This window comes from Thunnus albacares, chromosome 4 (genome assembly GCF_914725855.1).
Source record: "Thunnus albacares chromosome 4, fThuAlb1.1, whole genome shotgun sequence".
In the NCBI taxonomy this organism is placed as follows: domain Eukaryota; kingdom Metazoa; phylum Chordata; class Actinopteri; order Scombriformes; family Scombridae; genus Thunnus; species Thunnus albacares.
Genome location: NC_058109.1, coordinates 27,013,710 through 27,075,245, shown reverse-complemented (window position 1 = coordinate 27,075,245; position 61,536 = coordinate 27,013,710). Strand labels below are relative to the sequence as shown.

The 61,536-nt window shown below is 38.6% G+C and overlaps 4 protein-coding genes across 4 annotated transcripts; 3 read left to right on the top strand and 1 right to left on the bottom strand.

The window, feature by feature from the left end:
- Nucleotides 1-1,365: 1,365 nt before the first annotated feature.
- On the top strand, nt 1,366-4,853 carry thoc7 (THO complex 7). The gene is made up of 8 exons (XM_044349308.1): nt 1,366-1,465; nt 1,694-1,814; nt 1,925-2,052; nt 3,445-3,531; nt 4,090-4,147; nt 4,254-4,320; nt 4,432-4,501; nt 4,683-4,853. The coding sequence occupies exons 1-8, from the start codon at nt 1,447-1,449 to the stop codon at nt 4,742-4,744; spliced, it is 612 nt and encodes a 203-aa protein (XP_044205243.1). The 5' UTR covers nt 1,366-1,446; the 3' UTR covers nt 4,745-4,853.
- A 1,228-nt stretch (nt 4,854-6,081) lies between these two features.
- Nucleotides 6,082-15,657, top strand: LOC122980748 (interferon-induced GTP-binding protein Mx). Its single transcript, XM_044349058.1, has 12 exons — nt 6,082-6,348; nt 11,052-11,189; nt 11,304-11,458; nt 11,932-12,070; nt 12,149-12,347; nt 12,443-12,521; nt 12,611-12,733; nt 12,878-13,019; nt 13,113-13,271; nt 14,565-14,641; nt 14,764-15,027; nt 15,154-15,657. The coding sequence occupies exons 1-12, from the start codon at nt 6,162-6,164 to the stop codon at nt 15,376-15,378; spliced, it is 1,887 nt and encodes a 628-aa protein (XP_044204993.1). The 5' UTR covers nt 6,082-6,161; the 3' UTR covers nt 15,379-15,657.
- A 3,243-nt stretch (nt 15,658-18,900) lies between these two features.
- On the top strand, nt 18,901-35,319 carry LOC122980747 (interferon-induced GTP-binding protein Mx-like). The gene is made up of 12 exons (XM_044349057.1): nt 18,901-19,483; nt 29,516-29,653; nt 29,768-29,922; nt 31,924-32,062; nt 32,141-32,339; nt 32,440-32,518; nt 32,610-32,732; nt 32,862-33,003; nt 33,097-33,255; nt 33,405-33,481; nt 33,605-33,862; nt 33,985-35,319. Exons 1-12 carry the CDS (start codon nt 19,297-19,299, stop codon nt 34,207-34,209), a joined length of 1,881 nt encoding a protein of 626 aa, XP_044204992.1. The 5' UTR covers nt 18,901-19,296; the 3' UTR covers nt 34,210-35,319.
- Nucleotides 35,320-39,817: 4,498 nt separating this feature from the next.
- On the bottom strand, nt 39,818-60,057 carry LOC122980643. Its single transcript, XM_044348861.1, is given in 25 exon segments — nt 39,818-40,935; nt 41,693-41,902; nt 44,139-44,372; nt 44,468-44,544; nt 44,691-44,849; nt 44,943-45,084; nt 45,227-45,349; nt 45,441-45,519; nt 45,615-45,813; nt 45,892-46,030; nt 46,344-46,498; nt 46,616-46,753; nt 47,657-47,855; nt 51,540-51,794; nt 52,340-52,573; nt 53,226-53,302; nt 53,379-53,537; nt 53,810-53,945; nt 54,060-54,182; nt 54,398-54,476; nt 54,558-54,756; nt 54,874-55,012; nt 56,013-56,167; nt 56,305-56,439; nt 58,951-60,057. Coding segments are annotated over 25 exon segments (3,957 nt in total). The 5' UTR covers nt 59,138-60,057; the 3' UTR covers nt 39,818-40,710.
- Nucleotides 60,058-61,536: the final 1,479 nt, after the last annotated feature.

Genomic DNA, 61,536 nt, shown 5'->3' with positions numbered 1-61,536 from the left:
AAATAATAATAATAAAGGAAATGGAGGAGCTGCTGATGGAATTTGTGTATGGTGGTGAAACAGCTCCAGAAACACCTCTTAAAACATTCTTAGAAAAACAACAACAACAACAAAAAGGAGTTTCTGGTACAATTTCAACTTTAAATAGCATACTCTTTAAATACAAATGTCATAAATGATATTCATAACACACAATTAATGCAGGTTTTAAAGGTGAAGGATAATGTGAGCTGATGATAAGAATTGATACAATTGAAAAGAGAAAAGAGGCTAATTTTTAAGATGATCACAAATACACCACCTGTTGCTGATTATCTGAGGGGTTTCACTTTGATCTTTCTCAATGTTCATTTTGTGATGAAACAGGTGACCTTTTTTCACTGATGTCTTTTGTAACGCAGCTCTGGTTATCTCTTAAAATTGCTTACCCCTATCTTTGAATGCACTTTTTTCTCTTCTACATTGACAAGTCACATATAAAAATCTAGTAGTTCATTTGACATTATTACAGGGTAAATAACATACCACTCATGCAAATATAATGAAACTCAACCAAATGTAACACACTTAATTAATGACTGTAATTATATTGAGGAGGAAATTTGGGGGGGAAAGCCTTCTTTTTTTCATGCCTTTAAGACTTTTTTTGTTTATAGTCTTGTTTTATTCCCCAATTTTCAAATTCCCTTCCACTCAAAAATATGTTTTTCCTTTTGTTCCTTCGGTTGGACGTTTGAGCTACATTGTGCAGAATGATGTATCTGCAGAGTTTGACACTAGAAGGCTGTTTTCAAATTTACCTGCTGAAAGTGGAAACTTCTCTGTACTCACTGAAAATCAAATTTTAAGGGGTGGGCCTATGAGCATGATTTGTGACATCACAACTAGTTTGGAGCCAATTGTGGTCCAATATACAACTTATGCAAGTGTGATGTGGAAACTTGAATCCTCCAGTACACATACACTGAAAATTGACTTTACAGTGAAGGAGAAGACATCTTGTGTCCAGCAGTTCAACTTTTTTAATGAAAAATATTTGCATATTCATAGAGTCCAGAATTTCAAACGAGAGAGAAAGAGTAGATGTAATGTTAGGGATTTTAACATGGTAATTATTGTTTTTGTTGTTGTTGTCATTGTTTTTTGAAAAAACGATATCAGAGAGACATTATTGATCCAAGCAGAGTATTTTTGTGTGTCTTAATACACGTCTGGAGCATGGATGTGTTGTGAGTATTATAAGGGGATATTTAACCATGGATGTATAGTACGACCTCATACAGCCATGTGTTTAACCTTATTTGTAAATAAAGCTTTAAAAAAAAACTTTAACGCTTGTTCGCTTCTCTGGCCAATCACCGCCGCCTGTCGTCAGAGGCGGAGCTGCTTTGTTGATTTCCTGCTGTTCAATAAAGTTTTTTCAGCGAATACATCCATAGTACAGACATGGGAGCTGTTACAGATGGCAAGTAACTGTTTAATTAATTTATTTCAACTCTCTGTTCAAATTCATGAATAGAAATGAGTGCCGAAGGTCTTAAAGTATCATTATGTACCAAGCCACACTGTCAAAAATGAACCAAACCTACACATAGACGCAGCTTGTTTTGAAAACAGCTAATACACAGCAGGCTTGTTAGCTACCAGCTAGCTCAGCGGCTCTTTAATTTACCTGCTGTCGGTTCTATTCTAGATGAAGTTATTCGGAAGCGTCTTCTTATCGACGGGGACGGAGCTGGAGATGACCGCCGAATCAATGTGCTGTTGAAGAGTTTCACCAAGTGGTGCAACTCTCCTGGGAGCCCGGAGGAAGGGTGAGTGAGCTCCGTAGGTCACGGCCTTGGACTTTTGTCTTCAGGTATTTCCATAAAAGTGTGAGGAGGAATTTGCTTTAACTCATAAACCGTCTTGTAATTTTATTCAGATTCACACAGTACCAGAGGATGCTGGGTACACTGGCCCAGTGTGAATTCTCCATGGGGAAGACCTTGATGGTGTATGACATGAATCTTCGGGAAATGGAAAATTATGAGAAAATCTACACGAATATAGGTAGATTTTTTTTCTGAAAGACAATTGATATTTACAACTCACACCCTCTTTCAATTCTGTATATGTACACAGTACTGTATATTATTTACCAGTACTGTATATAATATACAGTGTATTGACCAGTACTGTATATAATATACAGTAATAGTCAAGAGTTTGGACACACTTTCTCATTCGATGTGTCCAAACTTTAGACTGGTACTGCATATCTATGTTCATGCATTTCATACTTTCTATGTTGTAACTCTAAGAACCTGGCCATCAGAGTCAGTTTGTGTGTGTTAAAGGAAAACTTCAGGATTTTTCAACCTGGACCCTATTTTCACATCATTTTGTGTCTAAGTGACTAATGGAGAAAACAATTTTTGAAATTAGTCCAGTATTAAAGGAACGCTTCAGGCAGCAGCCGCAAAGCAGGCTGCAATGTAATCCTCTGGAGCAATAGTGCCCCGTCAATGTATGTGTACTAAAAGTGCTTGTTTTTACCACTGACAGGTTCGGATAGTTGTTATAAGATTTCACTCTGAAATCTTGCAAGAGTTGAGTTGTTGCAGGAAGACAGCTAAACAATCAGCTATATATAGCCTATATTTAGCCATGACTTTGAAAATCTTTTAGATAAAACTAAGCTTTGCTTTCTGTATTTCAACACCACAAATTCCTCCCAGCACTCCTCTTCAACTCTCATTCACGTTTCCACTGTTGTCTTCCTGCAACAACTTTACTCTCATGAGATTTCAGAGCGAGACTTCTCCTTGTGTGAGACTTGGTTAGACACAATAACAAACAGACCATTTAGTCCAGTGTTTCCTCTAGGTTGACTGACCCATTGTTGCTAACTTTAGAGCTAACCTCCTTCACTTTTTTTGGTCTTGACAAGCTGCAGTATTTATTAACTGACACACTGTAGCCCGTACTGTACATTTACTGCCAGATTGACAACTCACTGCTAACCTTTTCCTCTGCTCCACTTGCATTCCCCATCACTTTTCTGCTGTTTGCTCTCTCACTCAACCAGCCACTCACTATGAGTGCACATTACGTACTGCTCTATTCCTTAAAATGAGCTACGCTACCAAGAGTGTCCCAAGAAAACAACACAAAGGTTGACTCATGTTTTGGAACAGCGCTGCACAGAGGCTACCAAACCCTATTGATTTCCGAATGAATGGATATTTGGCGTTATTATTGGCATTGAAAAAAACATTTTTTGGCCTGGCAGGGGTTCTCGTTGGTCTGGCGGCCAACTAGGCCTGTGCAATTATAGGGGAAACACTGTAGTCACTTGGATACAAAATGATTGGAAAATAGGGGTTGAGAAATCCCAAAGTTTCCCTTTGACCAAGTTTGAACACAATAACCTTTTTGACCACCTTGTTGTCCACATTGCAGAACAAAATATCACATCTGCACATGAGAAGATAGCCGAATGCAAGAAAGAAATTCAGAGAGCAAAGAGAATACGAAAGAACCGCCAAGGTAAGGATATTTTAAAATATTTTCTTGTGTGCTCCAGATTGGTTCAGACAATTGCTGTATTTGCAAGAGTTTGTGAAGTGTTATTGGAGGTGTTGTCCCACCATGTAGAAGTAAAAACAAAATATTACAGTTTAAAATCTGAAAGCAAATTTTCTTGAGGAGGATAGTAAAAGTTTGTTTTACACTATGTTTCTGTATATAACTGCAGTCTGAACTGTAATTTATGAGACATAGCTAACAATTTGGAATTTTTGAAATGCTTTATGATGAGATATATACAAATATTTAAATTAAACAGTGAAAATACAATTTCATCAGCAAACATGTGGGATCCAGTGAGTTCTTGGCACTAATTGTACACAAGTTGTTGACAAATTATCTTCTATATTTCCATATTTGCAATTATGGATGGAGAATAGATAATAGTTTAGTTTTAGAAGGATGGTGGCAATAACGGTTGTCAGGATTATCTAAGAAAATATTAGTGGTTAGTTTGAGCTAGTTCTGCTAAAGTTTTTCCTTTTTTTTTGTTTTTTGTTTTTTGTTCTTTCCTTCCAGAGTATGACGCTTTGGCCAAGGTCATCCAGCAACATCCAGATCGTCACGAAACGCTAAAGTAAGTCAGCCTCTGTCATTTGTTTCATCTAAATATTGATGAGTTGTTCTGCTCCACATGTCAGAGTAGTTGTGGCTGTTATGTTAATCAGATTATGTGTTTACAGACAGTTGGAGGCACTTGACAAAGAACTCCAGCAGCTGTCTCACATCAAGGAGAATGTGGATGCAAAGGTGAAGCCAAATATACATTATTTAATCACTCCTCTATTTAAACCTGTAATGTTTTCATTTGAAGTGATGTCTTAATTTCATTGTTTTTAATCTCACTTTTGTCCCACTCAGTTGGAGTTAAGGAAGAAGCAGTTCCATGTGCTACTCAGTACCATACAGGAACTACAGCAGACACTTGAGAGTGAGTAAATAAGGACAGTTTTGGGTGTCATACTTGTTTGTGTTTTTAACAGGCTTTCAATCTAATTCAAGGTTTAGATCTTCAGGTCGCCTATGTCACATTCTCAATAGAACCAGAAATTGTTAATCTGTTACATTTGTACAGATACCTGTTCCCCGCTAATCGTTTTCATCTTTCCTAGATGACGAGAAATCAGACAATGATGACAACAATCAGGAGAGCCCTGCAGAGAATGGTGAATGAACATGTAGTGGTCTTGAGTGGAATAAATGAAGTGAACCACTTTTACATGATTTTGACTTTGTCTAAGGTTACTTTTTGTATGTATTTTTGAATAAAGTTGACAATTGTCCATGGCGGTCTGGTTCAATTATTTACGAAAATGGTGGATTTTTAGATGCATGTCTGTCTGCATAACTTACGAAACGTAAAAGTTATGCACTTCATATTTGGAATAATTAACCGAGGTTTCTAGGCTGATGGGGTTTTTATAATGAAATTTCACTGTATGCAATAGAGATAGTTAAGAAAAGCAATCAGTATTGGTAATCAAAGAAAATCTATAGATAGTTCTATGATTGTTGGACAGTTACTGGAGTGGAGTTCATCAACTTTGTACTTACATCACTGATAAAGCCCAGGCCCATCAAACCACATTTGCCCATTGATGACACATCAAAGAGATGTCAAGAGAGTCAATTTACTTTGTTAAAATATTTGTATGAAACCAAAATTATCCCTTGATCATGTGAGGACTGCATGAAGTACTGCTGTCAAATCGAGGGAGTCAGCTGGCTTTGTCATTATTATTTCCTCTGTAAAACCACAGGGGGGCGCTAAAGCACAACGTTTTTACTGTTCATTACTTGGCAGTCATGAATAAGTTTGATGTGTGAAGTTTTCCACATCTTTACAAAAAGTCAGAGGGCAGTGACAGGCAGCAATGGATTTTAGAGAAAGACTCAGAGGAAATGAAACATCTACCGTTTGTAGAATCTTACCAGGAATAAATGAATTAAAGCTCAGCTCTCCTGCAGCCTCACAGTCCTGCAGCTGTCACATAAATTTGTGTGTTAATTGTGCAAGGGGAAGAGAGCTTTGGCATATTTTGATTTCAGATTTCATTGCTGATAAAAAAACAAACAAACAAACAAAAAAAAAAACAGTTTATGTTCAACTTTTTTAATTCTCTAATTGTTCACATCGAAAATCAGTTTGGTTTTTTGGGTTTTTGTTTTTTTTTAAATATCTTTATATTAACATAATATTTGTTAAGCACATTAGTTACCAGTAAAAGCAAGTTGTGAAAACCAAATTTGAGAAAATGTTCTTTATTTATAAAACTGAAAATAAGTGCATTCAATACAGACTTTTGCACATAGCCTTTTTTTTAAGCCGAGTGTTCAATGAATAGTTTTCTCCTGGTATACGCCTTGAGGTTGAGTTTCGTCAATAGAATCATGAAACGAAACCTAATTTAAGTTTCCATTTCTTTCACCTGGTTTGACCACTTCGTCACTGAGGTAGCCGCATCTGGCTCACAGTTTCGACACTTGAGGCTCGCAGCTTGTCAAGGACAGAGCTCAGTGAAGACTTTCATCCAGCAGGGTTGTTCCTTTTTAAAACATCATTTGTTTACAGGAAACAACAAGTCATCATCATGAACTCTCTGAACCAACAGTATGAGGAGAAGGTGCGCCCCTGCATTGACCTCATTGACTCTCTTCGCTCTCTGGGTGTAGAGAAGGACTTGGCGCTGCCTGCTATCGCCGTGATTGGAGACCAAAGCTCAGGGAAGAGCTCTGTGCTGGAGGCGCTGTCAGGTGTGGCTCTGCCAAGAGGAAGTGGTAAGTTACAGCCTACAGTAAGCGCCCATAGATATATTGGTCCTCTGTGTATGTGTGTATGTGTGACAGAGTACACACACATACATAGACTTCCCCCTATTATTAATAGGAGAATAACTAGTAGTGGCTTATGAACCTATTAATAGGTTCATAAGCTACACATTCAATACATTACTGAATGCGTACAGTTTTGCATTTTGCCAATGCATTTGAACATGAACCCAACATGTTTATGTAATGACTCATATGCTGTGAAAAATGTCATACAATGCAATTAGAATACTGAAATCAGATGAAAAGTTGCATTAGGTAAGCCTGTGCTTGTTGAGATAATATTTCTATTTTATCTCAATGTATTCAATATCTTTGCCTACACTGACATTTTACCAAAATATACAATATAGAAATAACTACATGATCTAAGTTAAAAAACAACAACAAATTACCAGTGTTTTATCAAATTAATGTCAGCTGTGGAAGAAACTAAAGACAGCTCTGACAAACACATTCAAATACATTGCTCTGTGTAATATTTTGCATACATTCAAGTCAAGTCAATTTTGTTTATATAGCACCAAATCACAACAGAAGTTATCTCAGGGCACTTTTCACATAAAGCAGTTTTAGACTGTACTCCTTAAAGCTGGAGTGCAGGACTTTTGTCTCCTCCCTTTGGCAGTGAGAGTAAAGGGTGGTGCTTGTCTGAGACTGCCTGACACAAGTGTTATGTACACACTCTCATGTGTACCCTGAATGACCCAGAGAGAGTCGGTAAAAATAGATATGGTTTGACGGCCCATCAGCCCAAAAACGTATCTTTTGACTGGCCTAGCAGGATTTGTCCCAGTATGCCCGTACCTTACTGGCTGTAACCTACTGTTAAATAAATTGATAAATTGTTTTCAGCTCACATAACCCCTGCGAAATGACTCGTTCTACTATCAGAATTTGATCCATTCGGTCCTATAACATTTGGAAGAACTACAAGAGTCGCACGATTGACAGTTAAACGGCCAGTGCATGAATGTCACCCCCGACATGAGATTTAAAAACTCTGTATACTGTGAGATACAGAGAGATTTATCTGGCGGTGATAGGCCTAATCAGCATTGTGTAAACTCGTTTGGCAAGGCTTGAATGTAAGGGACATTCATTTACGTGTGAAAGTTCTGCATTGCAGGTTTAATTCACAGACACACAACATTCCCCAATGAGCAAGTACTTGGCAACAGCAGTAAGGAAAAACTCCATTTTAATGGAAAAGAAACCTCGAGAAGAAATAGGCTCTAGGTGGGCATCCATGTGCCTTGACCAGTTGGGTTGAGAGACGTTCAGTGAAGGTAGATCCACCACTGAAAGTGCTCCTGTCCTCATTGGCGTCATCACTGTAGTCTGGATTCTTCACCTGGGTTCTGGTGTGTGAAAGACAAGAAATGTCAAAAAAGTTCTTGAATCCTAGGTCTTGAAAGAATTTTTCAGCATGTAGTAGCAACCCTAATCCTCTGCAGCTCCTCAACTCTTGCTTAAGCCTCAGCTATCTTACATTTATATATTTTACATTTGACTTGGTCAGGGTGATGATTCTATGAAATATAACACTTGTTGGGAAAATGCTGTACAACACAACTCCAAGTATGTTGCAAAAGCGCTGTGTATAAGAACTGCTTGTTGCACTTCCTGATGTTGATGAGTTCAGCGGTTCAGGAGATTCAGACACAGGTACAGGATCATCACTTCCCACACCTTGTGTTGATGTCCTAGTTGACTTTACTGGGCACCTTCAAATTAAGTCAGAAATCAATGTTAGAAAAATCTAAAAGGGATGTTTACTTTAGCGGTAATTCCACTTATTTTAGCAAGAGATCATTTGGATGATCATCATTCCAATCAGTTTATACTATATTAACAGTTTACCACAAAGAACACATCATCTCATGACTTGAAAGTACACTAAATTTGCTCACATGGTCTAGAGAGGATGCAAAAACTGAGGGGCTCACACATTCCGTCACACGCACACGCATTTACCCACTTCTGTCAAAATTATCTGCCTTGAAATACAGCTACAGAAAGCTGTAGTGGGCTGCTTGACAAATCTATATCTATTCTCCTTTTACTTCTGTTTTGGTCTCCTCCAATCCACTGACTGAGAAAAGGGCCTGCTAAATGCTATTCACTGTTCACCTGCTGGGCACTGTAGGCACCACTCCATTGTCAACAGACATTTTTCACAACAGACAACAGACTCTTTGGACAAGTTGTTCTGCACTTTGCAACTTGCTTTTCCTGCTAAGCAGGATAAACACAAGTCAAAATGTGTCCTATGACATAGGTCTACAGAGATATAAAGTCTCAAAACCTGCATGGCCTGTTTTACAACAGATGCCCATTGATGAAGTCACCATACCAACTTGTAGGCTACAACAAATGTTGTGCTATTCTGTTTATGAAAATACAAAAAGTGCTTTTTCCCCCACCCAAACCACAGTAGACAGATTTACTCTACAAAGATACTGTGTGACTGTATTTAAAATAGGGCCTGACTGATACTGGATTTTTGGGGCCAATACCAATATTAGGGAGGAAAAAAATGCCGATACCGAGATACATATCGGACAACATATACACCGATACCGATATATCTGTGATAGGCCAATATCAGCCAATAATTTTGGCTGACCGATATATCTATCAGGCTCTAATTTAAAAGGTAAAAATAACTTTTCTACCTTCGGTTTTAAGTGAAAAAGAGGAGCTCTACATCCCCATTACCAATGAAATTGAGAGATGTGGAATCGTGATGTGAAATTCTAGCAACTAGAGCAGTGAAATCCCCTTTTTTTTGTGTTTTCACAAATAGAATAAATGTTTCACAAATCTGAAACTGTGTTTTAATGACTCTTTGGGGTCTGGATGGAGAAATATCAGTGAAATCACCTTGTTTTTGTTTTCATGAGCAAAATGAAGGTTTCACAAATCTGAAATTGGGTTTAAACAACATTAAGCCTTTATGGCTAACACTTTTTCATGAGTGTTAAGTGGTAAAAAAAAAAAAACAACAGAATCAGCCGCTAAATATCATTATTTATGTTTCCCTTTGTTCTCTCAGGCAACTGCCTGTCTTCGACTGTGTCAGTGATTAAACCAAACAGCCAATCAAAGGTCATGGTCAGTATTCAAAGTGAGTTTTGAGCAGTTGCGAGTGCATTGGGAGGGTTGAGCTCACACTCGTCACAACCTTGTGCTTGTAGGACTGCATCCTTACTCCCTCGTAAGGATGCTCTTCTGCTTGCAGATACTGCTCTGTGCACTCGCAGAGCAGAAATTCTCCCTTGCAAGGATGATTTTCTGCTTTCTGCCCTTTTCTGGGCGCTCCTATCATGTGCAGACACCTGGTTTTTATGTCTGCAGGTTTTTAGACTAATTAAACGCCATATGTTTCACAGCAGACATTTTGACATTTTAAAGCAGGGAAAGCACAGGTGCAATTAATAACATTAATGAATGGCTGAATACTATTTAGTTTTTTAAGAAATCTATGGCCCTGGTAGTGCATGATGCATGATATAGTGGTCCTGTAAGGCATTCTTACTGGCTGTGTTGCAGTCAGCAAGAATGCCATAAGGCAAAAAATAATCATGACCTTACGAAGTTTACTGTAGAGCTGTATTACAATGTCACATCTCAACAAATATGATATATACATATGATACTCCTGACTGTGTTGGTTATCTGTACAATTAGGCAACAATTACAGTAACTGAGTAACAATAAACTATCAATTATTACTATCCGTTAACTTTGGTTGTTATTTACTTAAGTGGTTAAATAAGATGTGTTCAGTTAAGGGTTCAGTATGCTTGAAATGAACTGGGTTGTATAGCATGTTATTTGAGCACAAATAAAACACCCATTCCTAATGGCCACATTCAAAGCCAGAGTAAAAGCCTGTTGTCATAACCTCCTCCTGACTATATCCAACTGCCTCCCTGAGCCTAGACGTGATGGATCGTACATATGGGGATAACAGCTCACAATTTCGGACAGTCTCTCCTCAAAGGCATTCATGGTGTTATGTTCAGTTTTACACACAAAAGTGACACAGGTAGTTGTGTGAATAATGAAATAAGACAGCTTGAGATAGAAGTTCAAACACTGTCTACTTGCTAACCTCCACACACCTGCCCAATAGCTGCGTAAATTGGGCATGATTGTCGGTCATGTACAGTTAGTTATTGTCAGATACAGCCCCTCCACCCCCATTCTGAAATTGGAACGGTGTGTGGGTAGTGGGTTTAAAACAATATTCCAGAATGAACAAAATTTCACGGTAATCCATCCAGTAGTTGTTTCACTCTGAACCAAAAATGTCAACCTGCTGGCGGTGCTAGAGAAAAGGTACGTTAGTTGCTGGCTTTGTTCAAAAACTTGGCCCTATACACATCTCAGTCAGTTAGCAAGTGAACGAGCTACACTACAGAAATGTTCCTGTTTATATTTGGGTCATGGATTTTGCCAAGAAGATACTGACATTGGTGTATCTACCATATTCATGGTGCCTGGAGTATAATGTGAAGATGATTTTATCAAGATGATTTCTGTGATATCAGAGGTATCCTGCTGCTCTTCATTATTTCAGCAAATACAATGGATTTCACTTTGAGTTTTTCCTCTCTCTTGTCATTGACTTACCCTTAATTCAGGCATTGTGACAAGATGTCCTCTCGAACTGAAGATGAAGAGAAAGAAAGAGGGAGAGGAGTGGTATGGAAAGATAAGCTACCAGGACCATGACGAAGAAATAGAAGACCCTGCAGATGTGGAGAAGAAGATTCGTGAAGGTACGGTATACCACATTCTCAAATATCACAAACAAAAGTGTTAACGGAGCAGATTTTATTAAAGTTCAGCACTTCCATCCTTTGTGACCATCATTCATCATATCCCCTCACCAGCTCAGGATGAAATGGCCGGAGTCGGGGTGGGGATCAGTGATGACCTCATCAGTCTGGTGATTGCCTCTCCTGATGTTCCAGACCTGACGCTCATTGACCTGCCTGGTATCGCCAGAGTGGCTGTAAAGGGACAACCAGAGAACATTGGAGATCAGGTGTGCTTGTATTGTGTCCCTTTTACTCTAGATGATACCCAAAACACATCAACAGAAGGGATCATTTCTTTGGGAGAAAGTTGTTCCAATGAAAAGTGTAGACAGTGAGGTCTGTGGATTATCCAGATTGACCAGGACACTTTTTGTGGAAAGACACTTTGCTGTTGATTTGTTAAATTATAATGTTTCAGTGCTGAGAGCACCACAACCAGAATTCCATTAACATTCATTGTCTGGGGTTATCAGCAGAAATCTAAGAAACAGATATGTCAAACCAGGGCCCTGTATTCCCGTGTTAACACAAAATCTCATTAATTACTTATCATATTGACCTTTACACTAGACCTAGTATGGCTATAGACTTTAAGTCATGTGATATTCACTCATTATGTGAACAGAACAGACTCAAACATGAATGTGATTTGACAGATGTGCAACTTATAACTTGACACAACATGAATTGATACTTTCAGATAAAGAGACTGATCCAGACGTTCATCACAAGACAAGAGACCATTAGCTTGGTGGTTGTTCCATGCAACGTGGACATAGCAACCACAGAGGCTTTGAACATGGCACAGCGAGTGGATCCTGATGGAGAGAGGACTTTGGGTAAATGGAACTGATTTTGGCCACTTGGCTCTTACATAAGTTATTCAACTCTTAGGAAGTGTACTCTTTCTCTCTCAGGTATCTTAACCAAACCTGATCTAGTGGACAAAGGCACAGAAGAGACAGTGGTTGACATTGTCCATAATGAGGTCATCAACCTGAAGAAGGGCTACATGATCGTCAGGTGCAGGGGTCAGAAGGAGATCACAGAGAAGGTGTCTCTTACTGAAGCAATAGAAAGAGAGAAAGCCTTCTTCAAAGATCATGTGTATTTCCAGTAAGTTCATTCTTTTTTGGCATTTATACAAATATTTATACAGTGTTTGGCAGTTTGTGGAGCATGTTCTCAGTAGCTTTTAATTTTTGCTGTAGCACACTTTACAATGACGGTCTTGCTACTGTTCCTAAACTGGCTGAGAAACTCACCCTTGAGCTGGTGCAACATATTGAGGTGAATTCTTCTTGATCTTAGAAATTTACTGTATAAATTATGATTGGTCACCTTGAGGTGTTAAAAGTTTACCTCTGTATGATTTGCAGAGATCTCTGCCTCGACTGGAAGAGCAGATAGAGGAGAAACTAGCACAGACTCAGGCAGAGCTTGAGAAATATGGCACTGGACCTCCATCTGATGCAGGCGAGAGACTCGCCTTCCTCATTGATGTGAGTTCCCTCACTCTACCGAACATTTACTTGGCTACAATAACAAATGCTCACCACCAATATGAATTAGTTTATCCTAAAGTATTTTAAATAAACAACAAAAACACCTGTAAACACCTGTTTCTGTTTTCTCATGGGCTCCAGAAAGTGTCAGCATTCAATCAAGATGCCCTTAGTCTGACTACAGGTGAGGAACTCAAGTGTGGAGAAAGGCTCAATGTCTTTTCTACACTCAGAAGAGAGTTTGGGAAGTGGAATGCCTGCCTGGACCACTCAGGAGAAAACTGTGAGTGCTTAATTTTGTCTGGTCTACAGCTGTCCACCAACACTGGGTTATTCTCACAGTAGTAGGACTCTAATATACATTTGTGTGTTGTAGTTAACAGAAGAATTGACAGAGAGGTGGAGGAATATGAAGAGAGGTACCGTGGAAGAGAACTGCCAGGCTTCATCAACTACAAGACTTTTGAGCTCATGGTCAAGGAGCAGATTAAACAGCTGGAAGAACCAGCTGTCAAGAAACTCAAAGATGTAGGAGGTATATGATTGAATAAATGACAGTCTTACTCAGTTTTATTATTTGTTATTCCTCTTTTTGCAATTACCATAAATACTGCTGATTAGCACAGTTGATTCATGTATCTCGTTAGAAATCAAGCTGCTGTATCTTATTGCTGCTATACTGCTCCTCAGTATTGGATAAATTGGTTCCTCTGAAACTCAGAAAGATTTCAAAAAACCCATCCCCATGGATAAATGAAACCATCCGGACATTCAGGCGCAAATGCTGAAAGACTGAGCGCCTGTGGAAAGCCACAAAACTGGAAGTACACAGACTGTATCTCAAAGATCTCATGGGTACCCTCAACAACATGGTGAAGGCTGAGAGATCCGCTTATTTCGTTAATCTCATCTCTGTCAACAAGAGAAACCCTAAAGTCCTGTTTGATACTGTAAATCATATTGTCTCTCCCAACATCCCTAAACTTCCAATCATATCAAACAGTGACTGCAATAACTTTCTCAAATATTTTATAGACAAGGTTGCCAATATCAGGGCAAACATCTCACCTGTGCCCAGTCCACTTACTAGTGACTCCTCAAATCCAGCCATCTTGGACTCCTTTTGTCCAGTGTCCATGGAGGATATAGCAGCCCTGTTAGGACAAATGATACCCTCCTCGTGACCACTAGATGTCCTACCAACCACTATGTTTTTAAAGGTTTTTAATTGTATCAGCCCCTGCATAGCCAATATTATAAACAGCTCTCTTCTATCAGGATGTGTCCCCAGATACTTTAAGCAGGCCATTGTTCAGCCTCTATTAAAGAAATCAAACCTGGACTAACTCAATCATGTTTCTTTCACCTGAGAAACATAGCCAGACTCCGGTCTGTGATATCAAGAAATGAAATGGAGATGTTAATACATGCTTTTATCTCATCACATTTAGACTACTGTAACTCTCCTTTTACCTGTCTTAATAAATCTTCCATACACCGCTTACAAACTGTCCAAAACACTGCTGCTAGGCTTTTAACACAATCCAACAGATGGTCACATATAACTCCTATTTTAAGCTCACTGCACTGGCCTCCAGTAAATTTTAGAATTTATTTTAAAATTTTGGTGCTCATTTATAGAGCCCTACATGGCCAGGTTCCACAGTACATTAGTGACCTTCTGCACCCCTACACCACTAGTTGAGCTCTTAGATCCTCCACCCATTTTATTTTTCTTTGACTGTGAAGCACTTTGTAACTGGTGTTTGTGAAAGGTGCTATATAAATAAACTTTGCTTGCTTGCTTGCTTATTCCAATTTCCTCCAGATGCTGTTAGGAAAGCGTTCATACAGCTGGCTCAAAGTAGCTTCACTGGATTTCCCAACCTTCTGAAAACAGCCAAGGTAGCCATCTTCAATGAGTTTGATAATGACATTTTTTACAATTTGATAGTCATTATCACCACTTTAGCAAATTTGTATTATTGTTTGAGAATGTCCAGACTGACCAAAATTTTATTTTGTAGGCAAAAATCGAAGCCATTAAGCAGGAAAAGGAGTCTACTGCAGAGTCCACGCTGAGAACTCAGTTTAAGATGGAGCTGATCGTTTACTCTCAGGACAGGACCTACAGCAGCAGTTTGAGTGAGAAGAAGAGAGAGGAGGAGGAAGAGGAGAAGAGAGACAAATCGAAAGGCCCACTATTATTTCAAGAAAGGAGTATTGTGTACAGCATGGATAATCATGCAACACTCCAGGAGCTGATGTTGCACCTTAAGTCATATTACCACGTAGGTTTTAATTTAGAGGGATGATTCATGAACAAAAACAATAATCGTAAGGATATTTAAAAAAAAAAAATTGTCCTTGTCTTTGATCTAGCTCTGTCAAACTTTTCTTTCTTTTTCCTCCTTCAGATTGCCAGCCAGCGTCTGGCTGACCAGATCCCAATGGTGATCCGCTACCAGATGCTGCAAGAGTCTGCTGTCCAACTGCAGAGAGAGATGCTGCAGGTGCTTCAGGACAAGGAGAATATAGAGTTCTTACTGAAGGAGGATTTTGACACTGGCAGCAAAAGGGCTGCTTTGCAGAGTCGCCTCAAGCGTCTCCAGAGGGCCCGTGCATACCTGGTGGAGTTCTAGTGGTCAATGCCTAACAGTATGACTTACTGTACCTCTTTCATTTGCTAAAAACAGTACAATCATGGGTTATAGGATTGTTGTGTTGTTATTTTTCACTGTGTCCAATGTTGAATGGGCAGATATACCTTAGATGAAACGGCTAAGACAAAATGGGGCCTTGATTCCTTTTACTATTTGCATCTGAGCTATATTTACCATTTACCTGTATGCTTTTTTTCCACATAATTTCCATTTTACTTTCATCAATAATAATAAAATAAAATTCACTTTATTTACAGATCATGTCTCTCTCACAAGTATGTGAGTTTGAAATTAAGGTTATTGGTATTTGATATTACCCCATTTCCTAGTTGTACATATTTCATTGGGTGTAATTCCCATTCACAATGACCTCAGTCTCCTATAATATCAATCCCCTTGTCACACTCTGGTGTTGGTCAGTTTCATGAAGTTTCATGTCTCCTACCTTATCCTCTCCCTCTGCCACATTCACATTAAATCACAGTTGATTTTTTTCTTTTAAGGACAAACTGCAATAATTTGTTTGTTCCAACCAGGGCTAGATTAACCTACCTATGAGACCATGGGGCAAAAATGAGCCATGTGCACATATTGATTAGGATTTTGTAACTTTATTAAGCACAGATTTATTCAGGAAAATAAACCATGTAAGATCAGGTAATATGACATGTGAACCTGGAGCCTTTGTGCAGTTGGTAATCCCTCTCTGGCTCAAACCATTTGCACACAGTAAAATATTGTTTTCATTGAATCCATGATTTACACTGAGTCAAAATGAAAACAATTGAGCATGTTTTAACTCCAAAATACCTGCAGGCAGTTTAGATTCTTCAGTTCACCTGATCGGCCTGGGAACACAGGGAACCCATGCTAACCACCATGCCAACTGTGTATATTAAGCCCTTAAACAGGACGGTCATATAATGCATCACAGTCCTAGATCACCCAGGACTGCATATTATGTCACTGTTAGAGATATGTTTGATGAAGCATAAGGGAAACTATAAAGTATACCTTTTTGGAAAGTGACACCCTTTTTTCTTTTTTTTGGATCACCAAGTAAATACACGTTTTCATCAAGAGAACATGAGTATTTATTCTCTGAATAAACATAAGTAGGAGAGGATGAGAGCAGTCGGTAGCCAGGGCAGTCCTACCAGGGTCACTGACATTAGCTGTTTGTCAAAACAACACGGCTGTTTTTAGTGAGAAACTGAAGAAGCACAGCAGTGAGTAAAAGACTGAGAGGAAGAGCAAACAACTGATACAGTAAGTCAACAAGTAAGCTGCTAACCAGTCTAATCACAGTTAGCAAGTATCTTGCCACAGTGGCTCCTGTTCAGGCCATGGCAAAACCAGAGAAAACTACTGCTCACCCTGCAGCAAGTGACATTACTGCTCTTGCCAAGGTGAAAACAGCTCAAACTCAGTTCCTTTTCTTGCACACACTGTAAAAGATAATTAAAATCAATTAAAAATTTCTGTAATGACATGTAATAATTTGTGCTAATTGCTATGACGCAGTTAACAGATATTTTGATATTTTACTTCTCGATTTGATATATGTATTTATCTATCTATGAAGATAGAGCTGATGTGGAAATAACTTCTCCTTGGTTTCATTTGAGAATCTTTTTCCTCACTTTCACTTTCTCACTTGTAATTTATAAATATTAGATTTAGTTTATTTAGATCTGTGTTATTTGCATAACCTACAAATAACAGCATAAAATCCAGATGCTAGAAATAAATAAGATGTGTAGAAAAGGTCAAGATGGGCTTATACAACAGACCTCAATATGGAACTAAATACTGCAAGAGTTAGAAAAATAAATGGCAACAAGAAACACAGAGGAGAATAGTCCACCATTCAGCCGAAAATAACCAAACCAAAGAAAAACAAAGAATTAAAAAAAAAAAAAATTAGACATCATGAATTAAATGAGACAACAACGTTTTTCTAAATATGCACCTTGGCACTCCATATCGGCACACCAGGATATCTGAGGGAATACTGGCCATTTTTTGGTCTGTAAAAATGAGAAGGATGATCCACTGGTCTGGTATGATAAAAATCAAACATTCCAGAAGTCTTTTTTTGTTTTAATGTTAATTTTAATGTTTTAATCTTTGAAAACTTTGCAATCTCAAGATAAAACTAAAGACTCACTTTCACCCTCTCAAACCTTAGTTACACTTTATTAACTAATAGATTTGTCTGTCTTTTCTTTTTAAAGACCAATCACTAATAACTTTTTAGATTGGGGGAGGAAAGGAGTGAGGTGTGAGAGTTGAGGAACATAGGCTGGAGGGTTGAGGGGATGAGGGTGAACGATGGATGTATGGTATTTGTCGATTAGACAGCTGATGGTGGGAAGGTAGGAGGGAACACGGGGGTCGCAATTAATAGCAATACTGAACAAGAAAATGTTAGCGAAAAGGCTTTAAGCTCAGGGACAATGTTAGCTGGTTAGCTAGCCAGCACTGTATATTAGCCTAAGGAAAGCACCTAAACATGTAGCAACTGTTTTTACATACACTATCTATGCTGACTTTGATCTCCTCATGTCCATCCCGTTTTGTAGGAAGCGTTTCAGTGCTCTAAATGTTTTGACAAAAACACTAATTTAGCTACTAATAATAGCAAAGAACAATAAGCCAACTAATGTTAATGTGATTAACGTTACAGCTAAAATCACTGATGCTAGATTCACTTTAAATGAGGGAATTTTCTAAGTTCTAAGTAATTTGCAAATTCACTCAAGTCATACATGTTGGCATATGGCGTGAACTGAGATTGGTTATTCATACCTCACACTGTAGTTAACATCGACTCTACAGGAGTCACAGCTGCAGCTGAGCAACTCTACAGCTCCACTGCTGCTATTTAGCTGGAAGGAACCAACTAGCCTAAACAGATAGGGTGGTCTGTGTGTAGCAGACAGTTATATGAATGAAAACATACAGAAAAGTGCCTTTTGTTTATACATTATATTATGAGATGTGTATGCTGGGGCATACACATCTGCTTGAGGTAAAGATAGTTACATGGTGCTCTTGGTTGAACAGTGGTGAGGGGTTGTTTTTTTTAGTTTGTCAACTATAGGTTTTAAATCAACAAGAAGAAATATGTGTGTTCAGTCTATACTGACTCTAGTACTATTTTTGTTGCATGCATTTTGTGGTAATATCCTATGATTTGGTTTGTGTGGGGGCTGACGTTTCTACTCAACTAGGAAAAAAAGCATCCAAAGGGGAATTATAAATAAATAAAACCACAGGAGGGAGCTAAAGTACAACGCTTTTACTTTTCATCACTTGGCAGTCATGAGTAAGTTTGATGTGTGAAATTTTCTACATCTTTACCAAGAGCCCCCCATCTTTACCAAGAGCCCCCCCCCCCCCCCCCCCCCCCCCCCCCCCCGTAAAAGCAAGCTGTAAAAACAAAGAAAATGAAAATGAGAAAATGTTCTTTATTTAAAAAGACATTTTTGAACAAATATGCATTTTTTATTTAGTTGTATAGAAAGCACAGAAAATAGGTGCACTGCATACAGACTTTTGCACATAGCCGGAGCAGCTGTAGGCCTAGAAAAATCGTTTTCCTATAAAACTTTTTTTTTTAAAGCCGAGTGTTCAATGAATGGTTTTCTCCTTGGAGACGCCTTCGGGTTAAGCTTCGTCAATAGAAAGAATCATGAAACGAAACCTAACTTAAGTTTCCATTTCTTTCACCCGGTTTGACCCTTCCGTCACTGACAATAGCCGCACCTGGCTCACAGTTTAGACACTGAAGCTCGCAGCTTGTCAGGGACAGAGCTCAGTGAGGACTTTCATCCAGCAGTGTTGTTCATTTTTAAAACATCATTTGTTTACAGGAAACAACAAATAATCATCATGAACTCTCTGAACCAACAGTATGAGGAGAAGGTGCGTCCCTGCATTGATCTCATTGACTCTCTTCGCTCTCTGGGTGTAGAGAAGGACTTGGCGCTGCCTGCTATCGCCGTGATTGGAGACCAAAGCTCAGGGAAGAGCTCTGTGCTGGAGGCGCTGTCAGGTGTGGCTCTGCCAAGAGGAAGTGGTAAGATATAGCCTAAGTGCCACATCAATAGATATAGAAACGTAGATACCTCACTGGCAGCTGCTGTTTGTCGCCGCTTATGGTGGCAGAAACTAAATATATAATTACATAAATAATTATATAATTAAATGCTTAAATAAATGAATAAATAAATAATTATGTAATTTAATGCTAATTGTCACCATAAATAAATAAATCCAAAATCCAAAAGTATGTGTATATATGTATATATATATATATATATATATATGTATATATATGTGTGTGTATATATATATATATATATATATATATATATATATATGTATATATATAAAATCCCTCTCTCACCCCCCTCCCAATGGGGGGTGGTGATGGTGGTGTGTCTTCCTCAAGCTTGGGGCCTGGGAGTTTGAGGGTTCTACGCAGTATCTTAGCTGTTCCTAGTGCTCTTCTGAACAGAGACCTCAGATGTTGTACCTGGAATCTGCTGGAGCCATTCTCCCAGTTTGTGGGACACAGCCCCCAGTGCTCCGATTACCACTGGCACCACTGTTGCCTTTACTCCCCACATCTTTTCTGGCTTCTCTTTCAGCCCTTGGTATTTTTCGAGCTTCTCATTTCCTTCTTCCTGATGTTGCTGTTGCTTAGGATTGCTACATCTATCACCATTGCCTTCTTCTGTTGTTTGTCGATCAACATGATGTCCGGTTGGTTAGCCATCACCAACTTGTCAGTCTGGATCTGGAAGTCCCACAGGATCTTGGCTTGGTCATTCTCAACCACCTTAGGAGGTGTCTTCCTCTCTGACCTTGGGACTTCCAGCCCGTACTTAGTGCAGATGTTCCTGTACACTATACCAGCCACTTTGTTATGGTGTTCCATGTACACTGTTCCTGCCTGCATCTTACACACTGCTATTATGTGCTGAATTGTCTCAGGAGCACCTTTGCACAGCCTGCACCTGGGGTTCTGTCTGGTGTGGTAGATCCCCGCCTCTATTGATCTTGTACTAAGTGATTGTTCATGTGCTGCCATGATTAGTACTTCTGTGCTGTCCTTCAGTCCAGCCTTTTCCAGCCACTGGTAGGATTTCTTGATATCAGCCACTTCCTCTATCTGTTGTTGGTACATGCCATGTAGGGACTTGTCCCTCCATGATGGTTCCTCCTCCTCCTCTGCATCATCGGGTTTCTGCTTCCTGAGACATTCACTTAGCAGTTCGTCTTCCTGATGTAATCCTGGATCTTGGTTGTTTCATCCTGGACAGTGGCTCTGATGCTCACCAGTCCTCGGCCTCCCTCGTTCCGCTTAGTGTACAGTCTCAGGGTGCTGGACTTGGGATGAAACCCTTCATGCATTGTGAGGAGCTTCCTTGTCTTGATATCAGTGGCCTCTATGTTCTCCTTTGGCCAGCTAATTATACCAGCGGGGTATCTAATGACTGGCAGGGCGTATGTGTTGATGGCTCGTATCTTGTTCTTCCCATTCAGCCCACTTTTCAGGACCTGCCTTACTCTGTGTAGGTATTTGGCTGTAGCTGACTTCCTTGCGGCCTCCTCATGGTTCCCATTTGCCTGCGGGATCCCAAGGTATTTGTAGCTGTCCTGAACATCTGCAATGCTGCCCTCTGGTAGTTCAACTCCCTAGGTCAATCAGACAAATACATCCGATTGACAAGAGCCGTGACACTATTTACATAAAAGTTGGTAAACTCTTCAAAAAGGCGTGGACTGCCCGTATATATATTTACACATTTTTATATTTATTAATTTGTTTATTAATTAATTTACTTATTCATTTATACACACATTTATTTATCTAGTTATAATTTTATTTATTTACATATAGCTTACTTTTAGTTATCCATAGTGTAACTTGCTACAGCAAAATAAATATGTGTCAGTTTCATCCATCAAAAGTCAGGGGGCGGTTAAAGCTTCTGATTGGTGAATGAACAGTATTACAGAACCAGTGGGCTCAACCAGTCGATCAGGCTCTCTTCGATTAAGCTATGAGTTTGCACTGCAAAGCTACAATCCAGCAGATGGGCGTTATTATGGATCCCATTGCTTTGGCAAGACACACCCTGTGTAGCATTTAAGTGCTAGGATTGGCCAGAGGGGTGTACTACGAAGTGAGATTAGTGGGTTAGTGAGGTATGTTGAGCCTAAGCCCAGGGTTTCCAATATCATGAAGGTGGCTCTCTTTTAACCTGGCTAGATCACCATGGTAACTTATGCTGCAAACTTAACCTGGTCTGGAGCAGGTTATGTTCTGAGCTTCAGCTTAAATCAGCCATAAAAAAAGCATCGCCCTGTCACTGACCACTTGATTTGCTGCCAAGTCCGTTTAACACTGCTGGTACTGCAGCTACTGAATTGGTTGGTCTTTTATCATACTTACTATTGTTTTGATATGTCATATTGTAAATTTCTAATAGTGCAATCAGTTAGGGTTACTTGCTGGATGGGATTTTGTTAATATATATCTGTATTTAAAATTGTAAAAAAAAAAAAAAAAAACTTAATAAAAACTAAAAACTAATGAAAAAAATACTTTGAACAAAAAAAAATCGATTAGTCTATTGGTATTTGTCACAGATAATATTCAATCTATAAAATTAATTTCACTTTGATTTGGCCAAAAACTAAAGTGATTTCCACTTATCCTTCATTATGGGACAGAATCAGACTTAAATGCATTTCTTGAGTATAATGTTTAAATCTGCTGCATGAAGTTTAAAGTTTAAGAGCTCTGAATGTGGGAATCATTGAGAGTGCATTGAGTGGTAAAATAAATATATTATCTTATGAATTTACATGATCAGCAATTTTTTGTCAGCATTCCTCTCTCCCCTTACTTGCAGCAACAGTGTTGCTTTTGCTGTGATAACAACAGTCAAATGATGCGCCGAACACCCCTTTTTATGGGAGAGTGCACAGAGCCTGAAGCAGAAAGCCTGGATTAACAAAGAAAGTTGATAACCACCGTCGTGATACCACTTATCTCTGATTGCGAGTTTAGAGTTTGTGATCCAGCTCGCACAAAGAAAACCTGGGTATGTTGAACTTGCTTCGTAGTACACCCCTCTGGCGTCCATGCTTGTGCCACTAGCCTGTCATTTCCTAACTGTATGTTCAGTGGGTGTCTGGTGTTGAGTAATTGGAAACGTTAATTCTGAAGGACTATGAGTTAACAATTTGAGTCAAGCATAGAGGCTGTATCATGTTTAGCTTGGAAAATAGCGATATGGGGCAATGAATTTGATTAATTTACAGTTTATCAGACCACAAATGAGACAAGAATTAGCACAACCAACACACTAACACACAGGTCTAAAACTCAAATTGGTCCTCCATGTATGTGTGGGTGTGACAGAGTACACACACATACATAAACTTTCCCCTATTATTAATAAGAGAATAATTAATAGTGGTCTATCAACTTATTAAATAGGTTCATAGGCCACTATTAATTGTTCCCCATATACACACAGGGAGAGAGAGATAACATGGTTGAACAAAGGCCATTGCAACAGGTATAAAGGCATTGTCAGTATCTTTTGTAACACCACTACAAAATGACAAAACTACAAACAGCTAGGAGATGAGTTTATTGGCTATTCTGTATAGTTGTGGTAATGTAGGCAATAGCTTATATTTTTTCAGAATGAATGCTCAGGCAGATAATGAAAGTTTGTAGACTTTAATTTTTAACACTACTCTTATAACTTTCAGAACCAAAGAATTACATCTTTAACATGAACCAAACAGTTTGACCAAAGTAAACAATATAAAAACAACTACAGGATCTAAGTAAAAAGAAAAAAAAGGCCCAGTGTTTTATCAAATTAATGTCAAAGATGGAAGAAACAAGACAGAGCTCAAACACATTCAATACATTTCTGAATGAGTACAGTTTTGATTTTGCCAAAGCATTTGAACCTGAACCCAACATGTTTATGTAATGACTCATATGCTGTGAAAAATGTCATATAATACAATTAGAATGCTGAAATCAGATGAAAAGTTGCATTAGGTAAGCCTGTGCTTGTTGAGATAATATTTCTGTTTTATTAGCACAACATTTTCTATAAAGTATCTTTGCCTATACTGACATTTTACCAAAATATACAATATAAAAATAACTATAGGATCTAAGTTATAAAAAAACAACAAATTGCCAGTGTTTTATCAAATTAATGTCAATGATGGAAGAAACTAAAGACAGAGCTCAGACAAACACATTCAAGCATATTGCTCTGTGTATGATTTTGCATACATTCAAGTCAAGTCAGTTTCATTTATATAGCACCAAATCACAACAGAAGTTATCTCAGGGAGAAAAGAATTTCTCAGCATGTAGTAGCAACCCTAATCCCCTTCAGCTCCTCAACTCTTGCTTAAGCCTCAGCTATCTTATATTTATATATCTTACATTTGACTTGGTCAGGGTCAATGGCATAATGATGGTCCTATAAAATATAACACTTGTTGGGAAAATGCTGTACAACACAACTTCAATTATGTTGTAAAAGTGTTGTGTAAGACCTGCTTTGTTGCACTTACCGAGATTGATGAGTTCAGCAGTTCAGGAGATTCAGACACAGGTACAAGATCATCACTTGCCTCACCTTGTGCTGATGTCCTAGTTGACCTGGCTTTATTGGGTGCCTTCAAATTAAGTAAGAAATCAATATTAGAAAAATTTAAAAGGGATGTTTACTTTAGTGGTAATTCCACTTATGTTAGTAAGAGATCATTTGTATGCTCATCATTCTAATTAGTTTATACTATATTAACAGTTTACCACAAAAAACACTATAATCTCATGACTTCAAAGTACACTAGCCTTGCTGAGATGGTCTGGAGAGGGTGCAAAAACTGAAGGGCTCACATATTCCTTCACATGCACAATTTGCCCAGTTCTGTCAAAATTATCTGCCCTGAAATGACAGCTACAAAAAGCTGTAGTGTCATTAGGCTCAAAATCCTTTCATCTGACAGCTATGGCCCAAGCTTTACTTAGTCCAGGATCTTTTGGGAACCTTTGGCAAAAACAAGGCCATCTCAAAATTACTTCTGGCATGTAGCTGAATGGTGTAGCCATGCATTAAGCTAGCTGCATAAATCTGGTTTACTAGAGCTAGCATGTATAATCTTATGAACACAAACACATTCCAGTTGATAATCTTCTATAAAGTAAATTATACAAATAATGAGGTCATAAGTTTATTATTAAGTAAATATCACATTTACCCCCTGGTCACATAGTGTTGATAATTATTCAGTAATATCATGTTTCTGTTAGGTAGCCATCATCACAATGGTGTCAGGTCATTTTCAGAATAGTTTGAAGTGATATTTCACATTCATTAACTTACATAACAGTTAAATAAAAAAATAAAATAAAATTGCCACTTACTTGTGAAAAGTGATCCTGCAATAACTGTTTTGAATGTTTTGTCTGTTTGTACAGCCAAATGCAGCACATGCCTGAAGCATTTCAAAGCAGTTGACTCTCTCTGACTCTTGAGTTTTGCTTACAAAAAAGAAGGGATACGTTTCATAGGTCAAATCTAGCAAGGAAAAAAAAGAACATTTAGAAAAGTACAATCAGTATCTGATTGCTGTTAAAGCTGCACTGATTTACTTTTGGCAGAAGAACCACAAGAAGCTGAAAAAACACACCACTCTGAAGCCTTGAAAAGTTGTTTTGGCTGTTAGCACACAGTTGTTTACACCATCAGACCTGCAGTAACATTAGCATTAATTTGGATTTGTATTTGGGCTACTTGGCTAATCTAAACCTATTCTCCTTTTAGTTCTGTTTGTCTCCTTCAATTCACTGACTGAGAAAAGGGCCTGCTAAATGCTATTCAGTGTTCACATACTGGGTACTGTGAGCACCACTCCACTGTCAATAGACATTTTTCACAGCAGACATTTTGACATGTCAAAGCAGGGAAAGCACAGGTGCAATTAATAATCCACCCATCCATTTTCTTTACCACTTATCCTCTAGACTCTAGAGGATCGTGGAGGAGCTGTAGCTGATCATGGTTTGACCACTATGTCAAATTGGCTTCAAAGCTCAGCGCACTTCTTGGTGGCTAGGAGAGAATCCACACAGGCACAGGGAGAAAATGCAAACTCCACTTAGAAAGGCCCTGTGCTGCCTGAATACAATAGACATTACAAACTTGTACAAACTTGTAGGTTACAACAATCAATGGTCATGGTCAATTAATCATGGTCTCACGAAATTCACTGTAACTGGAGCTGGGATATTGTTTTCAGTACTGTGAGCATCATTGTAAATAGACATTTCTCACAGCAGACATTTTGACATTTTAAAGCTGTTAAAGCACACTTGCAATTAATAACATTAATGAATGGCTGAATACCATTTATTTTTTATTTTTTTAAATCTAAGGCCCTGGTATAGTGCATGATGCATGATATAATTCACTGGTGGCATGCTTGGACACATTATTTTGCCATTTGCAAGTCAAAATGTTTTCTGTGGAAAAGGCCTATAGGGATATGGAAATCTCAAAACCTGCATGGTCAGTTTTACAGCAGCTGCCCATTGACAAAGTCACTATACCAACTTGTAGGCAACAACAAATTTTTCCAGCCAGCCAGAATGCCAGGCAAAAAATAATCATGGCCTTATGAAGTTCACTGTAACTGGAGCTAGGATATTGTTTTCAGTACTGTGGGCACCACTCCATTGTCAATAGAGATTTTTTCACAGCAGATGTTTTGACAATATAAAGCAGGGAATGCACAGGTGCAATTAATAACATTAATGAATGACTGAATACCATTTACTTTTTCAAGAATCCAAGGCCCTGGTATAGTGCATGATGCATGATATATTTCACTGGTGGCCTCCTTGGACACGTTGCATTGCACTTTGCAACTTGCTTTTCCTGCTAAGCAGGAAAAACACAACTCAAAATGTCTCCTGTGAAAAAAGTCATAGGGATATGCACAACCTATTTTACAACTGATGCCCATTGACGAAATCACCATACCAACTTGTAGGCTACAACAAATGTTACCAGCCAGCAGGAATTCGAGGCAAAAACTAATCATGGATTTATGAAGTTCACTGGGAGCTGGGATATCGATGTCAGTACTGTGAGCACCGCTCCAGTGTCAATAGAGATACTATGGCATTTAATTAGTCTCAAAGTCCACGTACATAAAAACCAGGCAAATGACATGAGCGCATAGAACAGTATCCAGGAGCGGAAAACCATCCTCACGAGGGGGCATTTCTGCTCCACATGCACAAATGTGGTTCCGCGAGCGTGGAGCTAAGACAAGTGTGAGCTCAACCCTCCCACCCGCAATTGCTCAACACGCTTGCTCATCAAGTTGACTTTGAGACTTGGTCACCTTGAATACTGACCATGACCTTTGATCGGCTGTTGGTTTGATCACTAACACAGTTGAAGGCAGGCAATTGCCTGAGAGAACAAAGGGAAACCTAAATAATGATATTTAGCGGCTGATTCTCCATTTTTTACCACTTACACTGATGAAAAAGTGTTAGACATCATAGCAAAAGCCTGTTTAACCCTACTTTCAGAATTGTGAAACCTTTATTTTGCTTAAGAAAACTGAAAAAATGGAGATTTCACTGATATTTCTTCATCCAGACCACATTAGACCAGGTCTAGATAAAAAAACACTATACTTTGACTTGACAAATCTGGACTAGAATACTAATGAGACTCTCAGTAAATATGATATATATATCTCCTGTTTGTATGGGTTATCTGTACAATGAGGCAACAATTACAGTAACTCAGTAACAATAAACTATCAATTATTACTACCTGTTAACTTCTTTTATTATTTACTTAAGTGGTTAAAGAAGACGTGTTCAATTAATCAATCAATCAATCAATCAATCTTTATTTATATAGCGCCATATCACAACAGAAGTCATCTCAAGGCACTTTTCACATAGAGCAGGTCAAGACCGTACTCTTTAATATACAGAGACCCAACAATTCCCCCATGAGCAAGCACTTGGCGACAGCGGTAAGGAAAAACTCCCCTTTAACGGGTAGAAACCTCAAGCAGACCCCGGCTCTTGGTGGGCGGCCATCTGCTTTGACCGGTTGGGTTGAGAGAGAGAAAGAGAGAGGGAAAGGGGGAGGGGGGACAGAAGAAAAACAATCACAACAACAACAACAACAACAACAACAACAACAACAAGCACAAGCAGCAACAGCCAGGGAAGGATGCCATCAGGACTGTGAAGGACCGCAAAGGTTCGGCCCGGGGGTCAGGTTTTCCTGTGAGATGAGAAAGCACAAAAAACTCCGGGGAAGAAGCAAAGTTAGTGACATGCATTGATGTTACATGAATGCATACAGATGGAGAGGAGGAGAGAGGAGCTCAGTGCATCATGGGAAGTCCCCCAGCAGTCTAGGCCTATAGCAGCATAACTAAGGGCTGATCCAAGGCGAGCCTGGTCAGCCCTAACTATAAGCTTTATCAAAAAGGAAAGTTTTAAGCCTACTCTTAAACATAGAGAGGGTGTCTGCACCCCGGACTGAATCCGGTAGATGGTTCCATAGAAGAGGAGCCTGATAGCTGAAGGCTCTGCCTCCCATTCTACTTTTAAAGACTGTAGGGACCACCAGTAAGCCTGCATACTGGGAGCGCAGTGTTCTAGTGGGATAATACGGTATTATGAGCTCTTCAAGATATGATGGTGCCTGACCATTAAGGGCTTTGTAAGTTAGGAGAAGGATTTTAAATTCTATTCTAGATTTTACAGGAAGCCAATGCAGTGAAGCTAAAATGGGAGAAATGTGGTCTCTTTTTCTAGTTTTAGTCAATACATGTGCAGCTGCATTCTGGACCAGCTGGAGAGTCTTTAGAGACTTGTTAGGGCAGCCTGATAATAAGGAATTGCAATAATCCAGCCTAGAAGTAACAAATGCGTGAACTAGTTTTTCTGCATCTTTTTGGGAAAGGATGTGTCTGATTTTTGTGATATTACGTAAGTGAAAAAAGGCAGTCCTTGAGATTTGATTTATGTGGGAGTTAAAGGACATATCCTGATCAAAGATAACTCCCAGATTCCTTACGGTGGTGCTGGAGGCCAGGGTTCAGTATCCTTGAAACGAACTGGGTTGTACAGTATATTATTTGACCATGAATAAAATACCCATTCCTAATGGCCCTATTCAAAGCCAGGGTAAGAGCCTGTTGTCATAGCCTCCTCCTGACTGCATCCAACTACCTCCCCGAGTCTAGACATGATGGATCGTACAAATGGGAATGTCATGTGAGTAATGTGTGTATAATGAAATAAGCGAGATTGAGATATAGGTTCACACTGTCTACTTTCTAACTTCCATGCACCTGCCCAATAGTTGCGTCAATGTCGATAATCCATGTGCCCAGCAATGACACAGCATTGCATGTAAATATAAATACAAAAGAAGGTCACCATTTTAGTTTAGCATGTTAGCACCTTAACAGCTGGGGCTGATGGGAATGCAGGTTTTTGTTCATTGAAATAGTGATCAGATTATGGCACGAGAGGAAAATTCTGAGGATCACCAAGGTTATTACAATTCATCCTGTGTGGAACATGAATGAACAAAATTTCATAATCTATGCATTAGTTGTTTCACTCTGAACCAAAAATGTCAACCTGCTGGCATTGATAGAGAAAAAGCGTATTAGCACTACTGCTGGCTTCGTTCAAAAATCTGGCCCTATATGATATCTCAGTCAGTTAGCAAGTGAAGATTTAGAGCTGCACCACAGATATGTTCCTGTTTATATTTGGGTTATGGGTTTTGCTAAGAAGATACTGACATTGGTGTTAAGCCTCTCTACCATATTTATGGTGCCTGGAGTATAATGTGAAGATGTAATACTGATCACACTTTTATCAAGATGATTTCTGTGTTATCTGAGGTATCCTGCTGCTTTTCATAATTTCACCAAGTACAATGGATTTCACTTTGAGTTTTTCTTCTCTCTCATTATTGACTTATCCTTAATTCAGGCATTGTGACAAGATGTCCTCTTGAACTGAAGATGAAAAGAAAGAAAGAGGGAGAGGAGTGGTGTGGAAAGATAAGTTACCAGGACTCTGAGAAAGAGATAGAAGACCCTGCAGATGTGGAGAAGAAGATTCGTGAAGGTACGGTATACCACATTCTTAAATGTCACAAACAAAAGTATTGATGGAGCAGATTTTATTAAAGTTCAGCACTTCCATCCTTTGTGACCATCATTCATCATATCCCCTCACCAGCTCAGGATGAAATGGCCGGGGTCGGGGTGGGGATCAGTGAAGACCTCATCAGTCTGGAGATCGCCTCTCCTGATGTTCCAGACCTGACACTCATTGACCTGCCTGGCATCGCCAGAGTGGCTGTGAAGGGACAACCAGAGAACATTGGAGATCAGGTGTGCTTGTATATTGTCCCTTTTACTCTAGATGATACCCAAAACACATCAACAGAAGGGATCATTTCTTTGGGAGAAAGTTGTTCCAATGAAAAGTGTAGGCAGTGAGGTCTGTGGATTATCCAGACTAACCAGGGGTCCATTTCACAAAGCAGGTTTAGTGAAAACTCAGAGTCTGTTAACCCTGAAATGAGGGAAACTCTGAGTTTTCCGTTTCAAAAAGGGAGGTAACTCAAACCAGAGAAAGAGGGGTAACTCTAGCCTGTTTCAGAGAGAGAGGTAACTTAAGCTCTTGGTCAGTTACCGTAGTAACAGACTCTATGAACCTAACCTGGTTGGGACCAGGTTTTTCTCAATGAACCTCGAGTTTCTCTCAGTCTCCGCCCTCAGCCACACACTCCATTTGATTTCCTCATTCATTCAGTCAGCAGGCGAGTTTTGGCGTAGCCTAGTTCTGCCGTCTGTCATTTAAAAAAATCATTAAAAAAATTTTTTTTAAAAATCAGAGTCAGTATATTAGAAGTCCATTAGGCACAGTAGGTGGCGACTTTTTCACTAACATGGCATGTCCTTTTGATAACGATCCCGTGGATGACGGTGCAGCATTACTGCGCAGAGAATTAAATATTCGTCGAGAGATGGTTATCAGACCACGCATAGATGTTCTAGCATTTCCAGACAATTATCTTTTTGAGAGATACCGTTTCACGTCACAGTCCATCATCTACATACACAACCTAAGCCGTCTTTACATTTGCAACATTACCAATCGTAGTCATGCTCTCACATCCCAACAGATATTGTGTGTTGCGCTGCGTTTCTTTGCAAACGGAAGTTTTTTGTACAGTGTCGGGGCCAGCCACTGGCCTTCCTAAATTTTGGCTTAGGGCCAGCTCCTCTGCCTCCGTTAGAGGTGGCGATGCTGGGCCACCCGTTTTACGGGCATCTGCCTTCTTTCTGTTGGCTGAGTAGAAGTCTGTGTTAGTTTAAATAGGATTAATTATTTAACGGAACATGATGTAGATGAGAAGCATTATGTTGAGGATAAAACAACTGCACGGTCAAACAGCCACTTAATATTTACTTTACAATGTAAAACATGATCAAAAGAGGTACCCCCATGAGATTATGCCGAGGTCTCACCTGTTTGAACAATGTTTTTATATTTCATCCTAAACTGCTGCCAAGTGCGCTTCTCCCTCGCGGGATTGGACCTAAATGAAATAAATTAATAGGCTACCATTCAAGCAGTTTTCCTCTGTAATATTATTGTGATTGCAAAGGACTACATTTAAACTTACGCATTGACCCGAGCAGCGATGTTCTTTGCAGCTGCACGTGTTGCACTTCTTTTTGAAAACATGTTCAAACTCGCCATATTATCGTATTAAGATTTCTAGTTCTAGTGGGGTGAAAAACGCAGCCCTCCTCTTCCCCGTTGCCATGGTGACTCGTTGAATCGGGGCTCCATTGATGCTGGCTTTTTATACTTGTGGTGCACGCGCTTAACTCCAGGTGAAACTACTCCGAGTTGAATAAACTGACTCAAATCAGTTGTTCTGGAACCAGAAACTCAGCGTTTCCTATCTCAGAGTAGATCAACTCAGAGTTCAGGATTAGACTCAGAGTTTGTTGAACCTGCTTTGTGAAACGGACCCCCCACACTTTTTGTGGAAAGACACTTTGCTGTTTATTTTTTAAATTATAATGTTTCAGTGCTGAGAGCACCACAACCAGAATTCCATTAACGTCCATTTTCTGGGGTTACCAGCAGAAATCTAAGAAACAGGTATCTCAAACCCAGGCCCCTCTGTTCCCGCCTTGACACAAAATCTCATGAATTACTTATCATATAGACCTTTACACTAGACTGTTAGCATTGCTATAGACTTTAAGTCCTGTAATATTCACTCATTATGTGAACAGAACAGACTCAATCATGAATGTGATTTGACAGATGTGCAACTTATAACTTGACACAACCTGAATTGATACTTTCAGATCAAGAGACTGATCCAGAAGTTCATCACAAAACAAGAGACCATCAGCTTGGTGGTTGTTCCATGCAACGTGGACATAGCAACCACAGAGGCTTTGAACATGGCACAGCGAGTGGATCCTGATGGAGAGAGGACTTTGGGTAAATGGAACTGATTTTGGCCACTTGGCTCTTACATAAGTTATTCAACTCTTAGGAAGTGTACTCTTTCTCTCTCAGGTATCTTAACCAAACCTGATCTAGTGGACAAAGGCACAGAAGAGACAGTGGTTGACATTGTCCATAATGAGGTCATCAACCTGAAGAAGGGCTACATGATCGTCAGGTGCAGGGGTCAGAAGGAGATCACAGAGAAGGTGTCTCTTACTGAAGCAATAGAAAGAGAGAAAGCCTTCTTCAAAGATCATGTGTATTTCCAGTAAGTTCATTCTTTTTTGGTATTTATAGAAATATTTATGTGGTAAAGTTTTTGGTAGTTTGTGGAGCATGTTCTCAGTAGCTTTTAATTTTTGCTGTAGCACTCTTTACAAGGACGGTCTTGCCACTGTTCCTAGACTGGCTGAGAAACTCACCCTTGAGCTGGTGCAACATATTGAGGTGAATTCTTCTTGATCTTAGCAATCTACTGTCTAAATTATGATTGGTCACCTTGAGGTGTTAAAAGTTTTGACCTCTGTATGATTTGCAGAGATCTCTGCCTCGACTGGAAGAGCAGATAGAGGAGAAACTAATACAGACTCAGGCAGAGCTGGAGAAATATGGCACTGGACCTCCATCTGACGCAGGCGAGAGACTCGCCTTCCTCATTGATGTGAGTTCCCTCACTCTACCGAACATTTACTTGGCTACACAGACAAATTCTCACCATGAATTAGTTTATCCTAAAGTATTTTGAATAAACAACAAAATACCTGTAAACAACTGTTTCTGTTGTCTCCAGAAAGTGTCAGCATTCAATCAGGATGCCCTCAGTCTGACTACAGGTGAGGAACTCAAGTGTGGAGAAAGGCTCAATGTCTTTTCTACACTCAGAAGAGAGTTTGGGATGTGGAACGCCCACCTGGACCTCTCAGGAGAAAACTGTGAGTGCTTCATTTTGTCTGGACTACAGCTGTCCACCAACACTGGGTTATTCTCACAGTAGTAAGACTCTAATATACATTTGTGTGTTGTAGTTAATAAAAGAATTGAGAGAGAAGTGGAAGAATATGAAGCAAAGTACCGTGGAAGAGAACTGCCAGGCTTCATCAACTACAAGACCTTTGAGATCATGGTCAAGGAGCAGATTAAACAGCTGGAAGAACCAGCTGTCAAGAAACTCAAAGATACAGGAGGTATATGATTGAATAAATGACAAATTTACTCAGTTTTATTATTTGTTATTCCTGTTTTTCCAATTACCATAAATACTGCTGATTAGCACAGTTGATTCATGAATCTGGTCAGAAATCAAGCTGCTGTATCTTATTCCAATTTCCTCCAGATGCTGTTAGGAAAGCTTTCATACAGCTGGCCCAAAGTAGCTTCACTGGATTTCCCAACCTTCTGAAAACAGCCAAGGTAGCCAACTTCAATGAGTTTAATATCGACCTTTTTTTTTACAATTTGATAGTCATTATCACCACTTTAGCAAATTTGCATTATTGTTTGTTTGTTCAGACTGACCAGAATTTTATTTTGTAGGCAAAGATTGAAGCCATTAAGCAAGAAAAGGAGTCCGCTGCAGAGTCCACGCTGAGAACTCAGTTCAAGATGGAGCTGATCGTTTACTCTCAGGACAGGACCTATAGCAGCAGTTTGAGTGAGAAGAGAGAGGAGGAGGAAGAGGAGAGGAGAGAGAAATCGAAATACCCAATATTTCAAGAAAGGAGTATTGTGTACAGCATGGATAATCATGCAACACTCCAGGAGCTGATGTTGCACCTTAAATCATATTACAAAGTAAGTTTTAATTTAGAGGGATGATTCATGAACAAAAACAATAACCGCAAGGGCATGTTTTAATAACTGTCTTTGTCTTCAATCTAGCTCTTTCAAACTTTTCTTTCTTTTTCCTCCTTCAGATTGCCAGCCAGCGTCTGGCTGACCAGATCCCAATGGTGATCCGTTACCAGATGCTGCAAGAGTCTGCTGTCCAACTGCAGAGAGAGATGCTGCAGGTGCTTCAGGACAAGGAGAATATGGAGTTCTTACTGAAGGAGGATTTTGACATTGGCAACAAAAGGGCTTCTTTGCAGAGTCGCCTCAAGCGTCTCCAGAGGGCCCGTGCATACCTGGTGGAGTTCTAGTGGTCAATGCCTAACAGTATGACTTGCTGTGCCGCTTTCATTTGCCAAAAACAGTACAATCATGGGTTATAGGATTGTTGTATTATTATTTTTCACTGTGTCCAATGTTGAATGGGCAGATATGCCGTAGATGAAACCACTGAGACAGAATGGGGCCTTGATTCCTTTTACTATTTGCATCTAAACTATATTTACCATTTACCTGTATGCTTTTTTCACATAATTTCCATTTTACTTTCATAAATAATAATAAAATAAAATTCACTTTATTTACAGATCATGTCTCTGCCCGATCACAAGTATGTGAGTTTGAAATTAAGGTTATTGGTATTTGATATTACCCCATTTCCTAATTGTACATATTTCATGGGGTGTAATTGCCATGATGCAGTTGGTCATTCACAATGACCTCAGTCTCCTAATGTACCAATCCCCTCGTCACACTCTGGTGTTGTTCAGTCTCATGAAGTTTCATGTCTTCTACCTTATCCTCTTCCTCTGCCACATTCACATTAAAGCGCATGTGATTTTTTTTCTTTTTAGGACAAACTGCAGTAATTTGTTTGTTCCAACCAGGGCTAGATTAGCCTACCTATGAGACCATGGGGCAAAAATGAGCCATGGGCACCTACTGATTAGGATTTTGTAACTTTATTAAGCACAGATTTTTTCAGGAAAATACACCATGTAAGATCAGGTAATAATTCTACTGTTAAACTAATTTATAATTCATTAAATTGTCATAAAATAATTGCCACATGAACCTGGAGACTTTGCGCAGTTGGTAATCCCTCTCTGGCTCAAACCGTTTGCACACAGTAAAATATTGTTTTCATAGAATCCATGATTTACACTGAGTCAAAATGAAAACAATTGAGCATGTTTTAACTCCAAAATACCTGCAGGCAGTTTAGATTCTTCAGTTCACCTGATCAGCCCATGCTAACCACCATGCCACCTGTGTATATTAATCCCTGAAACAGGACAGTCATATAATGCATCACATTCCTGGATAACCACCCAGGACTGCATATTATGTCACTGTAAGAAGAATGTTTGATGAAACCAACTTAAGCTAAATTATAAAGTATACCTTTTTGGAAATTGAAACCCTTTTCCTCTTTTTTGGATCACCAAGAAGATACATGTTTTCATCAGGAGAACATGAATATTTATTCTCTGAATAACAAGAAGTAGGAGAGCAGTCAGTAGCCAGGGCAGACCTACCAGGTTTGCTGTTTGTCAAAACAACAACATGGCTGTTTTCAGTGAGAAACTGAAGAAGCACAGCAGTGAGTAAAAGACTGAGAGGAAGAGCAAATAACTGATACAGTAAGTCAACAAGTAAGCTGCTAAACACTCTGATTACAGTTGGCAAGTATCTCGCCACAGTTGCTCCTGCTCAGGCCATGGCAAAACCAGAGAAAACTACTGCTCAGCCTGCGGCAAGTGAAATCATTGCTCTTGCCATGGTGAAAACAGCTCAAACTCAGTTCCTGTTCTTGCACACACTGTAAAAGATATCCACTTAAAAGTAGGTCTGGAGAGAGACTTAGTGGCCAAACAAGTAAGCCAATAAAACGACCATCCCTGGCAAGTAACTGATGGCACCTCCAACAATCATTATGGCAACAGCGGGTTTTGTGATAGACAGCAACATCAATGCCTGTTCTCATTGCAGTGTAAACAGTGTAAGCCACTGGTTGCCCTGTTCATGACTTGCAGGGACTCGATAGGTGACATCTCTGCTTTTTGACCGGATGCTGACCTCTTTTGCTTGTCAGGTTCCTCCATGTCAACTGACAGTGGACCCTCAATACCTTCACAGTGATGCATCTCAGCACCAGCAGATGTTAACATGAGGAGACCTTTCTGTCCCACTGTGAACACTTGCACTATAGTCTCCTCCAACAGATGACGATGAAGAAATTCCTCCTCCAACAGAAATTCATTTCTTTTTCCTGGCCTCAAAGAAGAAGTGGACAAATATAACAGTAAACACTTAATACCTCTACAGTGACAAATCTTACGGCAGACTCCTCGAAGTCCTGCCGGACACCTGCAGTGTCTCCTCAAAGGGACGAAGAAGAAAAAACTGTGTTCCAACTGTTGATTCTACCTCCTCAATCCTCTCAACAACCTTTACTTTTAAACTCTTAATCTTGACGATGAACATAATCCGACTTCTTGGTGATATCTGGTAAAATGAGTGACTGGTTAGTTCTGAGTAGGACTGTTGGCTGTGCTGTAATGACATGTGTAACAATGACAAATGCAATAGAGAATTCTATATTCTAACAGGAGGCAGGATTTTAGCTAACTAAAACAGCAAATTGTGCTGATTGCTATGACACAGTTAACAGATATTTTGATATTTTACTTCTCGGTTGGATATATGTATTTATCTATCTATGAAGATAGAGCTGATGTGGAAATAACCTCTCCTCGGTTTCGTTTGAGAATCTTTTTCCCCACTCACAACATCACTTTCTCACTTGTAATTTATAAATATTAGATTTAGTTTATTTAGATTTGTGTTATTTGCATAACCTACAAATAACAGCATAAAATCCAGATACTAGAAATAAAAAAGATGTGTGGAAAAGGTCAAGATGAGCTTATACAACAGACCTCAATACGGAACTAAATACCGCAAGAGTTAGAAAAATAAATGGCAATAAGAAACACAGAGGAGAATAGTCCACCATTCAGCCGAAAATAACCAAACCAAAGAAAGACATTTTTTAAAAAAAATTAGACATCATGAATTAAATGAGACAAAAACTTTTTTCTAAAGATAGTGAGTTCTGGCAGTGTGCACTTTGGCACTCCATATCTGCTCACCAGGATATCTGAGGGAATACTGGCCATTTTCTGGTCTGTAAAAATGAGAAGGATGATCCACTGGTCTGGTATTATAAAAATCAAACATTCCAGAAGTCTTTTTTTGTTTTAATGTTAATTTTAATGTTTTAATCTTTGAAAACTTTGGAATCTCAAGATAAAACTAAAGACTCACTTTCACCCTCTCAAACCTTAGTTACACTTTCTTAACTAATAGATTTGTCTGTCTTTTCTTTTTAAAGACCAATCACTAATAAGTTAAGGATTTTATTTGTACTGTGGTTATGGTGGACCCTAGGAGGGGTCAGCATCACGTAGATGGAAAGTAAAGTACATTCACTTAAGTACTCTACTCACCCACAATTTTTTATCTACTTTACTTGTACTTGCATTAGTATAATGGTACTTCCCTACATTTCACAGGGTGTACTTTTTAACCCACCACATATGGCCTATTTGACAGCTGTAGTTGCACTTGAAGATCAAGATTTTACAGACAAAACATTTCGCTTCAAGTTACAAATTTAGTTTCACTTTGACTGGCTCCAACATTAAAAGGCTGCTCACACTGTAATATATTGGCAATAATATCCGATGCATTCCAACATAATAAAGCACTTTGACAGGGGTCTGTGCACTTTTACTTTTAATACTTTAGGTACATGTTGCTCCAAATACTATTGTAGTAAAAAGTAGATTATAAGCAAGTAAATTATTTTTACATTAAGGTATTGCTGAGCCCCAAATCTCAGGCAAATAGTTGGTTTTGTTTTGTCCTATTACTCTGTTATTATACTAAGTGTTAAACCTGATAAGTAGCATGATGGGTAATGATCCACAGTGACTGCTCTGGCCTCTTTACTCAAGCCTGTTACTGTGAAACAAGTAATCCCATATTGCACTCCACTCCACAGTTTTTCTTAAAAGCTTCTGTTTTCCTTATTAGAGCATATTCATTCATTATATGTCAAACAAGTATAACATAACCTGTTCAAAGTATTTTTTCTTTATTATAATTCCTTTATTACTCCACAATGGTGGGATGGGGTAGGAATTTGGGGTAAATACTGTAGTGTTTCTTCTAATAATACCACAGGATTTGTTCACAGAATTATCTTTTTAAAGTCAAAACTCAACAGAAATTCTTGCCCTCCAACTTTTAAATGAACTCTTAGGGGTATGGACTTGAGGGCAGGGGTGCCATGAGGTAAATGTTTTTGAGGGGGCACAGTTAATTTTCACACTAATCCAAGTTGTTACCAGTATTTATCTAGTTCCGCTCTATGTTGATCAAACTCAATCAGTAAATCTATTTACAATTTACAATTTTTTTTACAATTTAGTTTCATTTAGCAGATGCTTTTATCCAAAGTGACGTACATCTGAGAGATACAACTAGGATTGAATGACAGTTATTAACACTTTATTGCATTTAATAGCAATATTGAACAAGAAAATGTTAGCGAAAAGGCTTTAGACTCAGGGACAATATTAGCTGGTTAGCTAGCCAGCACTGTATATTAGCTTAAGGAAAGCACCTAAACATGTAGGTACTGTTTTTACATACACTATCTATGCTGACTTTGATCTCCTGATGTCCATCCCCTTTTGTAGGAAGCATTTCAGTGCTCTAAATTTCTTTTGACAAAAACACTAATTTAGCTATAAATAATAGCAAAGAACAATAAGCTAACTAATGTTAATGTGGTTAAAGTTACAGCTAAAATCACTGATGCTAGATTCATTTTAAATGAGGGAATTTTGAAGTTCTAAGTAATTTGCAAATTCACTCAAGTCATACATGTTGGCATATGGTGTGAGCTGAGATTTGTTATTCATACCTCACACTGTAGTTAACATCGACTCTACAGGAGTCACAGCTGCAGCTAAGCAACTCTACAGCTCCACTGCTGCTACTTAGCTGGAAGGAACCAACTAGCCTAAACAGATAGGGTCGTCTGTGTGTAGCAGACAGTTATATGAATGAAAACATACAGAAAAGTGCCTTTTGTTTATACATTATATTATCAGTGCTGAATGGGCATACACAGCTGCTTGAGGTAAAGATAGTTACATGGTGCTCTTGGTTGAACAGTGGTCAGGGTTTTTTTTTTTTTAGTTTGTCAACCATAGGTTTTAAATCAACAAGAAGAAAAATGTGTGTTCAGTCTATACTGACTCTAGTACTATTTTTGTTGCATGTATTTTGTGGTAATATCCTATGATTTGGTTTCCTATTTTTCTTAACTCATGAGGATACCTACCTGAACCATGAAAAGAAAACACAAGCAAAACCAAAAAGCAGTATTCCAAATAAAGCCAACATATCAAGCTATAAGTTAATTCCTATTTGTTTCTACATATTTAAACCCTACAACTCATAATATGCCTCAGGAAAATATTATTATTATGTTTTGAATTAAATTTCAGTTTAGTTAGATTTATTGATGGAACCATGCACGAGGGTAGTGATTCAACAATTTAAAACAGTGTTATTTAAACCTGTAAGAACACCCCATAAGGAACAGCAGAGACCCGGTTTCCAAAGATAAAGACTACTTTTTAAAAATATTTTTGACCAAGAAACCCTGTGTTAATAACAGCTGGTAGTTTAAACTGTACAAAAACATGTATTTAACACCCCAATAGCAGCTACTGACCAGGGTGAAGATCCACTCAAGGCTAATGCAATACTGGGTGTTATCACAATCAAGTACAAAAACACAACTAAAGATTAAAGGTGTACAGTTCAAATTCAAGGTGGACAGAATTGTGTGTGTTGTCGATTTCCAGTAAATCTAATGCACTGTCTACTGTACTACTACTACTGTATGATCTGTATGCTGAGGATTGACAGGAAACTTACTTGAAAAGTAATCCATCACAGTGATCATTTAGTTGCCTTATTACCCCAAAAGTTCCATCATAGTCAGTAGTAGTAGTCAGTAAATGTAAGTGTTTTATTTTAAAAAGTCTGCATGCACCACATTACCACACACAAATAACACAACCCTGCAAAAATAAAAGTAGACACCTGTGCCATTAATCCACATGAACTGCATAGTCTGTGTGGAAGTAAAAAATAGAAGCAGCCTGATTTAAAATACAGAGTCCAATATACATGTATGTCCGGGCCAGGAGTAATCCATACCCATTTGTCACACATCATTTAACAATCCAGACAATATAAAACTTATAACAGACACAGCTTGTTTAAACAGATTGATCAACTCTTTTTCTAATTATTTTAACATTCATGATATATCTGATGTATCACAACAATAGAAATCAGCGTTTACAGACCATGCTCCAATTGTCAGAATGTTCACACACTTTTTCAGGCCATATCATGAAATGTGCCACAATTTTACATGTCTGTTTACATGCATATACAATAATGTATATACACAAAGAGCCTGGCAAAAGTCTTTCTTATCCATTCATGTTACGATGACTTATGAGGTTTGGACTATTTATTTATTTTTGCATTTTATAGGTAACGTACAGTATGTATCTATTGTGCCTTCAAGACCCGATGAGACCAACAATGATATACTCAACCCACAACCATCAACGAATATCAACGTACAAAATCAATGTAAATGAATTAAATGTAATTTCATTAAAGAACAAAATCACGCTGTTGGTCCTTGACCTCTAGAACTTCACCAGGTATGCACGGGCTTGCATGAGCCGTTTGAGGCGACTTTGCAAAGTAGACCTTTTTCGATCGATGTCCAAATCCTCCTTTAGCAAGAACTCCATATTCTCCTTGTCCTGAAGCACCTGCAGCATCTCTCTCTGCAGTTGGACAGCAGACTCCTGCAACATCTGGTAGCGGATCACAAGTGGGATCTGATCAGCCAGACGCTGGCTGGCAATCTAAGAAAAAGAAAGAATGTTTGACAGAAGTATATCGAAGTCATGAGAAGTCCATGAAAAACCACGGAAATGACATCTTACTCTTAATGTTTTGTCCAATGTCATTATCTGGTCAAAATGTAATTTTGTGCAATACTTACTTACTGGTTCATGACAAATACCTGCTAAACTGACTCAGCTGTACTTTCTGTTAAGCACTAATTAGCAAATAACACCCCTAAGATTGTAAACATTGTACCTGCTAAGAATCAACATGCTAGTATTACTATCAAAAGCATGTTAGCATGCTGATGTAAGCATTTAGCACAAGTACAGTATCACGGAGCCATTATCTCTCTCTTTTGCTGCGTTGACATGGATTCAGGCAGACGGTAGGATTTCAAACTCTGATCATATAATTCCAGGTGTTGTTGCACCAAAATGATTAGCTTCATGTTGTCCAGACCCATGTTTTCTCCTTGTAAGACGGAGCTACGCAACATCCGGATGTAAATACCGTTGCGGAGGATGGCAAAAACTTAAAACATTTAAACTTTTGACGGCAATGCCGTCTACCATTACTGTTGCCAGTATTCTCTGCTGGCCTCACCTAATTTCACCGACCTGCTCTCGTCCACTAAAATAATATGTGGTTTGCCATCTACCGTCTCCCTGAATCCATGTGAACACAGCATTAGGACCTTATTTCCTGAAATAGGGCAACGGCACAGATCCAACTCTTAATTCCTGGTGCATGGCCTATGTCGGTGTGACTAACATTTTTTTTGCAGTTCTCCTGACCATCAATATTGGCGCTCCCTGGGCTCAACCAGGTGCAACGTAGAGAGACCGAATACATTAGTAGTGGGAGGAATACAGAATCAGCAGGTGGAGTTGGGGTTAGCTTCAGTAGTGACCAATCACATGAGCTCCTCTCATCCCCTTTAAACGCAGCAACAGGTGAAACGGGGGAGAGAGGCTGACTGAGAGAGAGAAATCAGTTCACCTCTGTGAAGCATAGCAATTTCCAAAATAAACATTTAGAACACCCCAAACATTAATGTACATCAATCCAAATATGCTGACAATGGCAGAATGAAAATAAAGATAGTTCTCATGTGTGGCAGCTGATTGCATACCGGTGCTGCCGCTTATTTTGTGCAAACAATTAATACAGGATAATTAATACATCTAAACTCCACAATTCTACTCCTCCTCTGCATATGTTAAAGTCCTCATTTGTGCTTTTAAGTATATGCAATATCCTTAAATAAACATACAAAATCGGATATGGAAATTTGCTGGTTAGTCAAAATATTTAAATGATGAATGAAGGTATCCGTGCTGTGCTCGCTGTGCATAAAGTAAGCAGGGCTGTTTAAACCTGTTTTAAAACATTTCCAAAACTCACTGTAATGATCCTCATGACAAGACAGAACAAATATTTTGATTCTTTAAACTGAATTCGAACTATTATTTAATAAAAATGTCCGGACAGATTTGATGGAGCTCAGGATGTTACTGCGTGATCCTATTGACTGATCCTATTGCCCTGTCATAACAAACATTGTTCGGATGTTGTGTCCTCAGTCAAAAAACGGTTCCAGTCGGACGCCAAAAACATTAACATACACATGAAACGCAAATTAAGAAACTCAAGTCATATCACTTTTTAGCAGATGTGTTGTGTGCACATATTTGGAATACAGATATGCATGTGTAAGCGTCCATTTCTCCTTGTGATGAATATTTGGTCTGGTACAATTTTGGTTTAAAAACTGTTGTGAGCAGATGTCACAGGATGTCAACCTTTCCATGTTCAACAAAGGTCCATCTGGGACTGACCACTGTGCAACTCATCTATGCGTGTTTTGTTTTGTATTTTTCATACAAAAACCTGTTTTTGATTCTTGAATTGGTTGAGAGCAGATCCTAGAGGGATATCCTCTGCATGTAAAATCAACGTCATTAGCAATGATGTGAGCTATATCTGGCTTAATAAAAATTATAAAGGGTTTATTATTGAGTCACATATCTTCATACTTTTGGTCATTCAGTTTGATATGAGCGGAACATCACCCCATCTCACGAGAATACAATAGTTCACCATGAGAGTTCAGAACTGAGAATGTGCTGCACTCTTGTTTGAAAAGCAACAGTAACAAGAGGACAGAAACCGTGCCGAAATAATGTTGTTGGGTAAGTCTGCTTTTAAAATTTGCTTTTATGTTGGTGTGTATGTTCTATGTATCTGTGTATGCTCATGTTGATGAAGAGTTCAGTGATTTATTTTTATTTATTTTATTTATTTTCCTCACAGAGTTCAGATGAGGACTGTTGGCAGCTGTTTACATCCTGGAGTTAGCATTAACATTAGCCTGCTGCAGCCTCAGTGGAAACTGGAGCAAAGTGCATCAGATGGAATTAAAAGAGTTAAGAATTCAAACTGTCAGATTATCTACAAGAAGCTGTACTTTTGATGATAAACTTTTTCTGTCTTTTATCCTACCAAAAAACTGTTGCACATCAATATTGACTATGTGTTTTTGTAAAAATGATTGAATATGTCTTGTATTAACTAATACAATACAACCATACTTGATGTGTTTGCTGCATTTCATCATATATCATTTTTATATTGTTGTGGGAAACTCACTTATCCAACAGAATGTATTTCTGAACTCCAGGTCATTGGATTATGCTCCTGTGGATGATATTGTTGGTCAGAATCTTCCTTAAAAATTGTGTTTTGATTCTCATGTCAATCTGCAGTAGATGAAAAAATGTATAGCAAACTCAAAGGGGCAGAACTTAACATAAATAAAAGGTGTTTTGTGATTTTAGAGCTGTCTGTGTGTCAACTGAAGCCAAGAAGCTCTTCATCTGCATATGCCATAAGAGGTGGTATGAGTGGGTTTTATCACAGATGTCATCTCCTGCCCAAAACGAAAGCAATGAAAGCACCAAAATTGCACTGTGCCGGCTAATCTACATAAACACAGCATCAGCTGCACCTGTCCTCGCAAGCTGGTGCAAGCATGCTCGTTTGGTGCCTGGAAATTACCAAACAGGCACAGACACACAAAAAAAAAAAAAACAGAGAAAGAGACAGACTTACACCTGAGGAAAATTGCATGCAAACTGCGTTTGGCCCAGTGCTGGCCTTGCGCCTGCAGGAAAATAGGGCCCTTAGTCTTGTTGTCCTCATTGAAAATAAGGCTTACTTTGTAATAGGACTTAAGATGCAACTTTAGCTGTTGCAGTGTGGCATGGTGATCATCAACGATTTGGATTTCATCATCCTCTCCCTCCTCTTCCTCCTCCTCTCTCTTGCTCTCACTCAAACTGCTGCTGTAGGTCCTGTCCTGAGAGTAAACGATCAGCTCCATCTTGAACTGAGTTCTCAGTGTGGACTCTGCAGTGGACTCCTTTTCTTGCTTAATGGCTTCGATCTTTGCCTACAAAGTAAAATTCTGGTCAGTCTGAATATTGTGGGGACAATGACTATCAAATTGTAAAAAAGGTCGATGTTAAACTCATTGAAGTTGGCTACCTTGGCTGTTTTCAGAAGGTTGGGAAATCCAGTGAAGCTACTTTGGGCCAGCTGTATGAACGTTTTCCTAACAGCATCTGGAGGAAATTGGAATAAGATACAGCAGGTTGATTTCTACCCAGATACATGAATCAGCTGTGCTAATCAGTATTTATGATAACTGGAAAAAGAAGAATAACAAATAATAAAACTGAGTAAGACTGTCATTTATTCAATCATATACCTCCTACATCTTTGAGTTTCTTGACAGCTGGTTCTTCCAGCTGTTTAATCTGCTCCTTGACCATGAGCTCAAAGGTCTTGTAGTTGATGAAGCCTGGCAGTTCTCTTCCACGGTACCTCTCTTCATATTCCTCCACCTCTCTGTCAATTCTTATGTTAACTACAACACACAAATGTATATTAGAGTCCTGTGGCTGTGAGAATAACCCAGTGTTGGTGGACAGCTGTAGACCAGACAAAATGAAGCACTCACAGTTTTCTCCTGAGAGGTCCAGGTGGGCGTTCCACATCCCAAACTCTCTTCTGAGTGTAGAAAAGACATTGAGCCTTTCTCCACACTTGAGTTCCTCACCTGTAGTCAGACTAAGGGCATCTTGATTGAATGCTGACACTTTCTGGAGCCCATGAGACAACAGAAACAGTTGTTTAGTGGTGTTATGTTGTTTATTTAAATACTTTAGGATGAACTAATTCATATTGGTGGTGAGAATTTGTCTGTGTAGCCAAGTAAATGTTCGGTAGAGTGAGGGAACTCACATCAATGAGGAAGGCGAGTCTCTCGCCTGCGTCAGATGGAGGTCCAGTGCCATATTTCTCCAGCTCTGCCTGAGTCTGTATTAGTTTCTCCTCTATCTGCTCTTCCAGTCGAGGCAGAGATCTCTGCAAATCATACAGAGGTCAAAACTTTTAACACCTCAAGGTGACCAATCTTAATTTATACAGTAAATTTCCAAGATCAAGAAGAATTCACCTCAATATGTTGCACCAGCTCAAGGGTGAGTTTCTCAGCCAGTTTAGGAACAGTAGCAAGACCGTCATTGTAAAGAGTGCTACAGCAAAAATAAAAAGCTACTGAGAACATGCTCCACAATCTGCCAAACACTGCATAAATATTTGTATAAATGCCAAAAAAGAATGAACTTACTGGAAATACACATGATCTTTGAAGAAGGCTTTCTCTCTTTCTATTGCTTCAGTAAGAGACACCTTCTCTGTGATCTCCTTCTGACCCCTGCACCTGACGATCATGTAGCCCTTCTTCAGGTTGATGACCTCATTATGGACAATGTCAACCACTGTCTCTTCTGTGCCTTTGTCCACTAGATCAGGTTTGGTCAAGATACCTGAGAGAGAAAGAGTACACTTCCTAAGAGTCGAATAACTTATGTAAGAGCCAAGTGGCCAAAATCAGTTCCATTTACCCAAAGTCCTCTCTCCATCAGGATCCACTCGCTGTGCCATGTTCAAAGCCTCTGTGGTTGCTATGTCCACGTTGCATGGAACAACCACCAAGCTGATGGTCTCTTGTCTTGTAATGAACGTCTGGATCAGTCTCTTTATCTGAAAGTATCAATTCAGGTTGTGTCAAGTTATAAGTTGCACATCTGTCAAATCACATTCATATTTGAGCCTGTTCTGATCACATAATGAGTGAATATCACATGACTTAAAGTCTATAGCCATTCCAAAACATTATAATTTAAAAAATCAGCAGCAAAGTGTCTTTCAACAAGAAGTGTCCTGGTTAATCTGGATAATCCACAGACCTCACTGTCTACACTTTTCATTGGAACAACTTTTTACCAAAGAAATGATCCCTTCTGTTGATGTGTTTTGGGTATCATCTAGAGTAAAAGGAATAATGAACAAACACCTGATCTCCAATGTTCTCTGGTTGTCCCTTTACAGCTACTCTGGCGATACCAGGCAGGTCAATGAGTGTCAGGTCTGGAACATCAGGAGAGGCGATCTCCAGACTGATGAGGTCATCACTGATCCCCAACCCGACCCCAGCTATTTCATTCTGAGCTGGTGAGGGGATATGATGAATGATGGTCACAAAGGATGGAAGTGGTGAACTTAAATAAAATCAGTGGCTCCATCAATACTTTTGTTTGTGACATTTTAGAATGTGGTGTACTGTACCTTCGCGAATCTTTTCTTCCACATCTGCAGGGTCTTCTATCTCTTCCTCGCGGTCCTGGTAGCTTATCTTTCCATACCACTCCTCTCCCTCTTTCTTTCGCTTCATCTTCAGTTCGAGAGGACATCTTGTCACAATGCCTGAATTAAGGGTACGTCAATGACAAGAGAGAGGAAAAACTCAAAGTGAAATCCATTGTACTTGGTGAAAGTATGAAAAGCAGCAGGATACCTCAATAATAAACAAAGTAGAATTATCACCTTTCTGACAATGTCAACAAAAACTGAAAATGTATAAGCTTTGTAAAAGTAGAATTTATGCAAGAGCTGTTGTATTGAATTTCATCAAATGTTCATAATAAAGTGCTCAGTGAGTGTCTATCATATTTACTGAGAATAAGCCTGGTCTAATCTGGCAGATATTTTGAATTTCTTGTCTTGGTATGTTCTTTTGTGTGCCAAATTTGGTGGGCTCTGGTGTTCATTGTTTTAGGTGGCAGGTTTCCTCTCCTTCCTTCTTTGTCTGAACCGTGAGCCAGTTCATATCAGTAATACAGCACTACAGTGAATGTTGCCTTGTGGCATTCTTGCTGGCTTGTAGCGTACAAGCTGGCACAGTGCCCTATAGTCAAACCAGTAGCTGTTGCAAAACTAGTCTTACAGGTTTTGAGATTTCCTCCTTCTGTTTGACGATGGAGTGATGCTCACATGAGTGAAAAATTACATTTAAAAATTACATTAAAAAAAAACACTATCCCATTACAGTTTTTATAGGAACTATTTTCTACCAATCCTACCTCTGCTGAATGTCTAACTAACACGTCAGCCATAACAACTCTAAGATAACAACCCCCACCCCACCCTTCTAAATGTTCTTTTTTTATTTAAAAATGTTGACTTATGAAACTTAATCATCTCTTCATTTTAAGCAACAAACATCTTTTAAATGCTACAGCCTTGTAAATACAGAAGTTTCATCATGATAGATAGATAGATAGAAAGATGGATAAATGGATAGGTTTTCTTTCTCAGTGACTAACTTACCACTTCCTCTTGGCAGAGCCACACCTGACAGCGCCTCCAGCACAGAGCTCTTCCCTGAGCTTTGGTCGCCAATAACGGCGATAGCAGGCAGCGCCAAGTCCTTCTCTACACCCAGAGAGCGAAGAGAGTCAATGAGGTCAATGCAGGGACGCACCTTCTCCTCATACTGCTGGTTCAGAGAGTTCATGATGATGATTTGTCGTTATGTTTTAAAAAGGAACAAAACTGCTGGATGAAAGTCCTCACTGAGCTCTGTACCTGACAAGTCTACAATCGGCAGCTTCGACCTTCAGTGTCGAAACTGTGAGCCAGATAGGGCTGCCTCGGTGATGGAGAGGGAAGACCGGTCGAAAGAAATTGAAACTTAAGTTTGGTTTCGTTTCATGTCTTGCTGTTGGCGAAACAACGACGTGAGACGGTGGAGATGCCGCACCTGACGTCGCCTACCAGGAGATTTTTCTAGGCCTATAGCTGCTCGGACTGTGTGCAAAAATCTGCATCCAATGCTGTATATTCAACTAAATAAAAAAATGCATATCTGTTCAAAAACCTTTTTTTTTTATTTTTATTTTTTAATAAAGAACATTTTCTCAAATTTGGTTTTTACAACTTGCTTTTATGGCTAACTAATGTCCTCAACAAATGTTCTCTTAAAATGAAGATAGTTAATTTTTTCTAACTGATTTTCGACGTGAGCAATAAGCGTGAATAAAAAAGGATGAACATAAACTGATTTTGGTCAGAAATGAAGTCTGAAATCAAAATATGCCGAAGCTTTCCTCCTCCTAAATTATTCATTTAACATCTGACATGTTACAGAATTTGAAAACTATAAAAAAAATTATGTTTTTCTTTTTCTTTTTTTTAACACTCTAAATAAGAAAAAAATGTAATACACCTGTGTGATTAACATGAACCACTGATTTTTTTTATATCAGAGGGGAATATTTGTGAAGCTATGGAGGGTTTAAAGGGCCTAAACTAAACATATTAAATATATAAATAATTATATGCTTAAATAAATTAATAAATATATAATTATATAATAAAATTCTTAAATGAATTAATAAATATATAATTATATAATAAAATGCTTAAATAAATAAATATGTAATTGAATGCTTAATTTTCACCATAAATAAATAAATCCAAAGTTAAATGAGATATTAAATCATAATCACCAACTCAATGGCTTGTTTGTTAGGCTCATGTCCCATCCACGTTATTAATAAATCAAAGTACATGTCAAATAAATTTTTCCCAAAGATGGTTTATGTTGTTTTAAGTAGTTCTTATCACACTGATGTATGTTCAGGTACTAAATTTTCTGATAAGTTTGTTTTAATTAGTTATTTGACAATATAAAAGGGGATGTGATGTCATGATTGACAGCTGTGATAGCCCAAACCTCTGTCAGGTGCTGGGAGGGCTGGGGGGCATGTTTATGGATTATAAGACCTGGATACCGGACTGAAAATGGTACTCATTCAGTCCAAAAAGAATTGCTCGGCTTGTGCATACACCAAAAAAAGTTTCTAGCTGCCGGGTTTGCTGCCGTGTTATATGGGCACTCAGCCCATAGACTTTACATTGTGATGATGTCATGGATTTTTAAATTGCTTTTCTCAGCTCAAGGAAAGTTTTACAAATATAAACCTCCATGGATCAAAAATCCATAATAGAGAGAGTAATTATTGACCTTTTTTGTAGTTTGAGCTGTCCTGTCAACAGCTCTACAGGTGTCTGTTTTACACTGGCGGTCTAAGGGGAAAATGCTTTTGTGGGCTGCAGGGGATTTTTTACTGCAATACTGTGAGTGACCACTGGGAAAAACTGGCTGCAAGGCTGAGCGGCAGAGCCCTATCCAGCTCATATAATAGGTCCATAGGCGTGTTCTGCGGGCATTCATCCTGCAGCCTGATTCTGGCTCCAAATGATGTCATACAAGCAAGATGGCAAGATGGAGATATTTTGGCTTAATTTTTGCAAAGTGGTAGGAAGTGGAGACATGTCCATATTTATATACAGTCAATTGGACAGATGAGAAAAAGCTGAGGTTACATTCTTTTAAAAAGGAAGAGGAAAAGGAAGAGTTCAAATGTTTTATTTGACAACAGAAGAAAAAGGACAACAAAAATATTATTATATTATTATATTATTAGACATCATAATTCCTATTTCCTATAAAGAATAACCCAACAAAGATAGTTTAACTTCAAACACAGTTATTGTCTAAACAGGAATGAAGCAATAACTCAACCACCACTGAAAAATTAAAAATAAAAATGTAAAATGAAACACACATATGTTTCATTTATGTTTCATCACCATAGCCACATATGCAATATGTGGCTATGGTGATGTTTTATTGTTTTTACAATGAGTGAGAATACACACTGAAGAGGAGCCTTCAAGGAAGTCTTTTACGGGCTGACACGCCCCCTTTTTATTGCTTGGATGCTCAGCTGATTGCACTGATCTGGCACATCACAACATCATCATTATACTCAAGTGTATCATGATATTGTCAAGAACTGAACACGGCTTGGACTCAAAATGCAGACTAACACAGTATGCAAGTTAAAAAAAACAGTCCTTTAATTGCAGCAGGGCCGGTACACAGGTGATCAGTCAGTACAACAAGATAATCCAAATCCGTAGGCAAAAGGCGAGGTCAAAGACAAAACAGGTCGGGAACTATAAGGCTTACTAGGAGAAAAAAAAAGTCTGGAACGCTGACAACAAGAGGAACAAGACGAACTGGCACAGAAGGAAGGGAACACTGAGACTATATACACTGGGGGAGGGAAGACAACGAGACACAGGTGCAACACATTAGGGCAGGGCAGGTAATCACACGGGAGGGAGACACTTATTCGTTTTACCCATTTTTGATTGACACCCAATCTCACTAATTTTATCCATTTCTCGAATAATACCCACCCCATGTTAATTTTTTGAAGTTTTAGGGAAAATCGGACACCCTTTTCATTATAGCCACTTTTCTTGTAACACTTCCTCACAAAATACCTGAGTTGCATATAATGAAAATAATTAGAGTGCACTTTAAGCTTAATTGACCAAAAGATGCAAATTTGCTGTCTAAATAAAGTCCTTTATGCACTTAAGCCCTTTTACACATCATATAGCAAAAATGTTATCCAGCAGTGGAGTAAAGGTGTGGTTGTGGCAAAATGGTGTTTATATGGAAATACTAGAGACTTTGTAGACATGTTTAATCTGAGTAAGATCCTGCAGCCCAACTCTGGCTCCAAATGATGTCATACAAGCAAGATGGCAGCTCCCAGAAAGGAGCTATTTTGGCTTCACTTTTGCATAGTGGTAGGAGGTGGAAACACATCATCCATAATTATATACAGTCAATCAAAAAGCAAAAGCAGGGGTTCCAGGCCATTCTTTTAAAAAAGAATAGTTTGAAATGTTTTATTTGTCAACAGAAGAATAAGGACAACAATATTAATCTAGACATCATAATTCCTACTTCCAATAAATAATAATCCAACAAAGATAGTTTAACTTCAAACACAGTTATTGTCTTAACACAGGAATGAAGCAATAACTCAACCACTAATGAAACTCAATCAGCACAGCAAATAAATCATAAGCTACTAATGCTGCTATTAATGCATTTTCAACCAAAGTAAACTTACATATCATATATACAGATCAAACTATTGAGACCTATTGAGAGAATTTTTATGAAACATGAACATATTGAATGAAAAGTCTCAGAAAACATGGATATTAAATCTCTAAAATAAATGACTAATTATGCCCAGAAATATGCATGGTAGAGAAAAAAAGAATTCTGAATTAGCACATTTAAATGTGCTAATTAGAAATCTGGGTTTAGGTTTTGCACTGGAGATGTGTTGAAGTTGTGTATGTTCATACTAAACTAAGTCAGCAATTTGCATGCCTTTGACAGGCGCTTGATGTGAACCTGAAGGTTGGTTCTCTTGGTTTTTATGCCATGGTCCTCATGAAGCAGGGACTTTGTTTTCTCCTTGTCCTGAAGCATCTGCAGCATCTCCCTCTGCAGCTGGACAGCAGACTCCTGCAACATCTGGTAGAGGATCACCAGTGGGATCTGATCAGCCAGACGCTGACCAGCAATCTGTGGTTTGAGGGAGGACAAAGATAATGCTCTAAATTTTAGCTTTTTTGGGTGGCACTTTAAAATAAAGACTGGTCTTAGTAAATGTATTGTCAATTTCTGCTGTTCAGTATCATTTACATATTGAATTAATCCATTTGGCAAACACTTTTGTCCAAAGCGTTGTACACATGATGTTTGCTTGTCTTCAATGTCTCTTTTCACATACATACAGCAGGACACATTTTACTATTTCCCTATCATTAATACTAATAATGCCCTAGTCTATATATTATTTAGATGTCACTGATAAACCATAGATAAAACTAAACCAGTTGTTAGTAAATTTACTGATTATTACATCATTATGATCTCACTATTTGTGAATCACTTATAAACAAAGTGTTTTTAAAGTATTGCCTTTGGAGAGTTCCTCTTGTGAGCCATCCTAAACAATTACAGCCATGAATGACAGTAATTCATGAAAATGACTATCTTTATACTTAATCTAAGATGTGTATGATTTATGAAATGCCGTGAAACACAACATGTAGAATTATTCTTACCTGGTAATAGGATTTAATGTGTTTCATCATCTCTTTCAAGGTGGCCCCAGTGTAATTATTGCTGAGAGGGCGGCCAGTGATTTTCACCTGTTCTGCTTCTTCTCTCTTCCATTTCCCTAACTTCTTGCTGTATGTGCTGTCCTGAGTGTAGACGATCAACTCCATCTTAAACTGAGTCCTCAGCATGGACTCTGCTGTAATTTCCTTCTTGTTTACAATGGCTTCAATTTTCACCTAAAGAACATAGAAATGTATCAGGAAATATTTAACAACATTTAGTCAAATTATATGGAGCCCGCAGGAAAAAAATAACAACAATAATTAATATTTAATGTTCTCAATTTAATAATTTGTGCTTTCAATTTAATAATTTGTGCTTTCAATTTAATAGAATTCACCATCATGGCATTCTCTCCTCCTGCGTAAACCCTCACTAGGGATCGCTTGGATTTAAAAAGGTTTTATTTTGATCTTGGACTAAATGAGTATATTTCGGGTTTGGGCTTGTCAGTACAACACTCTGAGATCTGAGAATCTGAGACTTTTTTGCTGCAAAAACATTCACACTCCTGCATATGTCATCCAGTTCATAAGAACAGGGTTCAGGATTGCTCGCAAACCTGAAGCAAATTGAGTTGTACCCGCTCTTCATTCAACATACATCAGCACATAAAAAGACATTTGTCAAACTTCTAGCTGACTGAGTGTGTTTAGTGCCCTCAACAAGAGGGGAACAGGCAACATAGATAAATCAAGAGCACTAATTAAATAATCCATGTGCATGAATTATTGAATCAAGAGCACAAATTTTTTTCTTTTTTTCTCTGTGGCCCTTCCTTGGCCATGTAACATTATATACAGTAGCTACTGACAATGAAAATGATACCTTAGCTATTGTGATGAGGTTAGGGAATCCAACAAAACTGCACTGTGCCAGCTTGAACAGCTCTTTCTTCACAATTTCTAAAAAACATACAAATCAGTAACAAGGTGAAAAATACATGGTCAAATAAAAACTGTATTGAGGTATGAGACATACCTGCCACTTCCTTGAGTTTCAGGATAGCAGGCTCTTCAAGATGTTTGATGTGCTCCTGGACTATGCCCTCAAAGGTCTGGTAGTTGATGAATCCTGGCAATTCTCTTCCACGGTACTTTCGCTCATACTGAGCTACCTCTATCTCAATATTCGAGTTGACTGCAACATAAATGAATTTGTGAAAGAAAAAGAAGATGTAAAGTAGGTCATTTGTTGATTAGCAGAGGTCAGTAGTGCAAATTTACGTAGTTAAAAGTTATTACTTTGTATTTGGAAATGTAAAACATGTTGCACTTTTCACAGTAAGGAGAAAACAAAACACCAGAGGAAACAATATTTTCCTTAAGAGTTCACATATTATGTTTTAGCTTTGCAGTATGAAAGCAAAGACACCAAAATAGATGTAATGACCAGGATGTTTATGCACTTACATGTTATTCCAGAGCGGTCTATGGTATCTTTCCATGCTGCAAACTCTTTTCTGAGTATGGAAAAGATATTGACTCCAAATTTTAGTTTGTCCCCTGTGGTGAGGCTGATAGCGTCATGTGTAAACGCTGTCACTCTCTAAATAACAGATAAAAGACATGAGAATAAATGTGCTGTATGTTCTATTGTATGAGGAGTAATATGGGTTAGTAGATGCAGTGTTTTGTATGTTAAAAAAGCCAATAAACTCACATCAATGAGGAAATCGAGTTTCTCAGTTGCGTCAGATGGGGGTCCATTCCCATATTTATCCAGATCTGTCTGAGTCTGTTTTAGTTTCCCCTTTATTTGCTCCTCCAGTCGAGGCAGAGATTTCTAGAAATCACACATAGCTCAAAATATTATCACTCAAAGTCAGCCAAGTAATTTGTAGTAAACCGTTAAAGTGAAGCTGTAAAGCTGGGGACAAATCTGAGGACTAGCTAAAACCTACAAAGACTAGACAAACCACACATAAAGACTGTTTCCATCAACTGGCACTGACTTTTAGTCTTTGACCAATTAGTCGTCATGTGTGTCCCTGAATTCACCTGGATATGATGCACCAGCTCAATGGTGAGTTTCTCAGCCAGTTTAGGAACAGTGGCATAGCCTTCATCATAGAGAGTTCTACAGAATGAAATAAAAGGTTACACAACCTGTTAATCCGCAAAACATTGTTTACATAATCATCAAAAAGAGTGAACTTACTTGAAATGCACATGATCACTGAAGAAGGCTTTCTCTTTTTCTATTGCCGCAGTAAGAGACACCTTCTCTGTGATCTCCTTCTGACCCCTGCACCTGACGATCATGTAGCCCTTCTTCAGGGGGATGACGTCATTATGGACAATGTCAACCACTGTCTCTTCTGTGCCTTTGTCCACTAGATCAGGTTTGGTCAAGATACCTAAGAGACAGAGGAATTTAGACAAGAGGGAGAAGTTTATTTAGAACTACAAAAGAACAGTGAGGTTTTGAGCTACATAAAAACCTAGTGGCTTTTAAAAAAATCCAATACATTTACCCAAAGTCCTCTCTCCATCAGGATCCACTCGCTGTGCCATGTTCAAAGCCTCTGTGGTTGCTATGTCCACGTTGCATGGAACAACCACCGAGATGATGGTCTCTTGTTTTGTGATGAACCTTTCGATCATTAACTTTATCTGAAAGTATTGATTCATATTATATCAAGTCTAAGATTATAAACTGCACAACTACCAAATCAGCAATGTGCTTTGGACTGTTCTAATCAAATAATAAAAAAATTACATTATAACAAGACTAAATATCTATAGCCACACTAGCGGCCTTGTGAGGTTTTAATAGGCGTTACAGACCGGAGAACAAACTTGTTGGATGAATGAGAAATCTTCTTACCACTAGTGGTGCAATATATGTAAGGAAGAAATGCCATGCTGTTACCCAACTCAAAAGGGTTTCTCCTTGATTTCTAAGTATATTGTTAACAAAAACCATTCGCTAAACCCCTCGCCTGAACAGCAATTGTCCAATTATAGCTGAGCAACCGTAACTAGGCAAGTGTTGTCAAGCTTTGGTTTTCTCCACATGCAGAAGCCATGGCCGAAGTGATGTGCATGGGGCTGTATTAAGAGTCATACCGTGTATAAGTTTGCAGGATGGTGGTTTTTAGCCTTCCCAAAAACAAAAATACAGGAGCAAATGTGTAAGGAATTGATTCAACTGTGTGTTTATATGCACTAATGTAAGTTGCAAATGTTGTCCAGCTAATTAGGTAAGTATCTACAGTAGTAACTTAACCCACTGTTATTTCCAAGGACAGTTTTGTAGGTTACAGGTTATGTTATAAAAAAACTGTTCATGACAAGCACATAACTGTGTAGTTTTCCCACTGTGTGGAAGCAGGCCCTGGATACTATACCAGAATGTAGGCTTACGTTAGTGGCTCTGTCCTGTTCTTGTTGAATTTGGTTACACTCCAGCAACCAGCCCAGTCAGACTCGAGCCAGGAGCTAGTGTTACGTTCACTAAACAAAATCATTAGTCCTCATCCTAAAAGCCTTGCCTCTGGGATGACCAATTCATCTGAGGACCATGATTGTTTGTACCAGATTTCATGGCAATTGCCCCAGTTCTGAAGATATTTTACTCTGGACCAAAGTACTGAGACCTGAACTACTACACCTGATCTCCAATGTTCTCTGGTTGTCCCTTGACAGACACTCTGGTGATGCCGGGCAGGTCAATGAGCGTCAGGTCTGGAACATCAGGAGAGGCGATCTCCAGACTGATGAGGTGATTACTGATCCCCACACCGATCCCAGCCATTTTATCTTGAACTGGAGAGAGAGAGAGCCCAATATATGATGATTACAAAGGACGGGTGTGCTGATCACTGAGCGGCAAATTAAACCTTTGCCCTCTTTCAATACTTGGCTTAACTGTTAAGGACATTTAAGAATACTGTATACTGTACCTTCTCTGATCTTATTCTCCACATCTGCAGGGTCTTTTATAACTTCCTCATAGTCCGTGTAGCTTATCTTTCCATACCACTCCTCTCCCTCTTTCTTTCTCATCTTCAGTTCAAGAGGACATCTTGTCACAATACCTGAATTGTGGGAGAGTGAATGATGAGACAAGGAGCAAAAAGTCAAAGTGAAAACCAGTGTTCTTGCTGCACAGCAGCATATCTCAGAGAGTACATAAATAATTTAAATTAAAAATTGGGTCTCAAATAATTTATAAAATTGAAAAATATGTCTGTACACTTAAACGTGTGACAGGTACATCAGAATAAACAACTTGAGTAAACGTGAAAAAACTTCCACACACTGTCTCACTTACCACGGGTATATTCATTTGCAACATTTCTGTCTACATGACTTTCTTAACATATATGATTTTTCAGGTCAAGGTGTAAGTAATATAGTCAGTAAAAATAGGTTAATGTTTGGGCCTTTCATTAAAGATTTATTATTATTTTAAGTCCAACTGAAGTCACATTTAGTCATACCTTTTACAGTCAAAAATAATGTCACTGTGTTTTTTTTAAGGTATTGTTAGTTGTATATTATTAAAAATAACAAACATCTTTGGGGAAATCAGGAATGCTCCTTTTCATCTCAGCCAGACAATGTGCAGGCTCCACTGTCAGGACAGGAAACAACATTTTTTTTTTTTTGCCTGCATTAAAAATCATAGAAGAAGACATGAGACATGCCCATGGTTGTTGTCAAGGGCTGTACACAGCAGTGACAACGTGACTGTGACTTGTGTGGTTTTAAGTAATTAAATAGGGCAATCATATTTTGTAGCTATATCAAAGAAAACATAGTGTAATGTATTGTTGTGAGTTGGGCTTTATGCGACTTGTATGTTTCTGCTAACAGCTAAAAATATATTTATATATAAATTATATTTATGAACATCAAAATGTAGTTTTCATACATTTTATAATGTGCATAATTGAATAACTTTTGCAAACTTCACATCATGGGATCATTAAAGTTTCAAACATGCATTTACTATAACTTGAAAATAATGATTTTTTGTCTCATTTCTGAATCTCACATTAGCCTATGTAGTTTGGTATGTTAATGATATGGGCTGAACACCCCACCACAATGATTATAATTAATAACTGTCTACCTTTTTACACCACATTAGGGGGCCCACATATGAGCTAAATCATTCACATTTATTATCTACAATAGTCAACACCAGCCGAGCAGCTGAGATAAACGTCATCACGTTTTGGGCGCGGTCTCTTCTGTGACCCTACTAGCCCACGAACCATATTTGGATGTTCAACTTCCTCCACATTCATGTTGCGGCTGCCGCTGGATCATGGATGTACTGTAAGAGCTGGGTACCAGACTAAAGATGGTGCCCATTCAGTCCAAAAAGAATTGTTCGGGCTGTGTATATGCCAAAAAGTTTCTAGCTTCCGGGTTTATTCCGTGTTGTGCGGCCCACTGAGTATGCGCATAAGTGTTTCCCCCACTGGCCCTGCCCACGAGTTCCCGCTCGGCCCATAGAGTTTACGTTGTAATGATGTCACTTTTAAAAAAAAATCACTTTTCTCAGCTCGAGGAAAGTTTTATAAACTAAATATTAAACCTCCACGGATGAAAAATTCATATGAGAGAGAGACAGAGTCATAATTCACCTTCTTTGTAGTTCGAGGTATACTGTTAACAGTTTTACAGATGTCTCTTTTACAATGGTTGTCTATGGAGAAAATGCTTTTTGGGCCACAGCTGGATTTTTCACTGCAACACCGCGAGTGACCACTGGGCGGCGCCCTATCCAGCTCTTATTATACATCCGTGTAATAATAGAGCTTAACTATTTAAACTTTTTCAATTCATTCTCTATGGTAGTTCAGATCACTACGGATGTAATCCCACCCGACCACAATGTGGGTTGCGATGGCAGAGTGGCACTGTCTGTATTTCTGCCTCTTGACTTCATGGGCAGAGGAAGAAGCAGAAGCAACCTTGTTTATGAGGTATTTTTATATATTTCTCAAGAACCACTCATCCAAACAACTTCACACATCGACACTGAACTTCCTTGAGTCCGCAGCAATATGTCCGCCAGGTATGAAGTAGATTGGATGAACGGTTCTCAAGATGTGCGAAGGACAAATTTACATACACCTAAAGACAGACAGAAATTATTTTCTTTATTAAAGATTTAACTGTGTAACAATGGCTTATACAGTTCACGAAGTATAATTTGGATTTGTTTAGCTTGTTTTCAGTAACAGATTAGATTTTATTGTACTTTCCACGATTGTGCATTGTTGCCATATAGCAACAATTTACCAACTACCCCCCTTAATTTTTTTTTTCAAATATTTCGATTATTTAAGCAATTTTAGGTAATAAAAACACATTAAAACATTTTTTAAAATTATGTTTAAGTAATAATTCATGCAATAGAGGGTTAAAGGGTTAAATGTTTCACACATATGAATTTATAGTAAAGTATCTTGTGTGCATCACCTTTCGGGACTTAAGTTATTCATTAATGATTTCAATGAAAAATTTGAATGACGGGGGCGTTACTATTTCTTAGTTGCGTGAAAAGCAAAGAGTTGTTTTTAATTGCTTACCACTTCCTCTTGGCAGAGCCACCCCTGACAGCGCCTCCAACACAGAGCTCTTCCCTGAGCTTTGGTCTCCAATCACGGCGATAGCAGGCAGCGCCAAGTCCTTCTCTACACCCAGAGAGCGAAGAGAGTCAATGACGTCAATGCAGGGACGCACCTTCTCCTCATACTGCTGGTTCAGAGAGTTCATGATGATGATTTTTTTTTTGTTTCTTGTGAAGAAATTATGTTTTAAAAAAGGAACAAAACTTCTAGATGAAAGTACTATCCACTGATGAGTTCTGTCCCTGACAAGTAATGACGCACCGGCTGCGACATTAACCTACAAACACCTGTAGAGCGGATGCCACACCTCCTCGTCTACTAGAGATTTATTCATTTAACATTTGACATGCTACAGAAGTTGAATACTACATATAAATTATGTTTTTCCTTTTTTTTACACCACTAAATAGGAAAAAAATCCAATGCACTTGTTTGAATAACATGAAGCACTTACTTTTTTCTAACAGTGGGGAAATCTTTGCGAATCAGCTTGTTCTTGAATTAGGTGCGCATTTTCTAGCATTAATTTCTGTAAAAAATTATATTAAAAATATCAATATCAAAATTCACTCCACTGCCACCGATAAGCAGTATGTAGACAGTTTTCAGTGCGTCAGGTGAAAATGGGCATGTACTGCAATGAAACCATGAAACTCAGTGAGAAATCAAAATTTAATTTAAGTTTCGTTTCCTTATCTTTCATTTCTCTTGCTATGTTTAGTGGGACCAACGCCAAAGTTGCAGAACTCTATGTGACAAATTGGTGCAGTTGAAGCATTGTGCCAATGTAATGAATAAACTAGTTCTCCATGCTCTCCTTGTTATAAATTCAACTACGACACATTGCATAAATAGTTCACCCAGTATTTGGGTGCATGGCTGAAAATCACTGAAAAAACTGAAGACAGTAGTGGTCAGTGATTTGAATTAATCAACCAATATGTCCACCTTTTGTCATTTAAAAAGTTTTCAGCTGCCCAACCCGTCAATGAGAAGACTACTATATATTTAGTCAAGTCTTTCTTACATTTATAAGTATACACTATATATTCTACATGATGATTTTTGTGAATGAAGTCATGTGGCTTTTACAGTGAGGTCAGATACTGCAACTTTGTGGTTGTTATCATATTATAGTGGTACAGATACATCACAGAAATGTTAGATGATATTAGGTAACACTAACACAAAACTATATTGGAACCGCTTTCTAACAGTCAAGGCATCCTTTATAAAGGGAGTGCAGGTTGTAACTATTATTTTTTGTTGTAATGTATTCATGTTAATAAATATTTTACTAATAGCTTAAAGATCTGTTAATAGAACAACATTTGTGTAGTCAGGTGAAAAATCGTTTTTAGCTCGTGAGAATAAATCATTAATAAAGTAATTGAAAGGCTCACTTACTGATAGGTTTGCAGTTATAAACTTTAATAGAAGGTCACAGGTCACTTTCTCTCTAAAAAGCAGCAAAAGTCAGTAAGTCATCTTATCAATGTTAACAAATTATAATAAAGAGTTTTTATAATGATCCCTAAAAATTTTTTGTAAATGCTGACACATTTTTATGAATGGATTTTAATCTGGATGCCCTTGAGCACTTTTTTTCCTCAGAAGATCAGAGGTCAAATGGTCCATTGGAAGGTTGTACATGATGAACAGTTAAAAAGACAAACAGACAAGTGTCCTGCTGCAGAAAGACAAACAATCAAACTGATCTACAGTACAAAACATTAGTAAATGACTTATTTAGGCTACTTCTTGTAAAGTCATTATAAACCCATTATAAAAAGTACCTTATTAGAAAAAAAGGATATTAAACTAACTTGCTAACCCATGCTTTGGTTGTTATGTTTCAATGCTTGTTCAGGCATAGGCTAAACAATAAGCATGCAACCGCCCAGGCTATGTATGTAGTCAAGCCAGTTGGGGTGCTGAGTCAAACATAATTTATTTTTATGCACTTCAATGACAAAATTAAGCACAATGAGGGCGTGAACCACCAGCACCTTTCCTTCATTAAATACCAACTTACCACAAAGCATCTCTGCATGCATCATAAAAACCTGTTGAAGTTGTGGTGACCAATAACTCAGTCGATTATCTGTGCCAAAATGAAAAATGTTGTTGCCTGAGAGCAGCTAAGAGGGCGGATGATAGCCTACTATTTGGTTTAGCCTAAAATGTAAATACTCAAAGTTCAAACACCTCTAATGTATTTCTGGCTCTATTGATTTAAGTTGCTGCTCTGCTTTATGTGGTTGTAAACTTGCACTTCCAGTATTTCTGGCAGCACCTGAAGTGAGCACAGGTCGGTGGAAAATCTCCTGAGTGACCAGCAGGAGGCGACAGTGCTTTGAGAAACACCACTGACACGTTTCATGACAACAAAGTCTGATAATGGGATGTGTTCATCTGTGTAAACAGCACCCCAGCAGACATGGACACCCTGCAGTATCTAAACACTCTTATCTCTGAGCGACTGGCTGCGGCGGTAGTGGAGATTATCAGGGAGAAATCAGCCGATCCAGGTAGGAGATAGAT

Excerpts from the sequence above, each read along its gene's own strand:
- thoc7 (XM_044349308.1), top strand. Across the intron at positions 1,815-1,924 it reads CCTGGGAGCCCGGAGGAAGG|ATTCACACAGTACCAGAGGA; the intron begins GTGAGTGAGCTC and ends AATTTTATTCAG. Across the intron at positions 4,148-4,253 it reads GATCGTCACGAAACGCTAAA|ACAGTTGGAGGCACTTGACA; the intron begins GTAAGTCAGCCT and ends ATGTGTTTACAG.
- LOC122980748 (XM_044349058.1), top strand. The coding sequence starts at position 6,162 with ATGAACTCTCTGAACCAACAGTATGAGGAGAAGGTGCGCCCCTGCATT. Across the intron at positions 11,190-11,303 it reads GGAGAAGAAGATTCGTGAAG|CTCAGGATGAAATGGCCGGA; the intron begins GTACGGTATACC and ends TCCCCTCACCAG. Across the intron at positions 13,020-13,112 it reads GGACCACTCAGGAGAAAACT|TTAACAGAAGAATTGACAGA; the intron begins GTGAGTGCTTAA and ends TGTGTGTTGTAG.
- LOC122980747 (XM_044349057.1), top strand. The coding sequence starts at position 19,297 with ATGAACTCTCTGAACCAACAGTATGAGGAGAAGGTGCGTCCCTGCATT. Across the intron at positions 29,654-29,767 it reads GGAGAAGAAGATTCGTGAAG|CTCAGGATGAAATGGCCGGG; the intron begins GTACGGTATACC and ends TCCCCTCACCAG. Across the intron at positions 32,519-32,609 it reads AGCTGGTGCAACATATTGAG|AGATCTCTGCCTCGACTGGA; the intron begins GTGAATTCTTCT and ends TATGATTTGCAG.